Source organism: Rhipicephalus microplus, chromosome 5 (assembly GCF_043290135.1).
Source record: "Rhipicephalus microplus isolate Deutch F79 chromosome 5, USDA_Rmic, whole genome shotgun sequence".
In the NCBI taxonomy this organism is placed as follows: Eukaryota; Metazoa; Arthropoda; class Arachnida; order Ixodida; family Ixodidae; genus Rhipicephalus; species Rhipicephalus microplus.
This window is the reverse complement of record NC_134704.1, coordinates 145,959,160-146,031,248: the sequence shown is the minus strand read 5'-3', so window position 1 is coordinate 146,031,248 and position 72,089 is coordinate 145,959,160. Positions and strand designations below refer to the sequence as shown.

Sequence of the window (72,089 nt, the reverse complement as noted above, 5' to 3'; positions counted from 1 at the left end):
ATGATGTTAGCGGTCTTCCGAGACTCTGGGGCTCTCCTCGTCAGGAGACATCTCGTAAACAGGGTGGCTAGTTTTTCTAACACAATCTGTCCTCCATCTTTCAGCAGATCTGATGTCACCTGATCCTCACCAGCAGCTTTGCCTCTTTGCATGCTCTCGAAAGCTTTTCTGACTTCTTCTATCATTACTGGTGGGGGGTCATCTGGGTTACTGCTAGTTCTTATAGTATTAAGGTCGTGGTTGTCCCGGCTACTGTACAGATCTGTGTAAAACTCCTCCGCTATTTTAACTATCCTATCCATACTGGTAGTTATTTTGCCTTTTTTTGTCCCTTAGTGCATACATCTTCCTTTTGCCTATCCCAAGTTTCCTCTTCACTGCTTTGACACTTCCTCCGTTCTTTAGAGCATATTCAATTCTCTGCATGTTTTACCTTCTTACATCGCATGCCTTACGCTGATTAATAACCTTCGTAAGGACTGCCAGTTCTATTTTGTCTGTTGCACTTGAGACTGTCATGATTCGACACTTTAATGAGGTTCTTTGTCTCCTGGGATAGATTGCCAGTGTCCTGTCTAAGTACCGTACCTCCAACTTCCACTGCACACTCCCTAATGATACTCATCAGATTATCGTTCAATGTATCTACGCTAAGGTTTGTTTCCCCCCTAAGAGCCGAGTACCTGTTTTGAAGCGAGACTCTGAATTCCTGCACTTTCCCTCTCAGTGCTAGCTGATTGATTGGCTTCTTGCGTATCAGTTTCTGTCGTTCCTTTCTCAAGTCTAGGTGAATTCGAGACCGTACCATTTTATGGTCACTGCATCGTACCTTGCCAACCACTTCCACATCCTGCACGATTTCTGGGTGTGCACTCATTATAAAGTCTATTTCGTTCTTATTTTAGCCATTAGGGCTCCTTCATGTCCACTTGCGATTTTCTCGTTTTCGGTAGAAGGTATTCAAAATCCGTAAATTATTCCGTTCTGCGAATTATACTAGTAGCTCTCCTCTGGCGTAAGATAGACACACACAAAAAAGACTTTACGTTATTAAGCCACACCTTGGTAACTAGCCACCACTATCGAAATAACGTCGTACAGGGGTCACACTAACAAGGCTCAGGATAAGGCACACATACATTACACACTCAGCCTGATGTCTGGTAACAAAGCATCGCTATGTGACAGATGTGGTGAAGAACTAACAGTGCTTCTCATTTTAATCCAGTGTGAACAATTTGACACTCTAAGAAGACAACACTTCCTATTACCCTACTGACAACAGACACCACATCACCCTGGATGTTTTTCGGTAGAGAAACACTTTTCACACATAAATCTGCGTTGTCTTTTTTTAGAGATGTCGGCATTTTTCGTATAATATACCCAGGCATCGCGAAGCGCAGCCTCTCAAGAGAGGTTGCTGCTGCGGTGGCTGCCTTTAAAAGCACCAGTCTCGAGGTCTTTGGACATAATGGCTCTGACTAGGCACGCGTGCTAGTTCCAATCATCTCCATCACGCTTTTATTAACAGAATCTTTCACCATCTACTCTCACTACACATTTCACGTCACTGTCATGATTTTATCACTTCTATGTTCTACCCGTTTTAGCACGAGGAATAATAAGGCGCTTATACAGCCGCTTAACATAATCATTGTTCCCATCTTCTGCCCTATCACCTGGCGCTTTTTGGCCATCAAATGGCCCTTGCACCGTGAAACACCACAAATCCTCGTCAGCGGTTGTGGCGATGTGACGTCACGGCAAGCACCCGCCTTCTGTGCCACCGCTTATCTCCTGTTTTTTTTGCACCCGCCGCGTATCCGCGTTCTAGCGACACGTTGGAGATTACGCCTTAGTCCCGTGACGCCAATCTCTCAAGATACAAAGGGAAAAGTTTTATACCTAGTGAAAGTTATCGAGGCTGTAAAAATTTGCAAACGTTAGCCTAGAATAGCCACACTCCCAACCGAACGGCAGGTTTGCTGTGAACATTGTTGTTTTGGTCCCACACACCAAGAAATAGGTGCGATAGGCAAAGATGCTAAGTGATGCTAACGTGATTACAATAAAGCATAACCTCCAGGTTGTGGAGATATGTGTGCTGAAGTATCACAAATGAAATTAAAATCTTCCAATTCACTAAGTACGCTGCGCTTTACCGTGAAAGGTACGCCTACATTTGCGATTATGCTCGATGATCTGACAGAATTACACCTTCTTTAACAGGAGACTTTACATTTATCTGACTGGCACAAGCACAAAGTTCACATAGTCTGAAAATAAACTCAACTATACTTCCACACGCAACGATCTCAGAAATGTTGAGACATCTTCGATACTTAGATCATTGTATATGTTTCTTCTGAACAGTCGCCAGGAATTGCGTAGTTGTATACCCTGATTTGAGTGAAATGCTGGGGTGATCTATCGCCACGTCACTAACAGGAATATTCACTCCACTTCACGGTTGATAGCAACAATTTCAACACAAACGCTATGAAGTCGGAATGAACATTTCCGATGGCACAGTCAGCGACGTGTCTTAGTAATAATAAAACAACCTTCGCATTGATGAGGCGACGACTGGTCTCGTACGTCATGTCCATGTACAGGTAATCAGCAGTAAGAGATATTACTTTACGAGGTGGCTGTTTAAACTGGTACTTACGAGTGCGACAGCACCGGGGCTACGCTTCTGCACGAAGACTGAATCAGGCAGCGTTGAGATTTTCCGCACATAACCTCAACTGCACTTAATCAAAGTAATTTCGGTGAAATTAAGTTCCAAAATTATTACGAGAGAAACGTGAAACTGAACAACGTGTGTAGTTAGGAAATTACGAGAAAAGAAGATACAACAAACTCGATAATGCAAGCGAGCGTCGGTCTTGGCACACCAGCAATAGCAGTATCCGTATATACCTGGATTCTTCCAATACAAATAATCCGATAGAAGGGTAAGCCATCGGTTCTTCTATGGCAATCACCCAAAAACAGCTCAACCTAATAGTGTACATATTGTGTCTTGCATTTCAAAATCACAAGACTGCACCAATGAGTTCATTGTAAACAAGAAGTGTGTTCTTACTTTTCACACCCTTCGGAAAGTGGTTGTCGTGACCACGAATGTAATCCGTAATCGAAGTTAGCAGCGCGACACAGATCTTTTCGCCCCTTTCACCTTCTCTACGATTGAGCGCGCGATTGTGCAGAAGCAAAGGTAAACACTCTTTATTTTGCCATGAACTATATCGATTCTCTTTTTGTCATTCATGTGCAGCTTAAGACGAGCAAAAAGCGAAAGTAAACAGCGGAACAGCGCACGAAGCAAACGCATCATTATGTGGACGCGTGGCGGTGGGCATCGAAGAGCTCGTGCAGTGACGTCACCCAGGTCTCCCACCGTGAAGCACCACTCCAACTTCTCAGGGCTAATTCATTCCAAAATTCTTGAACAGACCATTGAATCTTCTAGTATCATACTTGCCCACATCTTCAATCAGTCATTATCTACGGGTGCGATACCACATTTCCGGATACCATGGTACCGCGGTACCGAAATTGCAATACCGAAATTTGGCAAAACCATATGTGTATTTAAATCAGGCCACAAATCCGATGTTAGTAACCATCACCCCATATATCTAACTGGTGTTCCATGTAAACTGCTTGAACATGTCATTGCATCCAACTTCGCTCAGCACCTTGAAGCTAACAATTATTGTATGGGAACCAACATGGGTTCAAAAAACGCCTTTCATGTGACACCGACCTAATAAAAATCACCATTGATTTATTCACGTTCATGAATAACTGCCTTGATATCAACTGCATATTCATGAATTCCTCTTAAGGTTTTGATCACGTTCCGCATTGCCAACTAAAAATTAAATATGTTCACTAAATCTAGACATTTTGACTTTATTCCGATTCAGAAAACTTCTCTCATTCCGTAAGCAGCATACCGTTACTAACTTCATCTCATCCGCTCTAACAGACGTAATCTCTGGTGACACCCAAGGATGTTTAGGGTCTATACGACCAGCAATCAAGTATCTCCTTTAACATACTACTCTTTTCAGACGATTTCATCTTCTATAACAAGATAACATCATCATCAGACCACCTCACTTTTCAGGAAGACCTATATCTCATAACCAATTGGTGCGCACACTGGCAAATGACACTGAATACTGATAAATGCAAACTAATTACCGCCACCTGCAAGAAATAATTTTCTCTCTTTGATTACACTCCTGATAGCGGTCATGTGAAGCACACATCATCCTACAAAAACCTTGGAATGCATCCCTCACTCTTACTGTCATGGGCCAAGCATATTGACGAAATTTCAGCGCAGACATTCCACACTTTTGGCTTCCTCAAACGTAACCTCCAAGAGGCTCCAATGCATATCTAACATTCGTTCTTCCTCAACTTGAACCGCCTCATCAGTTGGCTAACCTGAGCAGGCCTATCTAATCAACGTCCTTGAACGTGTGCAAAATCGTGCCTCGCATTTTGTATCTGAAGATTACAGCCGACATTACAGTATCACTCACAATAAATCATCACTATTGATGATTTTTTTATTCCCGCAGGAATATCGCCTTTATCTGCCTGTTTCACAAAGTTGGACCGGGCAAGCACTTTCCTTCTCACCCAGCAGACTTCTCGCCGTTTCCACAAAAGCTGTTCTTTCAAACGCAATTAGGACGCACTAATGCATTCAACTCAACGGCATTACCAGTAGCGCTCGAAGTATGCAATGGTCTTCCCGACACAAAATGGTCATCACAAAGTTACAACCATTTTTTATCACTAGTGTCTTCAATATTTAACTAAATCTTGTGTAATAGCCATCCCTAGTTCTTGTATAAAATATTACTGTAATTTGATGTACCCTTACAAATGATCATCTCTGCATTTTGTTTATTAGCTCTAAGTTTCGCTAACAATTATGTACGTTATTTTTTAGTTTTAAGTACTATAACACCTATTTTTGTGTTCTGATGCTTCATATAATATGACTATGCATTGTATAACACCCCCTCTTCTCACACAATACTTCAGTTGAAGCCTGTGGGGTTTGGGGAATAAATGAATTGACACATGATAGGGACGCCCATAGATGGCCGGAGAATCACCAGTGTTCATCGGATGAGTAACGATGCGGGTTCGACTTAGCAGGCGATTCTCGAAATCAAATATGTCATCGTAGGACATGAAACATGACGGATGGCGTCCACGTAAGAAAGTTGTAGGTCAGGAGCTATCATTTTGGTGAACTTCTCGTTACATGGCGCCGTGTTGAGCAAGCTCAGATGGCTGTTCTTAGCTTACTGCACATACTCCGGGGTCGTTCAAAGGGGACAAGACAGCAAGAGATACGCCGTCAGGAGGTGCTACTGGCGACGAGCCAAAGTTCATGAAAAGAAGCCACAGGCGGTTGTTCATGAGCGTAATGATGGAGCTAGGGAGAGGTATTTGATGCTCTAGGGTGACGTCGTAAAGTACAGACACGACGTTATTAACATCCTGAAGTGGTGCGCATGATGACACGGGGACCTAAGTCACAGTGCCAGGTTGTAGTCGAACAGTCGAACAAAGTCAGTGAAGCGAAGTCGGGGCTGGACATTTGCTCTAGCTTCGGCATACCTAAGGGGTAGCTCGAGCTTCAGAATATTGGTTGAGCGGTCGATAAGCACAGCATGAACAGCCAAAAAGTCTATTCCGAGAATCTCCTCGTGAAGGCACCCGGCAAGTACAGCCCCACCGCGGTGGTCTAATGGCTAAGATACTCGGCTGCTGACCCGCAGGTCGCGAGTTCGAATCCCGGCTGCGACGGCTCCATTTCCAATGGAGGTGGAAATGTTGTAGGCTCGTGTGCTCACATTTGGGTGCACTTTAAAGAACCCCAGGGGGTCGAAATTTCCGGAGCCCTCCACTACGCTGTCTCTCATAATCACATGGTCGTTTTGGGACGCTAAACCTCACATATCAATCAATCCTGGCAAGTACAGTCACAGAACCAACAATGATTGGTTGACGATGGTGATACGGGTGGTACACATTCCCATTAAGGCAGTTGGGCTGCCGTTGGCTACTCGTAGGGCAGGTGATTCGGCGGGCGTTAGCACTTTTAGGAGGCGGCTACGAAGGTCAGAGCATATGACTGACACCTGAGCTCGAGTGTCGATAAGGGCTTTAACAGACCCATGATGACCAAAACCTCCATTAGGTTTCCTTTACTGGCAATGGTCCACAGAGGTTCTGCACTCAGAGTCGTCAACACAGCCCAAAATCCAGGGGCTGCATTGGCTAGTTTTTTAGGGTAGGATAGGGAGGGGGGTCACCAAGATGTATGCGAACAAGACTGATGGCGCTGAGGAGAGGGCGATTGGCTAGTGATGAATCGAGGAGGAGCGACTGGGTCAGCACGAAACGAGAGAAAACAAGATGAACGTTCGTAGTGATGGTCAGTATATAGTCATGGCGATTAATTCTAGCACTTACGGCAGTGGCGGGAGATATGGCCGATTCGGGAGCACACGAAGCGAATTAGTCTGTCATCCGGCGGTGTTCGCCACTCAGATGGGTTTGGGTAGCGGTTCACGGAATACTGTCGAGGCGTAGCAGAGGCAATGATCGGGGTGGTAGAGGGGGGACGTGAGCTAGCGGCGGTATGTTTGTCCATATTCGCAATTTCTCGGCGAACAACAGCTTGAATGAGCAAGACTGTCAGGTCGTCATGCATATGGGGACCACAATATCTCGAAGCCATAGCTTCAAGTTTGGGACGTATGGCTTGCGTCAAACTTGGTGATGCTGATTGGTGCAGCAGCGCCACTTCATTACAGGTTGAGATCAGAGCCGTATTCGGAAGCCGGTCGAAGCGTTTCACAATATCCTTGCCTCTTGCTTACTCAAAGAGGCAGCGCTCTTTAATGAGGTCGTCTACTATTATACAGCTCTTACATAGCAAGAAGTTAAATGCATCGTCGGGGATGTCCTTCATAATGTGTCCTACCATATCTGCCTCTAGCATGCTATCAACTTTTTGGTAAAGTGCCAGAATGTGCTGATTGTACTTAATGTATGACTCGGTGAACGTCTGGGCACGAGACGCGATCTCCTTCAAAGCTTCTACTTGGAGTCCAATTGGTCACCGAAAAGATCACGTAGCTTCTTTTTGTACATATTCCAACTTGTAAATTTGGCTGAATAAAAGTGTATTACTACTACTACTACTACTTCCAACTTGTGAGTTTGGCTTTGTGCGCCTCAAACCATGCTTTTGTGGTGCCCCGCGGTAGAATATGACGTTCGCCAGCTTAAGTGTTAGATCCAACCTGTAGCTGTGACACGCTTGTATACCGACAGCCGCTTATCGACGCTTACATTGCCAGTATCGCTGAAGATTGCCGGGTGACGTAGCAGATTCATGACATATTACACTGGTGCCAGAGTGGCCGGGACACTTTTGGTAGTTTTATCAACGGAACCAATGTGATGCCCACTGTGGTAATCCATGTCCGAATATCGCAGACACTACTCAGCACCTCCACCAAAAAATTATACATAGAATTGCACTCGAAGTTGCAGTTGCAGGCACCTAAGGCAAGTACGACACAATCAGTTCTGGTCCTGCTACACTTCATTATCTTCTATGGCTAGCAGCGCCCTCTAGTCGACACTGGCACCAACAAGAACGTAACAATAATCTAGCAGCGAAGTTGTATAGAGAATCGTTTTTTTTTTCATTCCATTCCAATACACTAGCATCTTCAAAAACGAGTCTACACCACAAAAATTTTATAAGTCCCTCTATTCAACCACTGATGCGCAGAAAGTATAAGCAGCAGTGAGTGAAACAATTGACTGGGCGTAATAAAAACTCGTTCCGCTTTTCAGAAAACAATCATAATTATAAAATGCCATGGGCTGCATGCCACTTTACACCACTTCAGTTTATTATGTGGAAGGCAACAGTTGGCCCAAGAAATGAATGTGAAGTGACAGTGGCTAGCGAAACACCTCAAGTGCGCATAGCAAGAGAATACTGGGTAACGAGAAAGGCAACGGCGCGGCGAGAAGACCCCGAAGCAATGGAAGACCCGTGTCGTGTCTTGCCTGTCTGTGGTTAAACTCGGACCTGTGTGCGCTAATAATCAACGCACAAATATCCCAGAATCATGCAGGCAAAGATCGTTTCGACAAAGACTCAGCCTCCAAAGAAGCTAAGCCCCGTATTCTAACCCCCGTATTCACAATTGCTCCTTCACTCAAGGAGTCCCCTCGACTTGATGAAGTCAAGGCAGAGTGTGCTACTCCACTCAAGGAGCCGCTGCGTTTCATTAACGCTCCTCCACACTTCCTTCGCCAAGGGAGGCCTTGGAAATGCTCCCTTCACTTGAGTGAGCTGCATGAGCCTAAAAAAGCATTTGATAAAGAGCAATCGAATATGTGGCTAAGAAATGCCCAGTTCTGTAAATAAATGAACGCTTTTTCTAATGTATTCTTTTTTATGAATTATAGTTATAGCAAAATATAGGCATTTAGAGTGCTTGCATGGTTTCCGTAAGTTTTGAGCCGGTAGAGTTAGCGAAACGCCCGCTTCCAGTCTAGCAACATTCGCACACTGGCAGCTGAACGAACAGCTGGTGGCATTTTGTCTGCTCCTGGACGTTTCTACGTACTTAGTTAATTTAGTCTCGTATGCGTCTAATTATTATTTGCAGCTTATATTTACGGTAGTGTCTTCGTGTGTGTTGTTTTAGACCCTGATTTTGCCGGGGTGACTAACGAACTACGTGAGTGATGGCAGGAAGCCCAACAGACGTTGCTTTGTTTACTGTCGCTTTGCTGGAAGCCTTCTGACCACTAGTGTAGCCACGAAACGTATAACGCGTTGGAGTGAGTAGTTTTTACTATATATCACAATATATTGGCGTGCTTTTAGAGTTCACCAACGCATTGTGTACAAGGATTACTTGTACGTAAATTCGTTGTCGCTACTGGAGTACGTGCACAGTTCCTAATTTCAGGGGACTCTGCTATGATTATTTTTTCTCATTTACTGCAAATTTCAACGTGGAAATTTCGTAGTTGTTCCTCTGCATGTAAAAGGAAATTTGTAAGGCAATGCTCGTAACTTCTAATTAACGTTGATTGATATGGGGGGTTTAACGTCCCAAAACCACCATATGATTATGAGAGACGCCGTAGTGGAGGGCTCCGGAAATTTCGACCACCTGGGGTTCTTTAACGTGCACCCAAATCCGAGCACACGGGCCTACAACATTTCCGCTTTCATCGGAAATGCAACCGCCGCAGCCGGGATTTGAACCCGCGACCTGCGGGTCAGCAGCCGAGTACCTTAGCCACTAGACCACCGTGGCGGGGCTTCTATTCAACGTTATACCAGAGTAGCGTTTAAATGTGCCATGGTATACTCGTGGCTGAGCGTTCGAAATATACTTCTACGCAAGTAAAGAAAAGTGGTGTGTCCCTTTCTTCAACTAGTGGTGAAAATAGCATTATAATTGTGTTGTTACCTTCAATTAGCAGCATATATATTCGGTTAACATTGTGTATTTGTGTGGTTGTGTTTCAATTTCAAAATTTTATACTTTCAAGGATGCCTGAATAAGCAGTAATTTTTTCCTCTTTCGTCTATTCGCTCTGCATTTGTGAATGCGCTAATGTGACAGATTCAAATAGATGTAGCCTTTAACATTTTGTAGCTTCTGTCTCCAAGTTCACACAGCGACAATGTCTTAAAACTTTCGCCCGTCTCCTTTACCTGCAAGCTCAGAGGCACGTTCGTTAATGCATGAATGAGCTTTGCCTTTATGTTTTGGCTTTTATTTGTAAAATATTATTGCTTGGAATACCTTTTGAAAATTATCGCGGTGTCTGCGCTGAATCCAAAGCCTCGGCAATAAAAAATTTTTGGAAATGTTTTATTCTTTTGGAAATCATAAAATTGAAGCTGCTTCTGACTTTTGGCGCTGCTCTGTCTTAAAAACGACCGTGTGGGTTTTCTGAACCTTGGAGAAAGTGTCGTCAAGAAGCATAGTATCTTACTCTGCTGATTTACCGAAGACCAGAGCCACAAAGTGGTCAGAGATGCTCAAGAGTATTGCAGTCGTCACGGACATGTCTGGTCCGAACTCGGAAAGTAAATATCCGCTATTTTTTGCAACAATAGCATGTCTGCACATTGGAACAACGCCACCTGAGTTTTGTAGAACGGGAGTGGTGCTCCTGTATATAAAACTAGCTTGATCTTTGTAGACTGATTTCCGTTACAATAATTATGTATTAATAAATGAACAAAGCATAAGTTGCAAATGGCAAAGCGAACTTTTATTGCATGTGGGTGATGAAGAGCAATGTTGCAAACACAAATGTGAAACTGCAAAGTGTCCTTCAATCAAGCCTATGCAGCTGCCACACTGTCAAGAGAGGGTTCGAGCTCGTAGAACATCAAAAATAAGATTCAGGTAGTAAACAACATAGCATGTGTAATGCAGTGCGGTTGCACGCATTCACTGCACATTTTTTTTTTCCTTTTGTATACACTCATGCAAACTTTGGTATGCATGGCTAATACGACACGTTTTAGGAGACCTTTCCTCTGTGCTGATCTGTCGGCAGCCTGGCCCCTGCACAAAAGAGACAAGAAATAATATTAGAAAACGTAAGACCTAAAACACCAGAGCCGCATCTTTTTCTGACTTCACGTGGCGCACACATCAATTATAATTTTTTGCGTTAAAGAACAGAAATGGTTGAGTTATTGAGCTTTGACTATGTCGAAATATGTTTGGCTCAGGCACTTGGGCAGGCATATGGTTATATCATTCCATTATCTGATTAGAAGAATCTGTGGCACAGACAGGAACATCTATTTGGTAAGGGGGGGGGGGTTAACCATTAAAAAAACAACCTTATTATATATCTCGTGTATTTCTATTTTATGTGTTTGCGCATATTACACGGCATTAGGCCTAGATAAGGTCTAGATAGAACCTTCAATCTATCACATTAATCTAGAGAATTGTCTAGTTATGATGTTTCAGTGAAAGCGTGGCTCACTGCTAGCTTCGAAATTTTTCTTTCATGTTTCTTCTGCTTACAGAATTGCCATTTGCACATTTTTTGGTACTGTTATCGCGCATGCTTCCTTGCTTTTTAATCAATTTCTAGTTACAGCTTGTGCGCTGCAATCATTTGCTTGTTATATCATGCTGCCTTTCTTGAAGCAGATCCTAAATGAGTTGTTCGCTTCTCTGAGTTTTGTTACGTCAAGAACACAATTACAATAGATAGAGAGAGAGAGAGAGAGAGAGAGAGAGTGTGTGTGTGTGTGTGTGTGCGGGAGAGAGAGAGAGAGAGACATCTCATATAGTGCACTTTGGCACTGCGTGGGTGAGGCATTGATATTCCAGCCGTGTTGCCACATCACCTGTCCTGTCATATGTGATTAGAACAGGTGCGTCGTCCTACTACAGTGTAATTACATTGTTACGCAGCGACTTTTCCATCAAGTTAATGGGAAAACGTCCGCTCTTCTTCTGGCAACTCAGAACGGGCTTACGCTGGTACTTGCGTCTCATACGTCAATCCGCCTTTTGAATGTGAAGCATTTCGTAGCGAACTTTGTCGACTTTAAGAGTGTCTATCTATCTATCTATCTATCTATCTATCTATCTATCTATCTATCTATCTATCTATCTATCTATCTATTTAGCCACCTAAGACATTTAGATCTCCTGGCCGTTTTGAAAATGGTATCGATACAAAACTTCGTATGGCATAACATGACTGTATGAAGAACATATTCGACTAGTCATAACATGAAAATCACATGTCATAAATGTCATGATTTACAATTCATGGTCCTGCAGCTCTTTCAGTGGTTCATTCAGATGGCGTGTTGTGAAACTGGTATCGTATGACATGATGGCATGGTGAACACAAGTGACAGACCATAACATAAAGATCATGACATGCGTTTCATATAACAACATGGCTACATGCCACGCTCATGATGCGCTCGCGGCTCTTTCACTAGCATCGCATATACAAAATTAGGTATTCCGGTACATGAATAGAAGACGAAGGTACGTGGCTGGTGCAGACATAACAATCATAAGATGCGTGTCATGTAACAACATTACTACTTGTCATGCTAATGATGCGCTGGTGGCCGTTTTCTAAGCTTCTCTTTTACCAAATTTCGCATTACGAGATGTGAATCGATAACCAATGCATGATACTGGTGCAAATATGATAAATATAAGATGCGTGTCATGTAACTGCATGACTACATACTACACTCATGATGCGCTCGCGGCCGACTCGCTAGCTTCACATGCACCAAACTTGGTATTATGTGACGTGAACGAACGAGATAAGTAAGTGACACATCGAAACATGATAATCATGACATGCGTCTTATGTAATAACATGGCTATATCCAACACTTATGATGCACTTGCGGCCGTTTCAGTAGCTTCACATATGCCAAATTTGGTATTACGTGACGCTGACGGATGACGAAGGTATGTGACTGGTGCAAACACGATAATCATGAGATTCGTGTCATCTGAGAACATGACTACAAGCAACAATCAGTGCACCAATACATTTCGGCGTGACGCGGTGCGCGTGCTCGCCGGCGTTCATTTCGTCACGTCATGCCGGCGTTGCCACGCCAGGCGCTGGTCATGCCATATACTCGCAAGCGCACGCCATGCTGCATTGTTTAGACGCATGCGCGTTTCAGTGCCTCCGGCGTCCCGCCGTCCCGAAAAGAGTGAGACGCAGTGTTGTCTGTGCAACGTATCAGCGCGAAATGCAGCATGTCGCATTTCGCGCTGATTGCCTTCGGGCCACGCCGACGGACGCTGGTCGCGCCTCGCGTCAGACGATCTAGAGTGCTCGCATTTTGCTAATGTAGCGTCGCTGTGCCCAGCGTGTGTGTGCGTCAACCCTACATCGCTGTACATTGGGCCCTTCATGATGCGCTCGCAGCTGTTTTGTTAGCTTCACATTTACCGAAATTGGTGTTACGTCACGTCAATAGATGAAGAAATATATGACTCGTGCATACAAGATAGTCCTAGCACGCATGTTATCTAGGAACATGACGACATGCTACACTCATAGCATGCTCGTGGCCGTTTTGCTAGCTCCACATATATTAAATTTGGTATCACGTGACGTGACTAGATGTCGATGGTACACGACACATCCAAACGTGATAATCATGACACGGAAATCATGTACGGAATCATTCACCTCCACCTCGTAAAGTTCTGCTGATTTTAAATTGACATACCAACATCTCTCATTCGTGCTTCGCATGTCATCGATTCCCACTGTACGTGGAATCTGCCAATTTTCTTTCCTAAACTTGCGTAATCGCCTGTTGGTTGAGTGACGCACGTACATGTATAGAAAGGGTAATGACGCCCTCTCGGGCATTCCTGCGTATTTTTAAGCTTCTGAGACAGGACAAATGAATGTTTTGTTATTCGTCATTGTCTGTAGTAAAGAATATAAGATATGAAAATGACAGCTGCCACAGGAGATGTCAGACTTTACATCATAGTGGTTAGTGCGGTTCTTTTGTCTAGAAAAAAACGGTTGCTCTAGTGAATAAATTTTGGCTTGCCTACAGCAGTTATAAAGGCAGGAAAACTGATGAACCAGGCTGATTTCTTCTATTCTTTTTGGTTTGTGCTGACCATAACTTCCACACAATCATGGGAACGCCGTTTTTCACGGTGAAAACCGCTGTACTATGGTCATTACTTGTGATATTTGCCAGAGAAAATGAAGCATCCGAAATTCAGCGTCGTGAAGTATTGGACGCCTTCAAGGTATTTAACTTTCCCCTCTCTCAAAATAAACATAGGGTTTAACAAAGTGTCACTTTCTTGTAACTATATTTTCTTAAAGAATCTGAGGTGAGTGTGCTAGATTGTTTTCACGTATGGAACACATAGAAAATCGTTACTGTTCGTCGTGAAATCTAAAAGAAGTGTGTTACAATTTACGGCATTCACTGATAATTTGTTTTCTGTATGTTTCTGGCACAAAACAAAGCCCACACTAAATCTGTTTGCTGAGAAAAGGCTCCAAACTTCAGCGGGGAACTGATGATCCATCACGCCAATTTATCGGGCCTTGTCCAGGACCTATATAACTGCCAGCAGCGTGATCAGACAAACAGTAAATCAATAAATTAGCCAAATCAGACGGTAGCATGATCCCCAACTGATCATCCATCAAGCATCAGCGTGCATCAATAATCCAATAGATTCATTAGTCAATGCTTCAAACACCGCTGCTTAACCGTAAATGTATTTTCGCAGCCTTCAAAAATTCTCACTCACACACCTTTGTTTCACAATTATTGTGTTTTAGTTATTACAACTTTTTCACACATATTTTACTTTGTTGATGCATGTAAGCTTGTACACTTGAACATCGGTGTATATGAATATTTGTTGCAACGCGTGGCCAAGTGTCTCTATCCCCCGTTCTTTTACACTTGTTTACGTCATCTTTTTTGGTAATTGACACACTTACCTGTTTATCGAAACTGCACATCTGAAAAACTACAATATGTACACTCTCGAGGATGTCCGGGTCATCCGTGCTAAATTTTAAGACGCATCTTGTATTTTGCAGCTAGTGTTCTCGATATCTTATTGTGTAAAGTTACCTGACATGTGGGCAGAGAACAGAGATGAATACCTTGGCCCTGATTATGTCAGCTTTGTTGTTTTTCATATCAAAATATTTTATACTCGCGCCATACCAGCACATTGAACCAAACAAAAAAGTATCTACTCTCGCTGCTACTAAACGTACCCCGCCAATACTACTGATTTGGCCACCCGGCCAAACCGACTTCCCTCAACGTTGTCCGTTCGTTTAACGCGATGGCGTTAAATAGTCCGCCCCGCAGAAGTTGCGGCGAGAGCGTCGGTGTTGTTGGTTGTGTGCAAAAAAAATCGCCATTTTCCATGTGACTGAAAAAGTGAAAACGATGCACATGAAATAAGTAATAAAAATTTCAGTTTTCAGTGAGGATCAAGTCGGGGACGTCTGCGTGGCAAGCATGTGTTCGGCAGCAGAGCCACAATATTTTTTGAAATTGATAGTTTTTCCAAGCATCAGAAGGATTCGCCTTAATGCTTCATATATTTTGTGGCAGAAGCCTTCAGAATCTTGCCAGGTGTCAAAAAAAGGGAATTGAGCAACTAATGGCCGGGCTCAAGACCAACTCTTTACTAAGCGCGCCGACTTGTTTACTCGTCATTAGTAACAAAAAGACAGAAAAAGCTAACGGCTGTGTCTGTTAATTAGCGTGTTGCACAACGAACGCGTAGATAGCTTTTGACTGATTCACAACGGAAATATTAATGGCGCAGTGGGCACCTGTTCATTGAGCTTTCAATAGACATTCAGCGACACTTTAAAACGGCCTATGTTACGCGCACAGTCGTTCGTTTCTTCGCGGCATAATTGAGGCATGCCCCGAGAATTGAAGCAGGCTATCAGCTCAGCAGGCGATACGCTAACGCGCGATTATGCTATCGCGATCCACTCTTCAAGGCGAAGCTACAGTGTCTTCCAATTTGTTGATGTCCTATTTCTCATGTGTTCACAACGCCCCTTGCGTTTTCTATGCGTCTTATGCATGTTAAGCTTGGTTTAAAGACGTTTTGTAGGCTCGAATGCAACGTATCCTGCTGTGAGTTCATATCAATGGCCGATGGTCCACCACCGGTGCCGATTCCACCGTCATCAATCACACTGCAGTTCTCGCACACAATGAAAATATCAAGAAAACAGGGTTCGAAAAGAATTTGATGCTCGAATCTCTATGTTTTGTACAGATTTGTTTGCCAGGCTATATTCGTCCGACATGTTAGATCGGTCAAAGATGGTGAGCACACGTTATGAAATAAAAGTTCGGGAAGCAGTCCTTAAGAGTCGTGTGAGAGACGCCGGCTAAGGCGGCAAGGAAGCGGACGCAACTTGCACGGCAAAAAACACATATCCCAACAGAAAATAGCACACACGAGATATATACAAAAGCACAGCACTACAGTAAACACGAGAAGCGTCTTATAAAACTGTTCAAAGAAGCGCCGCGCTCACGCTATGGGCCTTGACTCGATGGTCGTGGCGGCGTCACGGATCGTGGACGCTGTCGGGCGAGAAGGGGCAGGCGGGATGTCACAGGTGCTGCGTCCGCTGGGCGCCGGAGCAGAAGACGTGCCGTGTATGGAGTTCTCGGGCGTTTACGTCCGACGAGGTACATCCGGCAGTGTTGCCCTGCTGAACGTTGACGTCCGGCCAGGCCAGCGCGTCTTTTTCTCTCAAGCTTCTGGCTCCGTCTGATAGACCGACGGGGCCAGTTCTTTACTTCTTTTGCGCCTGCCACCAGGGCACGTGCAGCTATAGACGACAGTGAAGATAAATGCACGTTCTCGTGCATGTTCACCACCACTTTGTTGTCTTCTTAGCAGCGTCAGGGGACCTCATCGAATAGGCTCATTTTTATAAATTAACTGATATTTGAGGTCAGCTGAAAGTTTCAAGAGCACATTAATTTCAACTCTTGTAATGCCCTTTCTTGCTGCATTCATGCTGAGAACGAGGTCTACCTTTTAGCAAGTAGCTGGAAGGCACAATTGTTCCACCGAATACTAAAATATAGCTTGCTTTACACAACAGAAAGTTGACACAAGCAGAAAATGGCTAACGACAATGCAGATTGGTGCAGAATGGTGATGCTAGGTGCAATTTTAAATCAAAATTGTGCATGTTTCCAAGAACACACGAAACTTCAAAGCACCAAATCATGCTTTGAACTGACGTATACAGACGGCTCTGTTTTCTTCCACTCGCCGGAATAAATCATCTGCTGTCTTGACCAAGATCCATCAATCTTGCAAACCTGTCCGCCTTTCTCAAATGATTACGCTGGCCAAACACTGCTACATTGCACGCAGCGTGTTGCATCTCTCTAAAAGGCAGTAGAATCACCATTGCGGTGATCCTTTTGACTGCTTGCCTGGATGTACCAGTTTAGACCTTGAAGGTGTTGTCCTGTGATACGTTATATGGGCTGCTATTTCAACAGAGCTTAACTGCTTAATTCGCCATCCATAGGGAAATAATTATCCTCGTATCTTTTGTGGGACTGAACATATTTTCACTGGACAACAAAACTAGTCACAGTAATTTACGACATCTTGGTCAGGGTTTCTGGTCATTATATAGCAGTCACTTCTACTGAGGTGGTTTGTTGTCAGGACCAGGATTTATAAGGCCCCTAAACGCCCCAAATAGGGACACTCATACTTCCACATTGTGTAAATAACAGCTGCGTGTTCAGATTTTTAAAAACGCTTCCTCGTAATTCATGCACTGCGAAGCCTGCATGGTCGATGCATTGTTGGTTTGTGTACTGAATGCTAAACGTTTTCTTATGAATGAGGAAAGGTCTGCATGGTAGCGCAGACCACAGTGAGTACGCGCCATGGGCGTATTGCCTGGTGGTCATCGTTTTGGTATGGGGTATTCTTACGGTCTTATAGACGAAGACTTATTGAAGCCTACATCTTACCCCTGCCGTACCCACTGCGCCTCTATGTGCGCAGAGCTCTCACACTGCCTTATCTACTGCCCAACTGCTCACAAATCCGGGTCTTATAAGCTTGTGCCTTCTCTGCCCATCATCATCTTGCTATACAAAGATCTGTGTCACAATGAATGGACAACAGCGTGGACTGGTCGCCCAGGAGGTCGGGAATTTGGGCCTCTAGACTTGGCTAATTGGAAGTTTACTTCCACTACTTGAAAGCGCGATAAGGAAAATTTCCCCGAAAAGAGGACCAGCGGTAACATTGCGTGCGAGTCTATTTGCGCATGCATTATTGATCGTACGCACATCTTAGATGAAATGATTCTTGTGGTGGCCGTAATGTACTATGATACGGGTCCACCCTCAGGGGGCGCGTTACACAGGATTGTTGGACCCTCATGAGAAAATCGCAGAGGCACTGCTGCTGCTATTGAACTGAGGAATCTCATGACAACGAAGGACGTACGAATAGACGAAGCTGAAGTGTACTCCTAGACAGTGCGTGGTGTCTTACAGTAGGATGTCTATGAACCAGGCAGCTAATGTATGGCAGGCTTCCATTTACTCCCCTTATAGCAAGAAGGTTGGTGCGAACTTTGGCACCGCAAGAATTGTGGCACCTATGAGCCATTGCGTAGTCGGTTGACCACGTGAAAACACATGTTGTATCGGCCTGATTATCAAAAAAGTACGGTTAATAAAGAAGTCAGTGGCATCTGAAGGCTAGAAAGATATTAGGCGTTATTCATAATGAGAAAAAGCAGACAGACATATCTGATTTACATTGTATCAGAATTATAAAATATCAAAATATTATTACGATCATTATTGTTGCCGCATATACCTTTACTTATCACATACAACATAATGATGGGGCGTACGAGGGGTGTTCATATTGGGCCATTTATCATTGTGGTAGATTCCTTAAAAGCGTGCACGATAGGCATTAAAATTATTGCGCATCTCTCTAGTTTTAGCGTAACATTACACTTCTCTTCTTTTTAATACTTCCTGCCACCGCTATAGCACTCAAAAAAATTAACACCATCTTCCCAAAGGAAACCCTGATGGATTGCGCAGCGGCAACATTGCGCACGTGCGGCCTCACGGAATTAACGGCTCTAACGTGGCTGCTGAAGTGAGCGCTGTAAGATTCACTTGAAGTGATTGCTGGTGCTGGTCTTGTAGATGACACATACAGACAAGTTTCAACGCGTACGTTAGGCGCACGTCGCGGTTATTGCACGTGAACCGACAAGTCGGCGGTGTAGCGAGTGGTGGTCACAGTAGTGGAGCGAGCGGCGGTAGCAGCAGGCATTGCAGGCGAACGGACGAAGCTGCAGCGGTGGTGCGGCAGCGAGCGTGAGGAGGGCGAAAGACAGCATGACGTCACCGCGCACTGCGAGGCGAGTGTGACGTCAACGCTGGCCTTATCGGCACCTACTTGGTTCCGCTCCAGCACCTGTGCTGAGAGGAGTGCCTTGCGGCGTGTCTGTAAAGATGCATGGAGGGACAGCCTTACACAGGCTAGTCAAAAAGCTCCTCCGTATCTAAAAGGTCAGGGCCCTTAGGGTAACTCCGGCTCACTAAAAAAATGTAGCGTTGTCGCACGAAGCCCCTTCAGACTACCACATTGTGGCTCACCATGTTCACGTTATCTCAGACTAAGTGGCTTCCTCTTTTTTTTTGCATGAAGATTACACTTCCTGGGAACGTTTTCAGGACGACGAAGAATTCGTTGCTTGTCAGCCTCATTTTCAAGTCTTAACGTTGAAAATGACGAGCCCATGCACGCTAGGCTGAAGCAGGTACCTGGAAAGAATAACCCCAAAAATGTCAAACTTTCTGTGTAATCTCGCTTACTTGTCTTTTGCTTCCTGCTATGATTAGCCCCGCCACGGTGTACAAGTGACTCAGGTACTTGGTTGCTCACCTGCAGGTCGCGGGATTGAACCCGGCTGCAGCGCCTGTATTTTTAACGGAGGCCAAAATGCTGTAGGTCCATGGGCTCGAATTCGGGTGCCCGTTAAAAAACCACAAGTGGCCAAATTTTCAGAGCCCTCCACTACGGCATCTCATAATGATACGGTGGTTTTCGAACGTTGAACCCCACATATTCTCACGATGAGTCACAAGTACTGGGGGGATTTATTAAACCACCAGGTAGCTAGCACTAGGACGATGCGTCAGTCGTGGCTGGCTCTCGAGCAAAGAAGCACGTGATTTTTTTCCTCCAGATTGAGAGCCGCTCTTGCTGTCAACCCACTACGTGCTGGTGGCATTATCCCCCCTTCCGAAAAGAAAAAGAACAAGTACGAAAAAGAGTAAAGGAAAGTACATAGCAGCACCGCGATGCTACTACATAGGCACGTGAAAAAAATTTGAAAATTTGGATGAAGCGAAAGTAAAAATTGAAGAGAGTGCCAATATAGGAAACGTCAATGAACGAGAAAGGAAGTTCACAAAATAAACAAAAAACACAAAGAACGCTGTACGGTAAAGGAAAAGTTACGAACAACGCGCAATAAATGGTTTCATGCGCAACACAAGAACGACGTCCGGCCTCAGCCGTGTCCTGCTCCGTGCATTGGGTGTTGAGTCCGGAACCACTTCGTAGTTCACGTCACTGACGCGGCGTAACACTTTATACGGGCCAAAGTACCGGCTCAACAACTTTTCACTAAGGCCACGGCGGCGGACGGGCGTCCACACCCAAACTTGATCTCCGGGGCTGTAAAACACTTCTCTGTGGCGGGTATTATAGCGTCGTGCGTCTGCCTGTTGTTGCTGACCGATGTGCAGTCGCGCGAGCTGCCGGGCTTCCTCAGCACGCTCTGCGAATTCTTCGGCGTCTGTTGCCAACTCGTCTTCGTCCTGACACGGTAGCATTAAGTCTAGCATGGTCTGCACTTCGCGGCCATAGAGAAGCCGAAATGGCGTGAATCGCGTGGTCTCTTGCACGGCGGTATTATACGCAAAGGTCACGTAAGGTAAGATCCGGTCCCATGTTTTGTGCTGTACGTCGATGTACATTGAGATCATGTCTGCGAGGGTCTTATTCAGTCGTTCGGTAAGTCCGTTGGTTTGCAGGTGGTACGCAGTTGTCCTTCAGTGTCTGTTGTTGCTCAGTTTGAAAACTTCGTCCGTAAGCTGCGCCGTGAATGCCGTCCCTCTGTCCGTTATTACACTGGAAGGAGCACCGTGTCGTAACACGATGTGGCGCATGAAAATTTGTGCTACCTCAGAAGCCGTGGCTCGTGGGATCGCCTGGGTTTCAGCGTAGCGTGTCAATAGTCGGTCGCGACGATCACCCATTTGTTGCTGTCCGCAGACATAGGAAATGGCCCGAGAATGTCCATGCCGACTTGGTCGAACGGCGTGCAGGGTGCTTCAATGAGCTTAAGCAAACCAGCTGGCTTAACAGATGGTTGCTTTCGGCGCTGACATTCCCAACAGCTCTTGCGTACTTCTTTACGCTTGCTGAAAGTCCTGGCCAATAGTACCCCTCGCTCACTCTGGCAAGTGTCCTTGAGTTGCCCAGATGACCGGATGTGGGTTCGTCATGGCAAGCGAAGAGGACGTCGTCTCGCATGTCTCGAGGAACCACCAGGAGGTAAGCACGATTGTTCGAACGAGCGTTCTTCTTGTACAGAACACCGTCTCGCAGGCAGAACGACGTCAACGAGCGGAATAAATGACGTGGTATGATTGCGCCCTGGCCCTCTAAATGATCAATGATTGAACGAATCTCTGCATCATCTCGCTGTCGTTTGCTCAAGTCTGATGCACTAACGGCACCCAGAAAGCCTTCGTTTTCCTCTGCTTCCTGACTGACGACATGAAGGGGTGCGCGTGACAGTGTGTCAGCGTCTTCATGCTTACGGCCGGACTTATGGACGATGGTGACATCAAATTCCTGCAGCCGCAAGCTCCACCATGCTAGCCGACCTGAAGGGTCGCGCAGGCTTGCCAACCAACAGAGCGCGTGATGGTCCGTCACTATCTTGAAGGGACAACCATAAAGGTACGGGCGGAACTTGGTGATTGCCCACATGACTGCGAGGCACTCTTTCTCGGTAGTGGAATAATTCGCCTCGGCACGGGATAGAGAGCGGCTGGCGTAGGCTATCACTCTTTCGATGTCCTCTTGACACTGAACGAGCACTGCACCGAGCCCAATGTTACTAGCATCGGTATGGACCTCCGTGTCAGCATCATCGTCGAAATGAGCGAGAACGGGTGCAGATTGCATGCGCTGTCGCAGCTCATCAAAAGCTGCTTGTTGCTCGTTTTCCCAGACAAACGGAGTGTCTTCCCTTGTGAGACGAGTCAGAGGTTCTGCTATCTGTGAAAAGCCATGAATGATTCGGCGATAGTAGGCGCACAAACCAAGGAAGCGCCGGACGGCTTTCTTATCGACAGGAGCTGGTAATTCGGCAACAGCGGCAAGCTTGTCCGGATCGGGACGGATTCCTTCGGCGCTAACTACATGTCCAAGAAATTTTAGTTCTTTATAGCCGAAGTGGCACTTCTGTGGCTTTAGTGTGAGGTCCGCCGTTGGGATAGCCTCCAGCACGCTGCGCAGGTGGTGAAGGTGCTGCTCGAACGTAGTAGAGAAGACCACCACATCATCAAGGTAGACAAGACAAGTCTACCACTTGAGCCCTGTGAGGACAGTGTCCATCATTCGCTGGAAAGTTGCCGGTGCTGAACACAAGCCAAAAAAATTCCGCCATATCCACGAAGTGAATGATGATGAGTGGGCGAAGCTCCGGAGGTAAACCTGGTAAACCATGAATCCTCTGTACATTTTGCCCACTCGATTTTATTACATCGCTCCCCCTAGCGTACGTCTCTGCACTAAATCGAACGATTGCCTTCAACCAATGACACGCGCCATATGTTACATCATTCCTATTTTATAAGATCTCGCGTCTTTCATCAACTACAAGTACCGCTTTCTAGTTTATAACATCTTGCATCTTTTCATCATCAGCTACAAGTACCACCATCTAGTAAACACTACAAGAACTAAACGAGAGGTGGCTACATACAGGAGACGGTACCGCCATATAGTGAACACTGCAAGAACTAAACTAGAGGTGGCTACATACAGGGGACGGTACCGCCATCTAGTGAACACTGCAAGAACTAAACTAGAGGTGGCTACATACAGGCTACAGGGGACGCACAGCCCACGCCCTAAGGAGCTTCGCCCCTAAAAGGAGCACTCGAAATTGGTATAGGCCGTCTGGAGTCACAAAGGCTGTTTTCTCACGGTCTCGCTGATCTACCTCGATTTGCCAATACCCGCTTTTGAGATCGAGAGAAGTGAAATAATGGGCATGACGAAGTCTATCCAGCGAATCGTCGATACGTGGCAGCGGATACACGTCCTTTTTCGTCAGGTTGTTAAGCTTTCGGCAGTCGACGCAGAAGCGTAGCGACCCATCCTTCTTTTTGACAAGTACGCCTGGAGATGACCACGGGCTGTTAGATGGTTCAATAACGCCATCGTCAAGCATCTCGGTGATTTGCGTACGTATCGCTTCACGTTCTTTGGCCGACACGCGGTAGGGGTTCTGGTGTATTGGACGTGCGTCCTCGTACGTGGTGATCCTGTGTTGAGTGATGGACGTCTGGCGGATCTTTGAGCAAGTTGCGAAGCAAGAGCTGAACTCAAAAAAGAGCGCTCGTAGCGCAGTCTGGTTAACGGTGGACAGATCAGGATTGATGTCATTATTACTCATTGACGTGTCGGCGGTACCCACTATTTCCGACGTGAGACAGTTGGTGACGGTTGCTACTTCGTGGGCAAGCGCTATCGAAGTGCCACGGAAAAGATGTCGATGCTCGTTGCTAAAGTTCGTTACGAGCAATTCAGATCGGCCGTCAAGAAGGTGTATTACACTTCTAGCTACACAAATGCCTTGCTGCAGGAGGTGTTCTAAATTTGTCTCAGCCACGACATCGCCATCGCCCAAACCACAGCATGTTACGTCGACTAGAACACTTGTTCGTGGAGGAAGCGTCACACTCTGTTCAGTAATACGGAGTACGTCGACACGCCTTCCACCATCCTGCACGTTGATTGCTCACTGGGCTGAGAACGTGACGTGGCGCTCTTGCAGATCAATGATAGCTCCATTTTCTTGTAGAAAGTCAACTCCCAGATTGACGTCACGGGAACATTCGCGTAGAACAAGGCAGCTTGCTACAAATAGGTACCCTTGAATCTGTACTCTAGTTGTGCAGGCACCCAGTGGAGTAACGACGTGGCCACCAGCTGTCCGAATCTGCGAGTTATGCCACGGCGTGATGACTTTCTTCAGCTGCGTTGTCAGTTTCCCGCTCAGTATGGAATAGTCTGCGCCGGTGTCCACTAACGCATTAACTGCACAACCATCAATTGTCACTGCTATGTCGAGTGAAAGTCGGCCATCCTTCGCAGCAGTATGTGATGTCGGACCGGTTTCTCTACAAATCTGCGTCAATAAGAGGTCTTCAGCGCTTCGACGTTAAGCGACCCCGCCCCCAGAGGTCGCTTGGGCTAGTTTTCTCGGCGGGGGCTGGGAGACCGTGTGGTAGAATACCGCTGGGGCGTTGATGAAACTCGCCTCGGTGATGGCGAGCGCGACTGGCGCCCGGCAGATGGTGGTGCATGCTGCTGGGAGAGGTAGTTTTCGATGTCGCGCGGTTTCTGGCCATAACGGGGTGGCGGTGAGTACGCAGAGAAGCCGCGAAGCTCAAGACGGCGATATGGGCACTGGCGGTACAAGTGATCAGCTTCTCCACAGTAAAAGCACAGAGGCCGGCGATCAGGTGTGCGCCAAACATCAGACTTTCGAGGAGACGTGCGCCGATCGTCGATGTACTGAACTGGTTGCACTGAACGATGGGCGACAGAAGCACCAGGGACAAAGGCCAACGGTGGTGGCGTGTACGTGCCTTCGTAGTACGGTATGTGCTGCGCTGACTGAAGTTAAACACCAGGAACAGGATGGACGAATAATGGCGGCGATGCACCAGGGCGTTTCAAGGCTTCCGCGTAGGTTGTCTCACGGCGGTATTCAGCAGGAGCTGGCACAGCTGTATCATGAGGCAAGGTGTCCCGGAGAGCCTGGTGCAGCTCATCCTTGGTCACAGTTGCAATAGAGTTAACTGTAGGATGAGGTGTTACACCAGCCTTTCGTAACTCTTCACGTACTATATCACAGATGAGTTCACGTAGACAGTCGTTGTTGGTTCTAGTGGCGGTGAAAATGTCGGCAGTAGACATGCCACTGACTTGCCTGTCGTATTGGTTGGATCGCTCCTGCAGCATTTTTTTTCATTGTCACAGCCTCGGACAAGAACTCCGCGACCATCTTCGGGGGACTTCGGACGAGGCCGGCAAAAAGCTGGTCCTTGACACCGCGCATCAAGTGACGCAACTTCTTGTCCTCCGTCATTCTTGAATCTGCCCGTCGGAAGAGGCGCGTCATGTCTTCGACGAACGTGGTCACAGTTTCGTTTGGCAGCTGGACGCGGGCCAAAATAGCTCGTTCAGCTCGTTCTTGGCGATCGGCACTGGCATAGGTCTGCAGAAGTCTACGAGAGAATTCGGGCCACGTCATCAGCTGTTCCTCTCCGTTTTAATACCAAGTACGTGCCCCGTCTTCGAGATAGAAGTAGAAACGACCCAGTTTTGCCGCGTCGTCCCACTAATTCAAGGTGGCTACGCGCTCGAAATCCGCCAACCAGTCCTCAACGTCCTCGTGCTCCGAGCCATGGAACGTCGCCGGTGCGCGTGGGCTTTCCAACGTGTAGCGGTTCGACGTCGTGCTTCCCGTGCTGGTTGCCGAGGTTTGCACCGAAGCGCTGGTCATGTTTGTCGACGTGATGTGAGCAGTATCGTCGGCTTCCGGAGGCAATCCCCTGATTCGGCGGCTGGTCAGATGCACGGGAGTATTGACTGGCACTGGGCTCGTATCGCGGTTTCTTGGGGGGGGGGGGGGGTCTGCAGCATCCGTGAGACTACCCAGCACCTCCACCAGTTTGTCACGATGAGTCACAAGTACTGGGGGGATTTATTAAACCTTCAGGTAGCTAGCACTAGTACGATGCGTCAGTCGTGGCTGGCTCTCGAGCAAAGAAGCACGCGATCTTCTTTTTTCCTCCAGATTGAGAGCCGCTCTTGCTGTCAACCCACTACGTGCTGGTGGCAATATAAATCAATCCTAATAGGAATACCAACCTACATACATACTTGCCAAGCGTGCATCGCTTCCACTTTCATGGAATCAATACTGGTTGGCCAACTGATGGCACGTGCGGTGTGAGGCATTACACCTGTGTGGTCACTAGAAAGCCTGCAATGAATAGGGTGACATGTATCTCGAGTGTGATATGCCATTTTGTCACATGTCTTTCTTCCGCATAACAACAAGCGCAGTTTAACGTCAAATAAGGAAGACTATGGCGTTGATGTTGACCTCAAATGCGACTGATCATTTAACATATCGTGGCATTCATTACGTTACGTGAAGTACTTCGAATGATCTATGTGGTATACACCTTATCAATGAAGTAAACCCTAAGTTTTCATTCGAATGAAGACACCACTAGGTAGCAACGGCAAGCAAGCGTTGCGTTATGGTTTGCTTTCTAATCAAATGAAACCAAGTCAAGTATTTATTTGTCGCAAAAAAGTATACACGCATTGGGGTTAGTATATACAGAAGGAAGTTCCGTAACACAAGGCTGCAAGGGGACCTCCTGTTAGAAAATGACATGTTGATAAGTGCAACAAAAAGGCAACAAAAAACGATTAAGTAATATTGATACTAATACAAAGCACAAACATGCAATAAAAATTGCCAGTAAAAATGGTAACAAAACAATCCCCGCAGGGGCGCCTGTGCAAGTGGGCGTTTGGTGTATAGCGACACCACAGACCCGAGCTAACGGGGGAGTTCCGACTCTCTCCCACGTCTAGCCGTGCGTGGCTTTGCCGTGTCTTTGGAAAAGGGGGTTTTGGGGGCTGAGCCAACGCCGGGTGATGGGACCTTTAAGGCCCCCCGGCCGAGGCAACACACCTCTTCGGCCCCGGCTTCACGTAGACGGCACCCCTGGGCCTACCCACCCGAGGGAAATCGGCAGTCGCCTTTTCCTATCTTTCTCTACCTACATCTTCGTCTTTATCTCTCACTTTTTATCTGTCCTGTCATCTCTTTTTTGTTTACTTCCAAATTTTCTGGCGGCGAGGGTTAACCCTGTGTAGTTACCAAATTTTGGGTAGTTATATTCGGTTATAGCGGCGATGCATGGCTGGCGTCCCCAAGTGTTCACTATTCAACATTGTAGCATCCCCTTGTTGGGCTCGGTGGTGGATGGCCACCATCGCCGCCTAACTTTATAGTATTTTTATGGCAAAAGCTTCCCCCCCCCCTTCCTGATCACTCCCTAAAAAGGTGATGCACCGAAGACACTTTCCTGCCTAACACACCAAAGCCGACACTCCCAAAGTACCATGTAATCCACAGTCACAACGAAAAGAATAGAGTGCGAGCTATTTCACCTTTCCTCGTTTCCAAAACTCTCACAGAAGCAATAGGCCCAGGTTATAAAGTGATAAAGATGGGAAGTGGTGATCTTCTTTTGGAGGTTCGTGACAAAGTTCAGTATGAAAAGCTGTCTAAGTTTATAGCCTTTGGGGAAACCCCTGTTTCGGTGGGCCCACACATGTCCATGAACACTGTCCGTGGCATAACTTTTGATGATGAACTTATTGAGCTTTCTGAAAGTGAACTGCTCGAAGGTTGGCAGGACCAGAACGTGGTCAAAGTCCAACGAATAACAAAAAGGCGCAACAAGAAACTGACCCCTACAAAAACACGTAATAATTACCTTCGGAACAAGTGACCTACCAGAATATATCAAAACCAGCTATTGTAAGCTGCAAGTCAGACCATACATTCCCAACCCTCGTCGATGTTTCAAGTGACAACGTTTTGGACATGGATCGCAGAGTTGCAGACGGCGTGCTACTTGCGCAAAGTGCGCATCTATTGAACACATATCGGACAACTGCACCTCAGAAAGAACTCATTCTTCGAACTGTGAAGGAGATCACGCTGCCTACTCATGACCACGCCCCGCATGGAAAATAGAAAAACAAATAGTAGAACTTAATGGTAAATTCAATCTCTCATTCCAAGAAGCGCGCCAACGTTTCGCAATACACAACCCATCTTATACCTCCTTCGCAGGTGTGACGCGCCGGGCGCCGCGCCACATGTCTCGGCACCTGCGAATGTCACACAGTGTGTGGCCGCGGTCGTGCCACCAGCACCCCCGGCTGGTGCAGCCTGTACTGCTCCGCCATCTGTCAAACAGAGCCCGCAGACCCCCGCGTCTGCTGCACCTCGGACCACTGCAAGTGCAGTTAGGTCTGAAAGTTCTGTGAACGCGCCTGCCGAGCTGGCATCATCCACCACCTCACAAGAGGTGATGTATACGTCTCACTCCTCCGGTGCCTCAGACGCTGAAGGATAGGCGCAACTCCTTGGCGCGCCAAAAAAGAAAAACCCCGAATAACAGGGCCCCCCAAAGGCCCTGTAACCTAACGCAACACCTTTGTACACACAGCACCACACAGCATTAAAATGACACCAATAATACAGTGGAACGTCAAAGGACCACTGAGAAAACTCGACGATATCTAGGAACTTTTACACAAACATACACGTAAGGTGCTGTTTGTACCAGAGACACACCTGAAATCTAAATACACCAACTTTTTACGTCACTACGTTATTTTTCGGAAGTACCAGAATGATGCTATTGTGCCATCCGGTGGTGTTGCCATAATAGTCAATCAAGGTAAGACGGAAGGAAGGAAGAAAGTTTAAGCAGAAAGACAGGGAGGTTAGCCAGTTCAATCAAGGGATTGCATGCACACACCTACCACTACAAACATCCCTTGAGGCGGTGGCTCTTCGAGCAGTTCTTTTGAGTAGGCTCGTCACCACCTGCTCTCTCTACATACCTCCACAACACGGTCTTGAAAAGCATGAATTCGAGTCCCTCATAGATGAACTTTCAGAACCTTATATTCTCCTTAGAGATTTCAATGCACATAGCAATCTACGGGGTGACTCTCACTGCGATGCTCGAGGTCGCCTGATTGAACAGCTTCTTTTTTTCTTCCGGTGCGTGCCTCCTGAATCGGAAAGAAGCAACATATTAAAACATTGCTAACAATACGTACTCAGCAATAGACCTCACCATAACATCCCCATCACTCCTGCCTGTACTTAAATGGGAAGTCATTATTGATCCATTTGGAAATGACCATTTTCCTATCATTATCAGCACATCAGTAACAAATACATTTCTTGCACGGGTTCTGAAATGGCTAACCAACAAAACCGATTGGGAAAAGTGTCAAAAAATGACTGTATTATCTTGGACTGACATGGCGGCGTTGAGCATGGAGGATGCTGTATGCTACTTTACAGCTTTCTTGGTTGATGCAGCAACAAAATGTGTTCCCCAAACATGTAGACCGTCAAGCAAACGACGATTCCCATGGTGTAATAATGAGTGCCGTAATGCTCGACAAAAACAAAAGGCATGGAAGTTGCTTAGAGACTCGCCCACAGCCGAGAATCTTGTAAACTTTGAGAACGTCAAGTCGCAAGCAAGGAGGACACACCGACAGGCGAGAAGAAAAAGTTGGCACAAATTTTTATTAGGCATTAACTCATACACAGATGAGTCACGAGTCTTGAACTTGGTTCGTAAGGTGGCAGGACGAAAAGCACATTCACTTCCTCTGGTGAACACACAAGGGGACAGTTTGGGAGACCGGGCAAATACTCTCGGAGCGCACTTGGAACAGGTCTCCAGCACATCACACTATAGTGAACGTTCCGACGATACAAAATCAAAACAGAAAAACAAAGATTAGAGCGCAAGCACACAACACATGAGACACACAATGAACCTTTTTGTTTGGCTGAACTACAATTGATTGATATGTGGGGTTTAACGTCCCAAAACCACTATATGATTATGAGAGACGCCGTAGTGGAGGGCTCCGGAAATTTAGACCACCTGGGGTTCTTTAACGTGCACCCAAATCTGAGCACACGGGCCTACAACATTTCCGCCTCCATCGGAAATGCAGCCGCCGCAGCCGGGATTCGAACCCGCGCCCTGCGAGTCAGCAGCCGAGTACCTTAGCCACTAGACCACCGCGGCGGGGCGGCTGAACTACAAGCCTCACTTACTTGCTGCAATAAATCTACCCAGGCCCGGACCGTGTGGCATATGAAATGATAAAACACCTGCCCGCTGAAACCAAGGAAGCTCTCCTCTCTCTGTATAATGCGATATGGTCTTCCGGCGAGCTACCCTCAGCCTGGAAAGAAGCTATCGTTATCCCAATTCTAAAACAAGGCAAGGACCTGGCCTCAGTTTCCAGCTACAGGCCAATAGCATTAACCAGCTCTTTTTGAAAGGTCTTTTAAAAACTGATTACCAGGCGCCTGATGCACTTCCTTGAAATTAATTGCCTACTTGACCCATACCAGTGTGGGTTTCGAGAGGCTCGGTCCACGACTGACCACCTTGTCCTTATCGAGGCATGAATTCGCGACGCTTCTGTTCATAAGCGATTCTTTCTTTCTGTGTTCCTCGGTATGAAAAAGGCATATGACACTACATGGCGCTTTGGTATCTTGCGAGACCTGTCACATTTAGGTGTGCGGGGTAGAATGCTGACAATTATCGAAAGCTGCCTGTCCAACCTTACATTCTGTGACCGAGTTGGGTCTGTCTTATCTCGAGTGTTTGTCCAAGAAACAGGAGTGCCACAAGGAGGTGTATTGAGCTGCACACTTTTCATAATTAAAATGAATGCCTTGCACCAATCTCTCCCAAGAAATATTTTTTACTGCACATATGTCAATGATGTACAGATTGGCTGCAAATCGTTCAACATTTCAATGTGCCAACGTCAAAATCAACTAGGGTTGAACAAGGTATCTCAATGGGCAAACGAGAATGGTTTTATACTCAACGCGCAAAAGAGCGCTTGTCTCTTGTTCAGCCGATAGAGGGGCCTCCATCCTGAGCCCGACATTGACCTGCACGGTCAACCTCTGGCAGTGAAGACCGAGCACAAATTTCTTGGTCTCATATTAGACACTAAACAAACCTTCGTCCCACAAATCAAGTATTTAGGGACAGGTGCTTAAAAACAATGAATATTTTGAAAGTGTTGTCACGCACTACATTCAGTAGTGACACGAAATGTCCAATGAATTTATATAAAAGCCTCGTACGCACACGCCTTGATTACGGTGCTATAATCTATCAGTCAGCAACACCGTCAGTCTTGAAGATTTTCGACCCTGTTCACCATCTAGACATTCACCATTCTACGGGTGCTTTCTGAACGAGCCCAGTGGAGAGCCTGTACGTGGGTTCGAATGAATGGTCGCTCCACCTACAAAGATGTTTCCTGTCCTTTTTGTACTTTTCGAAGGTGAAGGCAGACAAGAAGCACCCTTACCACTTCGAAATTAATGATTTGTCTTCTTCTAGCTTGTTTGAGAACCATCCTTCGTTTAGGCAGCCCTACGCACTCCGTGTAAGCAGCCTGGCCGAAGAAACAGGTGTGCCTCTTCTTGGACACAGTTTGATGGCTCCTGCAACATATCTGCCACCGTGGCAGTGGCAGCTTGTAGGCTGTGATGTCTCTTTTGTTCAAGTCACAAAGCACGCACCACTTGCACACATACATACATACTTCCTAGAACTACAACATTGCCCCGCCACGGTGGTCTAGTGGCTAAGGTACTCAGCTGCTGACCCGCAGGTCACGGGATCAAATCCCGGCGGTGGCGGCTGCATTTCCGATGGAGGCGGAAATGTTGTAGGCCCGTGTACTCAGATTTGGGCGCACGTTAAAAAACACCAGGTGGTCGACATTTTCGGAGCCTTTCACTACACCGTCTCTTATAATCGTATGGTGGTTTTGGGACGTTAAAATTCACAAATGAAATGATCCTAGAACTACAACATAAATACACATGCCCTAAGTTCGTTACCGATGCGTCAAAGTCAAACACTTCTGTGTCATATGCAGCGGTGTGCCAATCTTTTTCCGAGGTCGGCTTTCTTCATCTTGATGCAAGCATTTTCACAAGAGAAGCTTATGCAATACTGGCGGTCGTAAAACACATCAAACAGATATTATTACAAAAGGCGGTAATATACACAGATTTCCTAAGCGTAGTCAAAGCCCTGAAAACTCCTAAAAACGCAAGAACCCCGTGCTGGTGTCACTTTACTCACTTCTGTGCACACTGTACACATCAAAACAGCATGTCGTTGTCTGCTGGGCTCTAGGGCACGGTGAGATACGAGGGAACGTTTTGGCCGACAATCTGGCTGCTTCCGCCAACGACACTACTCCCAATGCATCAATACCGATCCCTGCACTTCACATGAAACATTTTCTGAAACAAAAGCTCAGGGGGTATTGGCAGAGCAGGTGGTGTAAACACACAGATAATAAACTCCATGCTATTAGGCCCTAACTAGGTTACTGGCCGCCACTATCCAAATCACGACAAACAGAAGTAACACTAACAAGGTTAGACCAGGACATACATACTCTACACATTCATTTCTTCTATCTACCGGCAATCTACCATATTGTGAGAGATGTGGAGAACCCCTTACGGTTCTCCACATTCTTGTCCAGTGCAATGAGCTAAATCCTTCAAGAAAAAAGCATTTTTCACTGCCCTACCGACAGCAGCTCCCACTACACCCTGGGATGCTCATCGGTAGCGATCCGCTTTTTAAACTGCAAACACTTTTTACGTTTTTAAAAGATGTGCATAGCTTTCACCCGATATTTCGAGGTCATGTGTAGCACGACCTCTGTGCCGTGGTCATGGCTGTGATGACTACATCTTCATCAAAGATTTAATATTATGACATTTTGCCATCCACTTTCACTACCCATATCTCATGCCACTGTCATGATTCTAATACTTCTATGTTTTAACCCCCGTCAGCGCGAGGAATTTCAAGGCCCCTTTACAGCCACGCATCATAACAATGTTCATATCTCTAGTCAATTGAAGTGGCGCTCATTGGCTCTAAATTGGCCCTTGTGCCATTAAAACTACTCATTATCATCATTAGTAACAAAACAATGTCTAGTATTTGCTTTCCCAGTCAACTCGTGGTGAGCATGGTCTAATGTTGGCGAAAGGGTAGCAAGGGCTAAGGCTTGAGAAAGTTGGTTGATTGGGCAAAAAACGGATAACTGCGCCGATTTGGAAACAAACAAAAAGACAGCCGAGTATAGGCGTTGTCGTCTTGGCTTTTTTGCGTTCATAAAAAATTGAGCACTTTTTTGCCTTCGTTGAATTCAAAGCTTGGCTAAAGCTTCCCAGTGATTCCTAAAGTTCGCTACATGTTGCAAAAAGTTTCAGTTGAAGCCTCCTGTGATTAACGTACTTCCCCAGTGATGTCTTCGATAAAGACTGTCGGTCCACAAGAGCGTGGAAAAACTCAACATTCTAAGATGCGTCGGTCACATACGTATCTTCATAAATCATTTTCCAGTAATTGATGCATCATCGATCTTTAGTTTGCTCACGAGAAGTCAATATGGTGGTGTGATCAACTGAGTTAAATGCTCATTTCACTTCGCGAAATTTCGTACTTGCACTGTACTTCTTGTACTTCTGCTACTGAATGCCGAGACTGGAAGGTTAGTCGTTTACTCTGTCATTTACTAGTCGCTCGACTAGTCAGAACCCAGTAACTTCGCTGAGGCAAGAAGGAAAGAAAAACAGATTAAAAAAATATTTGTGCTCGGTCTGGCACGTGCACAATCAGAAAAGGGGTCCAGAATTTTCGAAGTGAGGTCCAACTGGTTTTTAAAATTGAAACATACCGCTTTTGGTATGTTGTGAGCTATACGCGGATAGGACTTGCTTAAATGAGTGCGTTCTTGGATAGAAGCATATTTTATTACTTACGCAATAAGCGCTAATTATTGTGGCCTAATACCGGAGGGCCTTCAGGCCCCTTGAAGCTGCTTACAACAGATTTTTTCTTGAAGGACCCCGAAGAATGTGTAACTAAATGTTGGAAATAAGAAGTTTGATTGATTCATTCATCCATCCATTTATTTATTCACTCGTTCATTGAATTCAGCTTTGTAGTGTTTATGTAGGTTGTAGGTAGAGGCGAACGTTGGCCGATTCCGGATTATGTGCTGACTATAACAAAGTGTTATTGCGGGCTTACTCTACGCTAGTATCGACAAGTCTACGCTATTGTTTACTACATGAGGGATAGACTGACTGAATTTCGGCTAGGTTTAGCAGCGGGAAATGATGTCAGAGTGCGTGACCTATCATGAAACTATTAAGCCAAAGAGAGGTCAAATGACCCACCTCGCCGTCTTCGCAACAGCAACACTATGTTCACCTGTTTTTCAATGCCTCGAACGTTATTGAACTATAACGTGGCAATAATTTATCGGAACTCCGGCCCGAGGGCAAGAAGAGTGTATCCTCTGTCTCCCTTAGCCTTCTAGATACCATACTTCTATAAAAGACAACATACAGCGCAAGCAGGTACACCTGGTTTAGTTAACTCTACCTCTCAGTCAATGATTTTCACGTCCAAATGTACTCCACGATTTGTACACAACCTAGAGTACCGCGCGCGATGTAGGAAGTTGTGACAAAGCAGAGCCTAACTAGCGGCATTGTGAGACCAAGTAGAACATGGGTATCACTCGACTATCATGCTGTCGATCAGCATAATCTTCTATACTTTCAAGCTAACACTTAGGTGTCTAATATGATGGTGTTCTTTTCTTTTAGATATATGCTCACCTTGATGATGTCCTAGCTGTCTCCGATATTAACGCTGATGGCGTGCTCGAGTGTGTGGAAGCTGTGCGCACAGAGTACCAAACGCAACCAAAAGTGGCGACATACCTGTTCTTATTGAAAGGCCACCACGGTACAGAAAAGTAAGGAAATTCACTTTCACATTACGAGCGTATTATTGATTTGGCTTCATCATACTCTGTCAATACAGTCGTATATGTATGATCTCAGCACAATATTGCGAGCATATTTTAGCCAAACTGATCATGGTTAAAATTTCTGTTACCGAAGGCTTTCCCAGAGAGAACCTAGAAGCAAACAACCTTTTTCTATCTACATAAATTAGTTTGACAGTGAGTGATCTTTACGACATTTCATTCCATTTCAGAAAGAATGTCTCTGTCCATATCATCCCCGGCACCACACCTGACAAAATCACCATTTATTTTGACAACAGTGAGTAAAATTTTAAAGCACCGAGGTACTTGCTATGCTTGTAGTTATTTTCTCTAGAACGTACAGATATTATGCTCATACTGAAAAGTATCGATAGCATAGAAATCACTTGTTTTTTGGTACTCGGAAAAACTTTCACTGTCAACAAATTTTTAAACGCTAATTTTAGGTGAACTGAGTGCCTCGGATTGGCGCACACACACTTGAATTATGTCCTCCTAATGGATGACCATACTTTTTATGTGCATGTTTAGATTTGCGCTAGAACCATTTTAACAGGTAGCAGTTAAGACTATTACTTTCTTGATTGATACCAATGCTGATAGTTGGTTGGGTTAAGGGTGTGCGCTTGAATGTGCACACCAGAATTGCGGCAAATGCTAAAAAAAACACACAAATCTAGTTCGCTACCCTACAATGAGGAGCAGAGGCAATGACTATCGGCAAAGCGGATGGGTTCCAGACGACGCTAGCGACGGTCTTACTACGAATATAGTGCATGTTCGTATTGCCACAGCCCATTCCACCACAGTACAAAATGCCACATTTCTATGCGCTATATGTGCATGACGGAATCGTAGCGATGGACGTCACTGCCGATACAATTGCGACGCTAGTATGTACGCATTCACACACTTGAAATTCTTGTAGAGTACTGGTGTCACATCAGAACAGTTATCCAGTGCAATCTGATATTCGTGAAAACCCTAATACACAATTGTACAAAGCTGCAGATTTTTTTCAGGAAAAGCTGTACGCATCATGTCCGCAGAAGAAAGAGTTGCTGCAAGTTTTTTTTTTTTTATCAAGCCGTGTTGCGCAAAGACAAACAAAAAGTAGAGCTTGGTTGTCCTGACCATTTTCAGTCCATTGCAGCCGAGATGGTAGTTTGTTTTAATCACAGCCCGAGTACACATTTTCTCTAAAAACATGAACGAAGGTAATGCAAAAAAATGCTAAAGTACCTAAAGCTCAGTAGATAGTTTTCAGATGTCCATCCAACGAGAATTATCCGTTGCGAAGCGTCGTAATAGTTTTGATCAAGTGTTGAATTAGTGATATCGATTTCCTTCTTGCGTATTCGTTTCTGTAATCATTCAGCTATCAGAATGAGAAAAACAGCTGTGCCTCGTTTTATTTTCAGTCTTGTGTCGTACGTGGCCACCTATGCAGTGGGCTTGCAGCACAACGATTGTACAAATGCACCATAAGTGTCTGCGTTACCACGACATAGTACAAGCAGGCTGACAGAGGAATCTTTGACAGCTCCTACGAGATCACTGCTTATCCCACACTTACCAGCATGAGGCAGCAAGTGTCGTTAACCACAGACGGTTTCCACAGATCATCCCTTCACGTCGCAGTGTGGTGTGGGCCGACAACCACGATGCAGCCAACCCCGCCAACCAGAAACATTGCCGTCAACTGTGCGCGCTCGCAGCATGGCCGAGTGTCTGGATCGAGAAAAAGGCTCAAGCTCGGGCGCTGGAAGCTAAGTGAGGGCGAGCAATGCGAAGCACAGAATTCAACAGCTGCGCTGGGATCTGATGCAGTCTCTGTTGTTTATTCCTAATCCTATTATTATTATTATATAAGTATATACATACTGTGTTTAGCATTTACAAGCCTCTGAGCCAGAAAAGAATCGAGCTGGTAATTTTTTGTTTGTGTGAATCATGAGGCAAACATGCACGTTACAAGTAACTTCAGTGTCAGCTCTGCACGAGTCCGCGACCGCCTATCAACGCAGCTAAAGCGCCAGAGCTCCTGTGGAAAGCAGCAGCGGCCCCATCTCGTGGCCTCTGTGTGAAAGGCTCGTGCTGGACTCCAGCCCGGCCGGTCGAGCCACTAGAGCACTTCCAGCTCACTGTGGGTCTGTCACTCCAAGGTAGCAAAAACGGGAACTAATACCACGTTATGCTTTAAAGTACAAAATGCCTCTGAACAAGAAGGAAAAGTGTCATGCGCTATGCTTTGTTATTACTATGGCATTCAATGCTGTATTAGAGAAGCTTGCGATTGAGGGTGTTACGAGGCAATCATTAATAAAGGTGCAGTGTGTTTATGTAGTAACGGTCAGGGTCACGGTGATGAACGCTTGCCTGTTGGTTCAAAGTACGCACACATACACTAAACGACGCGACAAGCAATGAAAATGTTTTACATGATGTATCCTGGGCTAGCTAACCTTACAACATAGTACTACATAGTAATCACTCCTCAAAAATTAGTTTTTTTTAGGCTTCACCTAGTACATTTAATTATTTATTTTCTAGCTCTTTTACACAGCTTTTCATCCATTGATGGACATTGCGACGGTATTTGATTGCGTCACGTAGTATTTGTCTGGTAGAGAGTCGTTTTTAAATTGCGTAGCTTTCCCATGTTATCTGCAATTTGTTCGGAAATTTATATTAGGCCCAAAGATTGTATAATTTACACGGTTATGTATAATTGTAACAGTATTAGGAAGCATGAATATTCACAAATTGACTCTAAACGCTCATTGTAAAGACATCTTTTTGGGATTCTTTAAAGCAGAAATAGTGGTCTGTCTGTCTGTCTGTCTGTCTGTCTGTCTGTCTGTCTGTCTGTCTGTCTGTTGAAACAATACAGGCATCTGTTCAAAGTTTAGGCACTTCCTCAATACCAAGCTATTTTTATCTGGTGGCTGCGTTCATACTTCCAAAGTTATCAACCGAAAAGCAAACGTTACGAATACCTGGGCGCACCATCATTACGTAAGTATGAGGCTCTGTGTTCTTTTATACATCCCTGATTCTATAGACGCTATGACGTTTCTTCTGCACTAAGATTTGCATCGTCAATTCTGCTCAAGTTTCTGTTTCCTGACATCACCAGATGGCGTCCACATCTCACACAGCACCTCCTCTATTTTATCAATGCCAACCACATGCAGTCATTTCAACAAAGAAAAGGCACTTTCTGAAGCAAGGCAAAACATATATTGCCGCTTGATGAAATAGAACCCGCTCTACAAGACGTGCCACAGGCTTATGTAGTACAGTTGGCAGAAGACTATTGTCTTTTGAATACTTTTGCATCGCAGCACACCGATAAGCATTCAATTTTAATTTCTCGCGTTACAATGATGGCAGTAACTGTGGTCGCCAATGAGAGCAGACGCATCTTACATTGGCTCAGTATTTTTTTTGTTGTTCCACTGGCCTATTTCTCATGGTGCGACCATTTCCAGCACATAATTCGGATCGCGAAGTTGCCGATTATCGACCGATAACGAGTGTCAAGATGGGCAAAGGCTTTCGACAATATTACCGAACCTTTCCTCTTGACCCTACTACGTGCGAAGCAACCCATATCGAGGAGTAGGGCCCACTAGGCCACGGCGGTCTACGCGCCCCTCGGACATGACGGACTCCCGTATGGACGATGAGGCTTCCGACGTATCCGAGAACGATGAGGAGGACTTCTCGGCTGGCAAGTTGCTGCCGGCCGATGATCCCGTGCTGAAAAATAGAGCAGCGCAGTGGTCAACGCGGTGCCATGCAACTCGCAAGCGTCCAGTGGAGACGACACCACCGGCGGTGGCAGAAGAGCTACAAACGCCACCGGCGCGTTCAAAAATTCTATTGTCAAAGCCTCGAGGATGCCCTAGCTGCCAGAGGAGCATCACAACATTATATTTCCGACCACGAAATATAATAAATTTGACCAAAGTAAGCACCACGGCTATTAGAACTGCAGTGATCAAGGCTTCTGGCCTGACGGCAGAGCAAGAAAATGAAGGCAGGTTGTGCCCTAGCTTCACGCAAAATATCGTCGTGGTTAGCACGCCTGAACCAGATCATGTGACAAGGTACGTGAGAATCAAGTCCTTCAAGTTTGTGGAACTGGAACACGAAGTCAATGCGTACGAAACGGCCCCACACGCCACTTGCAAAGGTGTGATTGGACGAGACGACATAAGCGGCTCCCAGTTCGCTATAAGCAACCAAGAGTGGACCAGAGGGTGCCACGAAGCTTTTTGGGCCGCGTCAGCATTGTTAGTACCCACCACCAGGGATAAAAAAAAATGAAACGCTCGCTGTACGCAGTAACACGCTGATTGGTCAGTGCCCTTTTTGGAACGTTCTCAAAGAGCGATTCCTGGGCGCCTACTTATTCAGACGCAATCCCCCTGCTCACAACTAAAAAACGAAATGATATGCACGTGCAAGGCCGGTTTTGCTGCGTGTGCTCGCTAGGCTGTGGGTTCTGGCGCTACCATCAGATTTCGTGAACTGCATTGCCGGGTGCCTCTAACAACAAATATCGTGCATGAGTGCAATCCGCTCGCTTAGCTGCCAAGCGCATCAAGACGTCGGGCTCAGTCATCGTCCTCTTCGATGAACTGCGCGTGCCAAAGTTTGGGTGCTACGGACCGACGTTGGTGAGATGCTACCTCTACAGGAAACAATTTTATGTGTGCTTCGCTTATGGTAGGATTGAACACCGCTCGGACGTGTGCCCAAAGCCAGACTCTGTTCAGTGTTGAAAGTATGGAGCCCTCATCCCACCAGAGAACCACATCTGCACATCCACGTGCAAGCTCTGAGGAGGAAGACACCCCACCGGCGACAAAGCGTGCATGAATCGGTTTCAAGTACCCTATGTGGTACGGGCCCACCGAAGGAAACGCGACAGGTCACGATCGTCCACGAAGACGCCCATGGAGACGCCAAGCCTACAGAAGAGCTTCAGAAACCACTCACGCTCTCAGAGCTGCTCGACATCCTGACGCCGCTCACTACTCCACAAGAAGCGCCACTCCAAGTCGAGAGGAGTGCCGGAGAGCTGAGAAGTCGGAACGTCTGGTGCCACGTCGCCCACTGGGACTACCTAAGCTGTTAAAGTAAAAGGTACCATGAGAATTGCTGGTAGCACTGCCACGCCAGCAGTGACTTACAGTAATGATGCCAGAATCGATCAATTCATTAGGGAGGAGAACTCTTTGCGGAAGGCTAATGAATAACTGACTGAACAGGCAATCGAACTCAAAAAGAAGGCGCAGCCATGCCCGGCAAGCGTAGTAACAGTCAGGCCAGGAAGTCAAAATAATGAATCAAGCGAGGGGTGCTGCTTCCCCGCTCCTAAGAAGAGAACAGTTATCCCCGAATGTCATTCGGTTTTTTCCGCCCTTACTGAATTGAAAGTGTTATTTAAACAAATCAAAGAGACGCCGAAAAGGACTAACCTTAAAGTGGACAAACTATGGAAATGAAAGTTGACAGCAGAAAAGAGATTTAAAAAACTCGAAACGAGAAATGACGAGGACGACGAATTGTTGCCGTCAGACTCGGAAAGTCTAAATTCACTCTCTGGACCATCAGGGAGTACTCCAAAAAGAATGACAGCGATTAACAGCAAAGTAAGCTCATCCAATAATCATGGCTAGCACCTACAGTTTTCGTGTGTGGCAGTGGAATTGTCGCGGATTCCTCAACAAAAAAGCATCGCTGCGCCAATTAATTAGGGCAATGTGGGAAAAACCAAAAGTAATTAGGCTGCAAGAAACTTTATCGGGAAAGGTCAACCTAACAGGCTAGAAATTGATATGTAGACGAAAACATTGCGCAAGATGATTGGCAACCTTCGATGACAGAAAGCTACTTTTTGTCGAACATGATATCCCCCTCGGATTGACTAAGAACGAGTATACCCTAGTAAAAGTCCTGCTTGAAAGGTATGGCGGCAAGGGGGGCAACATCTCCTCCTTAAACGTTAGAAGCAGTCCCATCACCAAGAAACAGAGCTTCAGGACACTTTTTAAAGGCACTCAACGTCGCCAAGAGCTCCCCGCTTATATTAGGAGGAGACTTTAATGCCCCCTACCAGGCGTGGAGATACACTTGCAATACAAGGAAAGTAGATTGGCTATAGGACCTCGCCACAAATCTCGGACTGAACTTGATCACCGATCCGGCTTTTCCTACCCACTGTGGTACTTCCACGTGCAGAGACTCGTTACCTGACCTTTCTTTTGTGAAGAACTCGAACGAAGCTAGCAGGGAACACTCGGCCACAAATATAGGTAGTGACCACTATGTCCTACACAGTGGCATAGGAATGCCGAAACAACAGACTAGAACCTTTCGAGAGCAAAATGACTAGATTCTGAAACCATGGAAATGGGCAGACAATCCTTCCAGACATGGATCAACCAGCTCGGGGAGGACCTGAAGGAGGCCACTAGAAATATTACGACTGGAGACAGCATAGAAAGCATAGATAGTAGGCTTGCACATCTGATGGAGGCCAAGCAATTTATCCTGCAAAGATGGAAAACACAAAGACTGAACCGAAGGCTGGGGAAAAAGATAGCGTTGCTGAGTAGAGAGATCGAGGAGCACTCGCAAATCCTCGCGAAACAACTATGGGACGAAACTTGCAACCAAGCAGACAGTAGAATGAAACGCAGGAGCAGTTAGAACCTCCTCAAACACCTATTGAACGAGAACAAAACTACTTCTAACAAGCGAACGGCCATTGCAAAACTAGTACATCAAGCGAGTCAGTCCAGGTCTCAAGAGGTAATTATGCAGCAACTCGCGGAAAAAAATGGCCCCGTGTCTGCATGTAATCTGCAAATGTCGTCAAAAGACGGTAGTCTTGCGTGTGGAGAGAGTGAACAATTTGATGTTCTGCGCAAGAAAATCGGTGAATGGTATTCCGGAGGCGCTGCGTTAAAGTGCCTCAAGCATGTAGCGGAGGACAACGAGCGCATCAAGTCACGTCACACGTGAGACATAAGCGCCATCTGGCAGTTTCATTTGGAAAACAAAGCGCGTGGCCCTGAGATGAACGTGCGCGCCCGTCTCAGTGGGGATGAGGGGTAGTACACAAGGCGACGGGTAGGTTTCCCCATCATGTCATCTTAGCAAAGCGTAAAAATGCTCGCTTCTTCCTGTAAGCGTTGCATGGTCAGCGCATTGTGATAAGCGCTACGCTCCTTAGAAATACTTATGTATGTCTTTTCTAGTAAAAGATGAACATGCAGAATATATACGTGTTGTTATGGTGCCTCAGATACGTGCAATAATCGCTTTTAGATGCGGAGCATCTAATACTCGAGGCTTGTAGTGCGGCGCCATCCGCAAGCTTCCTCCTCCTCCTTCCACCATCTGTGCATCCCTTCCTCCTCTACACACCACGCGCGCTTCACTCCTCCACCATCTGTGCACCCTTCCTCCTCTACACACCGCGTGCGCTTCTCCTCTTCATTAACATTCGCTAGGTGTATAATGTAGCGCGCATGCGCCGTCACGCTTCGAGAACATCGGCAGCTGACGCGCGCGCATGCGCCGTCGCGCTTCGAGAACATCGGCAGCTGACGCGCGCGCATGCGCCGTTGCGGTTCTCCCCCTTCTCGAACATTCGACAGCTGACGCGCGCATGCACCGTCACCCACCATCTGTGCCGCGCGCGCTTCTCCCCTTCGAGAACATTCTACAATTCTCCTGAATCTCCAGTGGACGCGCATGCGCCGTCGCGCTTCGAGAACATTCAACAGCTGACAGTGCATGCGCCGTCGCGCTGTATATATACTCAAGGTCGGCGCTCGCTCGCTCAGTTGCCGCTCGTCGGTTGGTTTGTACGGCGCGTCGACGTCCAAGGTCGCGGTGAAATGAATGCCAACGAATCCACAAACACAATGATCGACGTCCCTTCGACCAGCGCCGCCCTTTCGCATACGTGTGTACGTGTTCACTCATTTAACACCCCCTCCTACAACCACGTTAACCAATTTAGCCATCGACCCAAGTAAGTCGCAATTTAACACCCCATTTCACAACCACGTTAACCAATTTAGCCATCGACCCAAGTAAGTCGCACTTTAACACCCCGTTAACCAATTATATGCTCCGCATCCTCCTCAGTGTTCCCCCGAGGGAAGCTGCGGGCAATCTTTTTAATTGATAATCGTAAACGTATGAACGCTGATCTTTGAGCAACATTGGTGGGTGCTGCGGAAGGGGTCGGCCGTTCGGGGTATCGGCTGGTACTGTTTAGAGTGCCCGGTTCACGGTAACACTGGACAAACGGACAAATGTACAAACAGACAGACCAAAGTTTTTGCGTCGAAGGTCCCCAAGAAAGAACATCGTATTTAAAATATGTCCCCCTGAAATAACTGTGGGATAGCGATAAACACATAAAAAACTGTGGGCCACCATGCGAGGTAATGGACCGGGATTGGACTGAGGGTGAGGAACGAGCTGCCCCCCATGGTCTTTCGAGCAGATCAGCAGCCAGACCCGATGGCATTACTAACGAACTGTTAATGAATCTATATGATGACCCTATCACTTTCTTGATGGACCACTTCACAGCCCTATGAAAAATATGGAGAGCATCCGGTGGAATAGAAGCGATCTAATACTATTCTCATACCCCAACCAGGTAAACTACTCAGCCTAGATAAGCTCCATCCAATCTCACTTACGGCCTGCCTAGATAAGCTATAGAACACGCCATTTTCAACAGACTCACGCGCTACGTCGAGCAACATGACATACTCCCATATAACATGATCGGTTTCCGTCCCGGACTGTTGACTCAGGACGCCAAGCTCCTGATCAAGCACCAGCTCATACAGGCTAGCCCAATAAAAACTTTTTGATCGCATAGAGCACAAGACAATCCTCGATGTCCTGTGTGCGTTGGGCCTGGGCGAGAGCCTTTCCGTATAGCCAAGTCGTTTCTTGGCGATAGAGAAGCGAACCTCACAAAAGGTAAACTGAAATATAAGGTGAGATTACTGGGAAACGGAAGCACCCCACAAGAAGCTCTGCTCCCACTCGTGTTAGTAATTTAGCAATAACCAGAGTTGCGAGAGAATTAAAGCAGATAGAAGGTTTAGGCTTTGCAATATATGCCGACAATATAACCATATGCAGTGCCAACAGCACCATGGGCCAAACGGAGACTAGACTTCAGGAGAAAGTAGCCATCGTGAAAAGCACTCTCGGCAAAATGGGGCTAAATTGTCCGGAGGTGAAGTCGGATCTTTTGGTTATAAAAATCGAGGTAGGGGTCGAAGACCCAAGGGTGAGGAACCCAAGTGAGGAACCCAAGATCTTGCTTTGTCACGAGGGATCTACATTCAAGCAGGTCAAAAAAATTAAAGATCTGGGCTTCTACATAGAATCTGGAGGTAGCAAATTCTCTGCCATTTGGGATATTTCCAAAGAAGCTAACTAAGTCCTCACGCTACTAAAGAGAATCACCAACCGACATAGGGGCCTTGTTGAGGACAGCGCTCTAAAGCTACAAAACGCCTTCGCTCTCGGTCACTTCACCTACGAGGCCGGTCTCCTTCAATGGTCGCAGGCAAAGCTGAAAAAGCTCAACACTATTATGAGAAAATTAGTCAAGGCTGCACTATGTATCCCCAACAGTGCGTCAAACAAGAAACTCGTATAAGCTTAGGCGCGCACATTACTATGAAAGAGATGGCTGAAACGCTATAGATGGCGCAGCAGGAAAGACTAGCGAGGACACATGCGGGTAGGCTGATGCCTAAAGCGACCGGGTAAGTCCCCAATCAATCGAAGAGCCCGAAGGAGGTCGAGGTCGAACTGAACGCGGAGCTTCGAGACGTGATCAGAACCCTGCCGAGAAACATGCATCCTGAACACAATGTCAGCAGGCAAAAAGCATGACCGAAAGCTTTATTGAAAAAAAAACGAACAGGTAGGACAACAGGCGGCCATCGTGGACGAAGCCTGGGGGAAGGGCGAAGAGACCTACCTACATGGCTGTGGTGGTTGACAGCCCAGGATGCTTTGACTATACTTACTAAGCACTCTACGGTGGCGAAGCATGCCCCGATTGTTTTAGCCATCAGGAACAGACAATGGCCATACATCTATAGGTATTCCAAAGCAGCAATTACGAGCTTCGACGAAGGTTATGTCGCTGGTTCTGTGGTTTAACTTATGAACAAAGTCAATGCTATCGATACTGAAATCCAATGGTTCCCTGTGCATATGAGACAAGTGGACGAAATCAGTTCAACCTCCACGAGGACTCGCTGGCCATGCTGGTCAGACCTTACCCGACGACGACTACCATTCCGGGGATTAAAAAGATCAATTATCCAAAAAACAATGACATCACAAAATATTATTACTTGGGACGAAGGCAATTCCCACTGCCACACGCAAAATTAAACAGGGTTCAGGCAGTCATGCTACGTTTACTGCAAACCGAAACGTACCTTACACCGTAATTTCTAAATAAAACTCACTCCTACACTGAAATTCAAGACAAGTGTGACGCGTGCGATCGCATCATTAGGATCAGACACGTGCTGGTGGGCTGTCCCACGACTATCTCCGACCATGAAGAACAATGGCTTTACTGGCAGAAGATGGTTCAAAGCGCGTCTTATCAAGATCAACTGTGGTTAGTCCAGAAGGTCCACAATGACGCCACAAGGCTCGGCCCAATGGTACCGACGTCTGAAAAGACCGGGCTTCAGGACGCTATAAAGTTTTGTGAATGAATTAATTGAGGATGGCGGATAAATTCAAACGTCATTTTCACCCTCATTAGCTATTTCCAGGGGTAACATAGTCAAATAAAAACGTCTACATTGTGAAAGGCTTGAAACCAGCCAGTCCGGGGAAGGTCGTTGGCACTAGCGTGCCCACCACGACTCCTCAGGCAAACAGAAAAAAAAACACGGTGGTTATTGACAATGGCCACTGGGAAAACCGACAACGCCAGCACCAGCACCCGAAAACGAGTTGACGCTGCGAAAACAAAGGTGATGGTGGAGTACAGTGGTCCTTAGCCAGAAACTCTCCTGGGCGTACGCTACCGTTGCAGAACACGGAGTGTCACCCCCCCCCTCATTTTTTTTTCTTGCTAGTGACTGTGCTATGCTAGCGACTGCGCTGGCGAAACTCTCTTTTTCCTTGTTTTTCACTCTTTTTTCTTCTCTTCTCTCTAGCATCCTTACGTCCCCTCCCCCATTCTTGAAGGTGCTGAGTCGTGTTCCCGCTGAGAAAAGCATCCTTCAAAGGAGGCTGAGAAAAGCATCCTTTTCGTTCCTTCCTCTTTCGTTAACATATCTGTCGTTTTGGGGAAAGTGCAAAAGAACAGTGTTTCTAACGTTCCTCCGCGTCATATTTAATGTTACCCGAGACGCTGCTTTTGCGATTAACGCTTCCTGTGGATGCCTTTTGATTACACGTTTTCTCAGTAGCTAGAGAGTGAAATGTCCTTATACGGTAGGAATACCATGGCGCAATACGCGCTCAAGCGGGGCAACACAGGCATCCGCCACGAACGTTTGCGAAGTGATTTATAATAAAGCCAGGTATGCAGTCTTTCTTTAACCAATTTCACAGTTCTCTAACAGTATTATCATTTTTTGCAGACAATGAACAAAAGTTTGAAGCGCAGTATTTATACACGGATTATGAGACATGTGCCATCGTGAAGGGCCCCTACGGAGTCGAGAGTAAGAACAAAATTCCAAATTGCAGTTTCTATTTACGAACTGACACTGTGGCAGGTTACATTGTGAAAGAATATATTACGAGTTTCTAGGGGTCGTACAAGAGAAAAAGAACCCAAATAATTTCGCAATGTTGAACCACTAATATCAAGGAATAGTGATATCTAACAGACAATCTTGCTGAGAAAAGTATAGTGGTTTCTATATGAAGTAGTTATATGTGAAAAAAAAGCGGGTGAAAAGATAACTTGGCCTGGGCCGGGACGTAGCCTGCGACCTTCAAATGGCGCCTCCGTCTCTCTACCAACTGAGCTGCTGTGGTGGCTATACCGCTGATGATGATGATATATGGTGTTTTTTGGCGCAAGGGCCATTTGATGGCCAAAGAGCGCCAAAGTGGCTATACCGCTATTCACTTTATTGTATATATATGCATGGGAATTAAGCGTGGGAGTGTCAGGCAGCCCCGCCTGTAGCCATAATGGCGAATGTGGAAAACTCTTTTTCTGCCTGCTTGGCGTCACCCAGAGCGTAATCTTAGTGACCTTATTGCGAGCTGCCAGTTGACCAATAATCCCTCGTATACTAACTGAAGACTGAAATTCTGCTAGAACGAGACCCTCGCTATGAGTGAAGAAAATAAGTGAATACCCAAGGGATCGTTATCTTTATTACACAATAATAATGAGATCTAATAGACAGTCATGCCAAGGAAAGTATAGAGGTTGTTACATGAAGCAATTTTAATGTATCTCTTAAGAGAGAAAATTGAATGAACCCATAACACGGCGGCTTTCTCCCCATCCACCACAGGTTCGGTAGTATACGAAGGCTTATTGTTCATCTGCCACAACTTAATGAGATCACGTGATACGTGGCGCCAGAGAGGAAAATCAAATCACGGTCTATCCATGGAGTGAATGATGATAAGTGGGGCGAAGTGGTCGTTGTTTTATCTGTGTGTTCAACCATTAGTGCGTCCGTCCGTTTGCCCGTCCGTCTATCCATTCATGCGTCGTATGCTTCTGTCCGTCCACGAGTCGATCTGTGCATGTTTCCGTCCATCTGTCTGTCCGACACTCCGTTCCTGCTTCCGTATGTTCGTCCGTGAGTACGTTCTCCGTCTTTCCTTCTTTCCGTCCACCCGTCTATCCGTCTGTCGTTCCGTCCATGCTTCCATCCGTCCCTCCGTCTGTCTGTCCATCCATGTCTCCATCTATCCGTCTGTGCTTCTATACGGTGATCCGTCTGTCTTTCCGTCTTCCTTCCGTCCAGGGGTCCGTTCATGCATCCGTCAGTCCATCCATGCCTCTGACCGTCTGTCTGTCTATCATATTAGTGCCACCTGCTGAGTGGTTATGAACCGGTCACAAAGAGCCTGCATGGCCAGAACCACGGCTTTAGGAGCTCCCCCCCCCCCCTGAAGGATGAAGTAACAAAAGAGAGAAAGGCAGAGAAGTTAACAAGAAAAACATCCGGTTATACCCTAAATTGCCTAATAAATCACTATAATATTTATTAGGTACACTATAACAATGGATCAACACTGTATATATTATATACAGCCCAGAAGTGGAGGCTGACTGGGAAATCCTTGTAGAGCGATTTTTGTGCGTCATCCTCCAATTGCGCGCTGCCCCCAAAGCCAGGTTCTTAACTCTCACTACCGTGGTTTCACAACCTCGCCGTCATGGCTACATGCTGCGCTGACTGAAGCTTCTGCGTTTAATCCACTTCTACTCAATAAAGTAGAGGGGGGACAGCCCCCTCAGTAGCTCAGTTGGTAGAGCATTGGAGTCGTTATTCGAAGGTCGCAGGTTCAGTCTCTGCCCACGGCAAGTTGTCTTTTCATCCAATTTTTCCTTCATATTTACATTACAATTACCTCATATAGCATCCCCTATACGTTCCCAGGCATGATTGTCTGTTTAATTTCTTTATTATTGTGTCTAACAAAAAATACAGTCCCAAATATACATTTGCGTAATACCAGGAAACTTGGAGAAAATACGCATGTTTATAAAACACGTGAAGAGTGCAGTTAAGTATATATAAAATTGTGCCTGATCATATCTATTGTTCTCATCATCAGCCTATCACTTATTTTCATTTTAGGACCAAGCTCTGTCCCAACGCACCCTACCCAGCAAGAAGTGCTTCGATTTTATACTCGCTCATTCCCCCATTTTGTCGTTCCACTTAACCTTTCGTCGTCCTCGCCAGTGCTACCCATCCTGTTGTATACAGTACACTTCGTCATTTCAAATTATACACACTTTTCCACAGCTAGTTTTTCTTCAGACAAAGCTAGATGGTGGCCCCACGCCAAAGCACGATGGCCTGCTCCTCGGCAGCGCGGCCGCGGTGTGGCGTATGGCAGACGTTGCTCTGCAGCCAACGGCGAGAAACGGGTGGTGAGGACTATGCAGGCGCGGCGAGCGCAGCAAAAAGGTTCGTCTGGTTAGCAGTTTATCGAGCTCAGTGCGCTGCGGGGCGACGATGTGAGAGTGTGAAACACCGGTGCTCATGGCACTGTCTGCATTGTAAATACCTAACCACTGCACCCAGTTTGCTTGCCTTCAAACCGGGAGTGGCCGCGCAGAATCATCCCGCCATTGGCGACGAAGGGGAAGTGAAAAAAGAGAAGGCCAGTAGATCATGTGTTCAAACGTGGCAGCGCCCGTTTGCCGCTGCGGAAGATGGTTTTTGGTCCTAATAACGTGACCTGCGGAGCTCCATACGTTTTATGTTAACATCTTCGGTAGGTGACATGTGCATGGTCTATAATAAATGCTTTATTCTATCGAACGCTTTACGGTCTTCACTTCATGTATAATCATGTGTTTGTGAGCATGGGGCCAGCGAGCTATATCGTGTGGTTAAAAATATGCCGGCGCACACATTCACAACGCGAGCGAGTGCGTTGTCAATATTCGTAAATGACAACGCAGGAGATCGTGCGGTTCAGCGAGAGATTTGTTATCACTAATAGCATATGACTAATGGCATATTATTGCTAGGCTTCCAGCAGCATAATAAACAGAAACCTACCCCAGCAAAAGCCACACCACGCACCATCTCATTCAGTGGAAAACCACCTGCACAAATATTATGGTCGTTTCCATGCAGAACGTTAGGGAGCATATTTCACAGCACGCATGGGCGCGCAAGCGGGCATATCACGTGTTTTATCGTGTTCTATTTAGTGGGCACCAGAGCAAACAGACAAACAATAACACTTTACAGATGAAGCTTTCCAAATTACGTTTTCTCCGCAGTGTGTCTTCAAAGCTGGTTTAGTATTCTTGCCTAACTATACAATTGATCAAGATAAAAAATATGATTCTCTTCCTGCAATATTCATCTATATATTTTGGAATTTTATTGGCATGTTTTGAAACTCTGGCTGCTGTTATCAGGGCACTCAGCGAATCAGAAAAAAATCTTGTTTACTACGTTTATTAAGCTATAAATAACCACGATTGAGTGTCAACGCAATTATTATAAAAATTTGTTATACATATATGTGATTTGAAAAGTACGCATAGTTTGTGATCTTACTTATTTCATCAAGTAACCTCCTTATGAAACTGCGTGCCACACTTTGCATGTCATAATAATATTTATGCACTTTGAACTCCTAATTTGAAGTTCTCACTAATATACGTTTAATAAATTTTTTTTCCTATCTTAGGGTGCCTGCTGTTGGTGTCCAAAGACAAGGCCGACAATGTACCAAAGTCCTGCATCACGAATTTCGCAGATCTATGCGGTGTCTCGGTGAACTTGTACAGTAAAGATCTGTGTCCTGAGTACGAGTAAAGCGTTTAAAGCCCCGTTGATATAGCTGCGCTTTCAACTGGCTTTCATGGTGACGAACTTGAAGCTTACTGCAACTGCTTCAACGCTATGAGTACTAGCTCTCACTTCATGTGAAGAGCACGGATCAAATATAGCAGTGAAAGTGACACGCCTTCTTGTTCTCACAGGCCAGCGAGATATAGTTACTGTGTAATTTTTTTCTAAATAAAAGATCGAATAAGTTAGTTGCGCGATATTCTCTACACGCACTCTTTTTATGAATAAAACTTTTTTTGTCTGCTACCAAGTCTACATTATACAACATTCGTGCAAGCTAACTTGTCCATCCTCCATTTTTATACCTTCGTAATAGCACAAATGTATGCTATTTGTGTTACAATCATGTACAGTCGGACGCACGTTATGAAGACAAGGGACGCCCGCCCAGAAGACTGAAGCGCTGCAGGCGATCCCCTCAGCAACTAAAGAAATAGTCTTTTTTGCTGTCGACAACGTTCTCTGCAGGCGGGGTCCACGGCCGTCCGGCTCCTCACGTCAGTCTACAGTACACGCCCATTGGTGCTGGCTTGCATGCATACGCTTTTATGGAGGGAAGGCCGCTGTTTTCTAAAGTTGTTATCGACTATAGCCCCATCGCTATTCACATGTTTTGACGCCCGGCATGACACTACACTTTTGCCACACAACAATACGTACGCTAAGGAGACTCCTTCTACTACACAGTAAAGATAAAGGGTTTTCTGTTTTCTTCGAAGAGGTTTCAAGAAATTTCGTGGCTTTATGCTAGAACGCCTGGCAGCCACGCTGGAGGCCTGGGTTTGATTCCCGCGAGAACCGATCATTTAAAATAGTAATTTTAGTAGCATATTTCACAATTTTTCGCTCGCGGAAAACACTAAATTTTTTTTACAACCAACGACGCCGACGCCAGAATTTCTCAGAAACGAGTTCTTGTAAAACTCAAGAAATGTTCGTGAACATGTGACTGGTACTCAAATCAGGCGCGCCATGCCCTATGTAGGGTTGGAATCACTAGATTATTGGTGCTATGCACTTTCTCCGGTTTCACGTCATCGGAGCTGCATTAAGCGTGTGAGAAAAGTATAAGGACCTACAATATAACGACTTTGGCGTGAGATTTATCGAAAAATTAAAAACAACACTACGGCCTGCACTTGAATGACAATACTGCCAAATATTTATTGGTATGTAGCTTTTTTATGGCATATTTGATTAGGGTGTTTTTATCATAGGATTTTTTTCTTTGTCATGTTACAACCTTGTTTGAAGTAACCTGCCGTCAGGGCATATGTGCTCACATGGTATCGCCTTGCTGCCGTGAATGACCGAGTAACAATGCTTGACAGTGAAACTATTCAAAAAATATGTTGGTTCCCGTTTAGCCTATGAAAACTGAGGTATCTACGGTTGTCTCTTGTATGGTATTAAAAGGAATGCTCTATATACAAAAAAAGCGTTATGCACTCGACTGTTGTTTTCCAAGTAACAATTTTTTTCAATGCACACTGCACTTCCCTAACTACATAATTCGGAACATTTTGTTATCCAATTGTGAGTGTGATAGGGCAGATGATGGTGCATTACGATATTTTAAGAATTACCCGGACACCGGAGAAGTATGGCGTACTTCATCGGCAGCCTTGCAGTGATGCACAAACAAAATCATGGGTTTTGCGTTTCGGAACCTATTGCAGCCAAGCCCTTCAAGAATAGCAAGTACATAAATTGTAACAAGCATGTCACATTTGGCGGAGCGCTCCTGCATCGTTCCCCTTTTCGTCCTGGAGCTCCGCAACCTCACTTTACCATCTGCCCCGGGAATGGCTGAGGACGCCGCTCCTTCCCAAGCACCACCTACAGTCATGTGTGCTGGGACACTTCGTCAACGTGACCCTCCGATATTCAGTGGCACCGACGAACTTGACGTCGAAGACTGGCTGGTAGAGTTTGAGCGTGTTAGCGGTCCCAACAAATGGGATGATCCTGCTAAGTTGACGCGCGTCAGCTTCTATCTGACCAATATGGCGAAGCTGTGGTACTACAACCATGAAGCCGAGTTCACCACCTGGTCGGCGTTCAAGCAAATCATCGCTTCGTTCTTCGGTCGGTCTGTATTGCGCAAGCTCCGCGCCGAACATCGCCTCCGTGCCAGAGCCGAAACGGACGGTGAGACATTTACGAGTTATATTGAGGACGTCATCGATCTGTGTAAGCGCGTGAATGCATCTATGGGAGAGTCTGACAAAATAAGGCACATACCTAAATGCATAGATGACGATGCATAACATATTCTGGTAGCCAAGTGCCCTCAGACAGTAGCGCAAGTCATTGAACTGTGCCAAATCTTTGACGAGCTACGCAAAGAGCGCTTTTCTACCCGTCGCGCTGGAATTCCCGAAGTGGAACTCTCTTCTTTGGAAGCTAAGAGCACTGGTCCTGAATATTCCACCTTACTGCCGCAAACTAAGCAATACATCCGTGAGGAAGTGGCTCGTCAGCTCTCTTTTGTCACGTCTGTCACCGGGAGTCCCACGGCACTGGATCACTTGGATCACTCGCTCCATCGTGTTATTCAAGCTCAAGTTGCTGAGGCGGCTCCACCTCCTGTACCACCAACGCAGCCTGCACCGCCTCTTACCTAGGCTGAGGCCGTTACCCGTTCCTATGCTCGACCGTCGCCAACACCATCCGCCCCAGTCACCAACCTCTACTCGCCACCACGCCCTGTTCACCCAATACGCCCGGTATTCGCGCAACCTCTCTCACCTCCTGGACCCCCTCACAACTCTTGGCGCACACCAGACAACAGGCCCATCTGCTACGCCTGCGGCATTCCTGGCCATGTTTCGCGTCACTGTCGCGGTCAGCGCAGTGTTGATGCCAATGATTATACCCCCAACCTCTACTACATGCCACAGCAGCCAGCATACCCTGCTTCCGCCGACTAATCGGACGCTTATTCGCGCCGTGCCAGCTCCCCCTCACGTCGATCTCCTCCTCCACGGCGCCGCTCCGTTTCTCCTATGCTCCGCCGTACTAACCCCACGCAAGAGGAAAACTAAGAGCCGGAGTTCCTGAGGCACGAACTGCGCCGTCGTCGAAAATTTCAAGGCCTCGATTTTCGCCTCCGAATGAGATCGCGGTTATAATTGATGGTGAAGCGATGAACACTCATGTCGACACAGGAGCTGCCGTTTCTGTTTTAAGTGAACTTTTGTGCCGCAAACTACAGAAAGTGGCGACATCCGTTTCTGATCTTTTATTGCGGACTGCGAGCTCGCAGCACGTTAAGCCTGTGGCGGCGTGCATGGTACGTCTTTTTATAAACGACGGTTTCTACATTGCGGAATTCGTTGTCCTACCAGATGCGTCGCATGACGTGATCCTCGGTTGGGACTTCCTTCCTGCACATGATTCGCCCATTGACTGTGCTGGAGCTCGAATCCTTTTGTGCACTTTCAGTACAACAGTCGTCGACATCCCGAGCGCGGTGCCTAAATTGGTTGTCGCTGCTGACGCTGTCATTTCTCCGTTCTCTGCCACCCTGGTGTCTGTTTCCTCTAACTCAGTTTGTGATTTAACCGCCCTGTTTACACCGTCTGAAGACTGTGCACGCTGACGGTACGTCGTACTCCCATTTGCCACCGTTACTTTTGTGCATGGTGCCGGTGTGGTCTATGCGTGCAATTCCTTTCCTTGCTTGGCAACTCTGTTACGCGGCGAATGTGTTGAACATTTAGACAGTTTTGAGACCATCTTCCTTTTGGATGCAACGTGCGAAAAGACACCGTTGACGATAAATGCTGTCACCTCCGCCGCGGCTACAACCTCCCCTGTCCAAGACATCCTCCTGCGTAGCATCGATAACGCGCTTATGCCAGTCCAGCGCACAAAGATTGTTCAACTGCTTGAACGCTTTTGTGCCTCTTTCGACGTTGGCCAGCCATTATTGGGGCGCACATCTGCAGTGGCTTATCGTATGGACACCGGTCATCATGCTCCCCTGCGACAGCGTCCCTTACGGGTATCGCAGGCCTAACGCCGCATTATTAGCGACAACGTCGACGACATGCTAAAATGTGGCGTGATTCAGGAATCGAACAGTCTCTGGGCCTCTCCTGTCGTGCTGGTGCAGAAAAAAGACGGTTAAATAAGATTTGGCGTTGACTACCGCCGCCTAAACAAAATTACACAAAAGGATGTTTATCCCCCACCCCGCACCTCCACCAAATGTAGCAAGCGTGTTGTTCGGAGGAGTTCCAGCAAGAAACTCGCCAGGGCAAGCAAGACAGCTGCAGCACAGAAAACAGGAGGCCGAGAGCGCGACACACGAACTTCATCGTCTTTTCCGTCCCTGGCACAGTGCTAGCGCCGATGTGCACCGGTACAAAATATTTAACTAGTGGACAGTGTGCTATAAAATAATTAAAATAGCTGCTTAAGCGCTTAACTTCTGTATCATAGGCTACCACATCGTTTAATGATGTATATAATGATTTAACATACACGCAAGTATGTTAATTGTGGCATTCTAGACTACCATCATAATCAGCAGCAAGAAGCGCGGCTCGCCCATCTCAGGACGGTCATGCTGTAAGGGAGCTCGGGTTCACCGAAGCTCTGGCATACCTGGAATAAACGACGTGCCACCTATGTTCTGTTGAGTGAGTGCCGTGCTTTGGAACAGTGGCGACGAGGACAGCGAGGACCTCAACCCGTCCTGGACCCACAGGGCCATAAGCAGGAGGCGGCCACCAGTGTTTAAAAGAACGTGGTCACCGTTCAGAGTTCGCCTCGAAGCCTACGTTGAAGCGGAAGACATCACGAATGCGACACTGAGAAGCGCAATGACACTCCATTGATAAAGCAAGTCTTGATGCGTTTACAAGACTATGGTCTCAAACTAAACCTCAAGCAATGCAAATTCAGAGAAGAAGAAGTCACCTTCCTTGGATTTTGAGCTGATTCTAACGGCTCAAACCGAAGGACGACCGCATTGAAGCAGTTCTTCAAGCACCGGTTTCAAAATCAGTGAGCGACTGAAATCCTTCTTGGCCTAATCAAGTATGAGGCCAAATTAATTTTTATCGAACCTTTCCACAGAACTAGCGCCATTATGCAATCTGCTAACAAAAGGAGCTAAGTGTAAATGACAGAAGGTACACGAGCAAACAGCTTGAAAGGTTAAGCAGGCTATACAAAGAAGAAAGTTTTCGACACACTTTGACCCTAACAAACCTTTGAAGTTAGAATGTGACACTTTATCTGCAGGAGTGGAGGCAGTACTTTCCCATCGCATCAATCGCACTGACTATTCGATTGGATTTCACTACAGAACTTTGTCCAAAGCGGAACTAAACTACTCACAGCTAGAAAAAGAAGCATTGCCCCTTGTATTCGGCGTGACGGTAATTAAGGAATACTTATACAGCAATCATTTTGTTTTGGTGACCGACCATAAGCCACTGACGGGTTTGCTTAAACCAGCAAAAAGCCATTCCTCCCAAAGCTACTGCAAGGATTCCTAGATGGGATCTTCTCTTGGACAATTCTAATTACACATTGCGAAATCGCAGGGAAACCGAAAACTCAAATGCTTATGCCTTAAGTCGCCAGTCATAACCGAACACACTACACGATACCAGCACAAAAACCTGCCAACGTATTTCTTGTACTCAGAATGCTTAGAAAAAGAAGCGATTAGTGCCAGAAATGTGGTACATCTTACAGAAACGAATCCTCTGCTCAAGAAAGTTCAATTCAGGATTGAGAAAGGCTGGCCAAAATTTTTGTCTTTTGCTCAGCAAAAAAAAAGCTGGCCAAAATCTCGCTTTTGCTTAGCTTTTTTTCAGGTACGTTTAGGTTCAAAGTGTCGCCTGGCCACGGTGGTCTAGTGGCTCAAGTACTTGGCTGCTGACCCGCAGGTCGCGGAATCGAATCCCGTCTGCGGCGGCTGCATTTCCGATGGAGGTGGAAATGTTGTAGGCCCGTGTGCTCAGATTTGGGTGCACGTTAAAGAACCTCAGGTGGTCGAAATTTCCGGAGCCTTCCACTACGGCGTCTCTCATAATCATACCGTGTTTTTGGGACGTTAAAACCCCACATATCAATCAACCAAGGTTCAAGGTGTCTGATTTTAGGTAATGCTGAGCACAGGTACACTGTTAGATCTTTCAGGAAAATAGTTTGGAAGTTCTGATGATGTGTAAATTTTGTCGTTTAGAGCTTAGTGGCCATTCTTTAAGGGGAGTTCCACAACTTCAGTTAAACTTTTTGGCCATTCTGAAGGTTTTTGTTCCAACTGGCGAGATCTGCAGCATGATGTTTTTCGCTCTATGTATAACTGGGTTTCAAACCTAGCTCTTTTAAGGTACGTAGGGAAAAAATGACCTGATGCCAAACGTTTCTCTCCTAAAGCACATGTACTGCTTCAAGTTTATCACCGAATCTTCCTCACCTCAGGCATATGTCCTGCTTGCAATTCAACGCTGTTTTGAATAATAACAACCTCGTGCCTACTTTTGCCTCACAATCAGACAAAACCATCAATGTTTCTTCAGAAAGTCCCAATAGCCCAGCCAAAGTTGTAAACGAGTTTGGTGGCCTGAATTTAGGTTGCCTGATTTTAAAGAAACGCGCAACATATTCACGGTTAGTGCAAATGTGCTTCTGTCCTTTACATTGTGGTCATTCAATCAATCAATCAGTCAATCTTTATTTTTGCATAGTATGGTTACATCGTTAAGGATATGCAGAAGAGGGTCCCAAGGTCAGAAAAACCGTACCGGGACCCTCTGTACAAGATCATTAGGTAAGGATTACGAAATATGCACGAAAATGGAAAAAATAAAAGAAATATCAAGTCAACCTAAAAACAAGTGTACAATAGTTATACAGAAAGAATACTACGATAACGATAATCGGAGACATCGACATTTTTACGCGTACAGAGCTGTTTTCTAATTGTATAAATACTGATATTAAATATTCATACACATACATATAAGTATATATACACATCTATATACACATATATATTCATACCAAAAGTGAAAGCATGTAAAGAGATACACCATGAACAATAACAATATATTTCACGTAATGTTCGTATGTAAGTATAGAGGAAAGAAAAAAAGCACTAAAAACAGTACATGCTATGAATAAGTTATAATTATTGGTTCAAGAAATGAGCTTTGAGTGTTCTTTTTAAAAGAGGAAGAGATGACGATGTTTTGATGGGGTGAGGAAGAGAATTCCATATTTTGATAGCACAGAATGATGCTGTTATTTTACCATAATTAGTACAAGCTTTAGGCTGCAAGAAGTTATTTTTTTGAGCAAAGCGAGTAGGGTTATTATTCTTCAAGGAATCCAAGGAAATGAACTCGTGGGTGAGATCTTTATTAATTAACCTGAAAAGCAAGGTAATTAAGTTAAATGCAAATAAATCATTAGTGGTGAGCACGTTATTCTCCATGCGTACGATAATAATATTATCGCGACTAAAGTTAGAAATAATGCGCAGAGCTTGATTTTGTATATGTTGAATAAAAGAGAAATGACACTGATATGTGTTGCCATAGGCAGCAATACCGTAATTTATATGACTATGAATGAATGCGTGATAAAGTGAAAGGAGAGCAGAAGTAGACAGACAATGTCTAGCTTTTATTAGTGCTGTTATGCCGAAAGAATTTCTTTTCCTAACTTGTGATATATGATTGTGAAATTTTAGTTGTTCATCGAGATAGACACCGAGAAACGAAACGCAGTCGCTAGTCGAAATGAAGTGGGAGTCGAGGGGGACCTGAGGTGAAAATTGAAGTCGTCTTTGAGGAGAACGGAAAACCATGAATTTAGTTTTGTTTGGATTTAAAATCAAGTGATTATTCTGACACCAAGTGACATTATTAGCTAAGGCAGTGTTTAATTTATTAGTTAACGTTGTTATAGATACATCCGAGTCTGAGATAGTAGTGTCATCAGCGTATAACATGCATTGTGAGGGTGAAGCGTGTAGAAGAAGATCAATAATATATAGGATGAATAATAATGGTCCCAAGATTGAACCCTGTGGCACCCCCTGATTAATTGTTTTAGTGTCTGAAAGTTAGCCAGATAAATAATACCTTAATATACAGAAATACTTATTGTACCACTTGTACAGTGCACTAGTTCATAATTTCGCACTAGAACACTCTTTCATATCATTTATGTAAAGGCACTGCAGCAACAAACTATTGTAAAAACAAAGTTCTTTCTCGTGTTTACACATTCATTGGAAAGAAGAATGACGGTCCAGCTTACTTGAATGCCAAAGCAGAAGTGTTTGCTGGTTCCTCTTCATTATAATAAAGTCAAGCAGTTACTGGTGATTGTATTGTGAATATAGAGTACCGCACCAGATCTTACAAGTAGGCAAATTCACAGTTTGTGCATTTTATTAGTGGGGGAATTGCTTATCATATCAGAAACTGTGGCGGAACTTCTAAGGTCTCTCTTTTTTTCAAAAGTGGCTCAAACATTAGTGCGGAAAGGAATAGACAAATTTCCTCCCTGCCCTTTACGTCTATCCTCCCTCCTTTGACATTTTATGCTGTCCTACTAGAACAGGCCCTACGCGTGACCAGTTATTGTGGATGACTACTTCACTGCCCTTCACCACTCGTGATCTCGCCCGAAAACGACGCCATTATTGGGCGTAGAAGCATCGACACACGTGGACGCTTTACTTGAGCGCAGAAGTACGTTTTTACAGAATTTAAAAGTTTCCAAGACGCAATCGACTGCAAAAAGATGTTGCGCTGTTGTCTGCTCAAACAGAGTTGCCAAGGGTGGCAATGTCTGTTTTCTGTTTTTCGTGAGAAGAAATACCTCAAACAGTTAACAATATATATCGCTCAATGGCTTCGGAAGAAAGAACTTTGGCTGCCACGACGGGAAGCTTTGTGAAGAAAGCCAATCAATACTAAATCTTTCACGTATATTTGTTCAATCCAAGTTATTTAGATGACACTGTGACTCAGAACTGATGCCATAAAGTTACAAAAAGAAAGCGGCACGACATTATCAGCCGTGTTTTCTCTCAAACAGTAACTACATCGAAATCCTTAGAGTAGTCAATTAAGCGATCGTTTTGCGAAAACTTGCGAAAGTGCCAGCAGTATTGAGAAAGCATCAGTGCATCAAAAAGTGATTCTAGCTCTTTTAAGAAATTATGATGGAACGTGCTATGATTCATTTTTCGCTTTAGATCTTTCTCTTACGAGTGTAGTTGTGATTAGGAAGACGTGCGTTTAATAATACATAACAAATGCAAATGTGTGATGCCATATTGTGCAATGATTCCTTTGTTTCCATGTTTTATTTTCTATGGAAATTTTGCAACAATAAATATTGCTTTCGCTTCGCAACAATAATTTGTCTGCTGTTTTTCAAGTAGTTTTAAAGCTGTGACCAATGGAAATTAAAGAGTTCTTTGCACTTGTAGGCTTCATTCCTGAAGGAGGGACTTGTCAGCTGTTCCTACCCAGTTAGTTACGAACGCGGAAAGGTGCATTCGTGAGCTCAACATGAGCCAAATAACGAAGAGGAAGTTCTCTCTTGTGAAGGAAACAGCGTCTTTTAGCAATAGGAATACCAAAATAAAATCTCATAAACTCACTACGCTGAGTCTCCAATAAAGAGCTAGGTACAAGAGGCGTGTGCGATGGAACAAAAAAGATATTTATTTGAGGGGAAGCAGCAGCGTGCGAGGAATAATTGATGCGAAAGGTTTTTAGCAAGTAAGTGCCTCCTCCTTGTTTTATATACGGTATTTTATGCAGCATTCGCCTTTCTGAGACGCGTCTTGCTAACAAACAACCCGCAAACTCCCCGGCATCCGAAAAAAAAACGGCACCTGAGAATACATCGTACAATGTTGTTAAACGTATTGTCCTTCTTGTTTTCCAGGTGCAAGTATTGTATCCCCCACTTACGAACTTAAGTACAATGCCCGAGTACTAGAATTTTCACGTTACCCAAAGAGGTCCCAGGTCTAGAAATCTGTTCGCATGTAAGTTGCCGCAATAAGATCTTTCTACAAACCTTGGCATGCTAGTGACAGGATATATCACGCAAGCCTAGCCCTGGCATACCGCCCAGCCACAAACTATGTCTATTACATAGCTCACGTATGAACAGCACCGTGAATTTGCGCCCACAAATGCCGTGTTCCCAAGCAAGTACAGCAAACGCTTCTACGAGCCGCAAGCAGGCTGGGCAGAGAGATAGGTTGGTGGGAGGAGGCCGGTGCGAACCACCCCTCACAAACATTAGCTGGGCTCCTGATTGCAGAAGCCCACTGGCGTCTAACACGACTCGTGCTCGATTAACCATGGCCTTCTGGCTCACCAGGTCGGAGCATCCGAGCAGCCCTGTCTCCCAGTTCTCGCGGCTGGGGTTTCGTTTTGGGGTGAGGTGAGAGGTTGATTGACATGCCCACACTATGTGTGAAGATGCTCGAATATTTATCCGCATAGTGCGGACATTTTCCTGTACAGGCAGCATCGATGTATTCGGAAACTGCCGGGCACAGGAGTGTTTTGGCGTGAAAGCGGTGAAGTAAACACTCCAGTGCCTCCCTCACAGGGTTTCTCATAAATTGAGTGGCCGAATCAGTAGAATTCAGAAATATCTTGAATTTTTAAGGACAGATTAGCTTCGACATCTATTTCAGGAGGGTCTGAAGGCGTTACCCGGAGGTGAGCACGCGGGCGGTGACAACAGCCGTTTCATTGCTTTCGAGGCCTTTGTGAGCTGAAGCCCATATGATCCTACCGGACGCGTGGGCCCAGACATATTTGCTGTTTCAGAGTCGAAGCTCCTAAAGCCGTGGGTCATTCCATGGGTGTCTTTTGTGACCAGTTTTAACCACCTAGTTGTATGACTCACTCAGCAGGTTGCGCTAGCGTGAGTCAGACAGACAGACAGACAGACAGACAGACAGACGGACGGACGGACGGACGGACGGGCAAACAGACAGACAGGCCGCCAGGCAGACGGAAGCATGGACGGATAGACGCGCGGATGGACGGAAGCACGGACGGACAGACACACGGGCGGACGCACGGACAGAAGAGTGGACGGACGCACGTATGGATGTATGGAAGCATGAACAGATGAAAGCATGGACGGACAGACAGACGGACGCAAGGATGAACACATGGACGGAGGCACGGACAGACTGACTGACGCGTGGATGCATGGGCGGACGGATGAACAGACGGAAGGAAGAACGAATGGACGGACAGGCGGACGGACAGACAGCAGCATGGACGCACGGACAGATGGACGAACGCTTCGCCTCACTCATCAATTCACTTGTGGATGTGCTGTAATTTATTTGCAAGATGTGGTACGCCAGATGTGGGACATTCCCGCGTTGAATATTTCTGATTGATTGATTTGTGGGGTTTAACGTCCCAAAACCACTGTATGATTATGAGAGACGCCGTAGTGGAGGGCTCCGAAAATTTTGACCAACTGGGGTTTTTTGACGTGCACCCAAATCGCGTTGAATATTTCTACAAGCCACTCTCGAGTCTGTAATCATGACGTGCGAGTCCAGGTCTGCGACAGCTAGCGTGATAGCGTCTTCTTCCGAATGTCTAACATCCCGTGCTCGGAATGTCAGGTCGTTGACCGCGACGTCTTGGTGAACAACGGCAGCCGTATACAATCGCCCATGGTGAGGTCCGGAGGCGTCCACGTAAAAGACCACTGTGTTTATTCCCGTAGTGGCGGCGAGTCTCGCCCGATGATGGCGGCCGACAGTGACATGCGAGGAGGCAATGACCATGAAAGGAGAAGTTCGCGCTACATTTGAAAAATATAGAGACCTTGGTAACTTTTTTCTGCATTTAGTCTATACGTGGTAATCATTGTTCAAAGATAAAAAATAGCGAACAAACTATCTCAATGCAGCGTTACATAGGCTCTCGGAAGGAATGAGTGCCTTTCCTAGACAGTACTTGTGGTGTTTGGCCAACCATGATTCTTTGGTTGTGTATTGTGATCCGGTCCAAAAACTTGTGAATTTCACAGCTATTACTGTTATGACTATAAAATGCAGGGAACTGTGGTATTTTTGTAATTACTAGTAGCATAAGTAGTCGTGGTTTAGGTTGTTCTACCACAGGCACTTAAAATAATTGGTGTCATATTTTGAGGACATGAAAAATGGACGAAGAATAACCTCACTCGGCAGAATTTCTTTTGAGGACTCCGGGGCCTGAAAAACGAAATTCCGTTAATTAGAACTCTGGTACAAAGAAAACTTGATCGGATGTTGTTGAATTGGGTGTTGCCGTTCACTAATTAAGACTGATGTCACGTGGCACAAGGTAACTAGATGCAAGTGACTTGTCGGAAAGATCTGCAGTACCAGCTTTATTGCTCAGAATTGATCTATCCTCTTGGCGCAATATCAGCATTAGCGCTCGTAGCAATGATTTATTCTCGGCAAGAAGGTGAAGGGTTCCTACAGGTAATACCCCTTGCACATGAATAAGAAGCGGTGCACACGACAACGCTGAAAACATATATAAACTGCATTAAAAGGCGATAATCCTTTGAACACCACCCCGCATTTGTAAATAGCAATCAGCATAATTATGCTATAACACAAAAACGCGCTTCTCTTTTGTGATTTTATATAATTTTGAATGGGCCTTAACACGTGCATTGCATAGGTAAGTTATCGAGCTTGTATATTATGATGATTTTTCCACTTACACGCAAGTGTTCTCACAAGCGTTCGTCTTTCTTAGCGCAGGAGCCACCATGTGATGTTAAAGTTTTGCCAGATATTTAAATCCGTGGTCAGCGTATCTACCAAAGGCACAAAATTCAATGCCCAGCTTCCTGGTGTGAAAAGCTTCTCCAATTTTCTTTCTAGTCTACTAGGTTAAAAATAGTTTGAATTTTGTGGTTACGACCTACAATCCTTCACATTGTCATCATGCACCAACTAGCTTAGAGAACGACACTCTCGAAATCATATTGGAACAGTGCAAAAAACCGATCACAAAAAACGACTCGACAACACCAGTGCTCACTGACAAATGGTTGATTATTCAAGCGCATCATACAAAGAAAAGGAAAGAAAGAGAACAAAATATGCACCCAAGTCATTCACATGACGAAAGACTACACTTATAACAAGAGTTATTTCATTATACAAGTTGTGAAATGGTGTTCTAAATTGCGGATACGCAGTTGGCCAAACTTTCTGGGAGCAACAATACAAACCAGTAGTAATTAGTTTAATAGTAGGCATGCAGACCAACAGGTGGAACGACAATCTGCTCGCTCCCAAAAGGGGGGCCAATAACGTGCCCGCATTTTGATACACGGAGCCCATTCGGAGTTTTGCAACTAATGTGATTGAATAACTCTGCTTATGAGACTATTACGTCTTGTCCCCGTAGGCCAACTCGCAATAAGGCAGCGCAATACACGGGGCGCTAACACACGTGTCAGCACTTTAGTACTGAGCGAATGCTTTGTCTATTTATTATGCGAGACTGTGCGTGTCTTCATACTGTGACCACGCGCCTTTGTGCTTAGTATTTTGCGCTGTTACAATAAGAACGCGAATCAACTAGCCTTAACCTTATTTTTGCAACTGGGAAACATTACCAGTAAGGCTTCATGTTGGTTGCAGCAAAAAGTAACTTTTCAACTGAGGCATATGGTAAATATGGTAACTTAGCTGTAGCACTCTAAATGCTTTTAGTCGTCTTCTGGACACAGCTATTTACTGTAAAGGCTCACCGAGACGCCACATTGATCCACAATATATGTCGGGCACTGCTGTGGAACGTTGTCGGCAATGTTCTTGGACATCAACAGCGGACATCCTAAAAAGAAGGAAATAATGCATTTAACGCATACAAATGAGAGCCTCCAATGTAGGTTGTCTTAAAGGGAGAATAAATTGTAAAAGTTTTTCTTTTTGTATGTATGTGCAAAACGACACTCCAGAAAACGCAACTCTTGCCACGACACAAGTTGAACAGATTATTTACACTAATATAGATGAACAGATGATTTAGTTGAACAGATGACTCACACTAATATAGAAGAGCTAGAAGCTCATAGATCCCATGGTTTTTCTGAAACTATTTATGAGTATTACGTGGACCACCTAGTACATGGGATGACGTGGAATAATCCATAGGTTAGTTGACGCTGTTTTCCGTCTTGCGTTCACCATCATTGTGCTACTGCCTAAATCATAGTAAACTAAGCTCCAACGAACTGCTAGCATTAGGAAATTCTTGATTTCCAATTGCGACAAAGATTTTTAATTGTGACGTAATCGCACGAACACACAGATTATCGGGTAGCAGCACAATCGAGCTCAACGTCACACTTAGTGGGAGGCCGGGAGGAAGAGGGGTTGATGATGTGTGATGTTTTATGGCACAAGGGACATTTGACGGCCGAAGAGCGCCAGGTCAGTCGACAAGCGAACAATGAACACGATAGGTGGCTGTAAAAGCGCCTTAAAGTTCCTCGCGCCAACGCGGGTAAAAACATACAAGCATTAAAACTATGACATTGATGTGAAATATGTGCCATAATACTAAATGGCGAAACGCCGTGATAGTGGGACAGTGACGGAGTTGCAGCCACCGCGGCAGCGACCTCTCTTCAGAGATCGTGCTACGGAGATCATGGGTATATGACATTAAAAGTACGTACATCTTTTAAAAACGCCAGCAATGATTTATGAGGAAAAATGGGTTCTCTACCATTGAACATTGATGAATGCTTGGGTATCTGTTGTCAGTATGGATATAAAAAGTGTTTTTTTCTGAGAAAATCTAAATCACTGCACTGGACGAGGATGTGGGGAAGAAGGGGGCTTATGCATATTCGAAAATCATAAGGTCTTATGACGGCGCCTACATAAGAGCGACACCTCTGAGCCAATGCCTTTTCCTATGTCAAGTGCAACGCTGCGAAGGCTAGCGAGAATTCTTGCAATAAATGCGTTCGCACTAAGAAATTGTAGAATTATTTTTGCATCACAGACATGATGATGATTTATTTTCTTCTTTCTGCCTTGTACGTCGGAGATAAAAACACCCCGTTATACGACTTGTCTTGGTTCTTATTTCTTGATGTTTTACTTGTAGGCTTTCGCGACGCTCTGCAGGCGCGTTCGGGCTCGTCTCGCACGAGCGTTTACAAACGATGAAAGCAAAGCGCAAGACGCGCGAAGTCACACATGTTTCTGACCGAACTTCTTGCATAGCTTTCACAGCGCTGCACCTGATGTAAGAAACGGAGTGTAGCTACATCTGTAAGCATAGGCGTGCACACGAGGGGTTCACGACGGGCGCTCGTTGCCATACTATGCGCCTAGTGCCAACCTCCGTGACCCAGTTGAAACCTTTTCTTGGCTTTATTACGCATCACTTCAAATTCTTGCCCAATCTCTCAACCATGCTAGAACCACTGTATGCATTGCTAACGAAGAACGTGGCCTGGAAATGGGGATAGGCGCAAGAAAGCGCATTTCAAGAAGCGAAGGAGGCTATGAAAAAGGCAAACTTTCTAATTTCTTATAATTCTTGCAAACCAATTGGGCTTGAATGTGACGCTTCCATGTATGGTTTAGGACCAGTGCTGTCTGATCACATCAACGGCAAAGATTACCAGATAGGTTTTTGATCGAGAACATTGGCAGCAGCAGAAAAAAAGTACTCGGATTTAGAGAAGGAAGGTCTTGTCTTAGTTTTTGGTGTGACCAAGTTTCGAGATTACCTTTTTGGCGACCGGTTCACGCTGGGCACTGATCAAAAGCCATTGACCGGGATTTTCATCACAACAATAACATTCCATAAATATCAGAGGCAAGGATTCAGCACTGGGCATTTACTCTTGTCAGCATATCAGTTTGAACTAGGATATCGGAAAGAACAGCTGAATTGTAACGCCGATGCTTTGAGCCTCTTACGACTCAAAGCATCGGTGTTCGTCCGTCCGTCCGTTCATTCGGACGGACAGACGGACGTACGCACGGACGGACAGACAGACAAACAGACAAACAGACAAACAGACAGACAGACAGACAGACAGACAGACAGACAGACAGACAGATAGACAGACAGACAGACAGACCAAAAGTTTTGCTTCGAAGGTCCCCAAGAAAGACTATCGTCTTTGAAAATTCCGCAGATGCCACGTACTAGGGAATCTAGGGTATGTGAAGCATGCGCAAAGGGAAGGTGACGATGTTGCATTTTTTATTGAGCGAAGCGTCATGAAATGACGCTAAATGTACGTACAAACGTACGCACAGACCTATGTTGAATATTTGCAGATTTTATATAACCACTAGTTTGTACTTGCGCAACAATGCCAACTGGAACATGCATATTAGCAACACCAAAAGTTGATATGAAGCGCTGATGCTCGCGAGAATGCTGACCTGGACAGTGCTACATAAATCAACTTTAACGCAAGGCAACTAACCACAATTGACGTTAACGCGACGTGACGGCCATATCCAAGGATTACATATGTATTGTTTATAAAATTGCGTAGGCAGTACTGCAACCACCATTCACGTTTCACGGAAAATAAGCGTCTCTTTTAAAAGTGGTTCCGAGACCTCGCGTAGCTCTGTGTTAAAATGTTTCATTGTCACGCGGAATGCTTGGGTTAGATTACAGCTGGAACACTTATATTTATTCTTTGCTCTCGTCGGGCGAACGCTACCGATGTCGGGTACTTCTTAACGCTCACACAGTGAAATTACCAATGTGTGTTCTCCCCATTCCTGGGTAGATACTGAGTATCAGTCACCTTTGGCACATACCCACATACCAGCGGCACATACTGGCCCGTGAGTATTATTCGATTTGTGGAGTTTAACATCCCAAAATCACCATATGATTACGAGAGACGCCGTAGTGGAGGGCTCCGGAAATTTCGACCACCTGGGGTTCTTAAACGAGCACCCAAATCTGAGCACGCGGGCCTACAACATTTTCGCCTCCATCGGAAATGCAGCCACCGCAGCCGGGATTCGATCCCGCGACCTGTGACTACGCAGCCGAGTACCTTAGCCACTAGACCACCGCGGCGGGCGGCCCGTGGGTATGTGCCACTGTCTGACGGGAAGTGTTTGACGATGTACGTGACGGGATTGTGCCATTATTCAGGGGACACGGTCTCTGGATTCCGTGCCGACCAGTTGTGCCCTCACGATCTCCGACGTCAGCATAGCTCTGGCCGACTGGGCTCGCCCTACGTCATCTCCTGACGCCGACCTCAGACGACAGCGTAGCTCTAACCGACTGGACTTACTCTACGCCATCTCTTGACGCCCACAAAAGCTCTGGCAAGTGGTGCCCCGTTTTCGGAATCCTGTGACCGTCTTTCCACCTTTCCTATCTCTTCTATCCCCTCGATATTTCCTCGCTCGCTGGCTTAGCGCATCTTTCTTTCTCCCTCTCTCTATACCTTTCTTCCTATCCTCTCAATCCCTCCTCACCCCCATCCCTTGTGAGCTACGGTTCAGGTGTCGCTCCCTGAAGCAGACAGTTACAGGACTCACTTCGCATTTTTTCTTATAACATAAACACTCCCCCCCCCCATTATTCATGTCTTGAGCAGCTCGTCATATTAGTCAAACCATTTTACCCTCCCATGCTAATTTCGGTTAACGCCAAGTAAAGGGGCTGACCACGAGAGCACCCAAACTTAAGCGGCAAGATAGATAGATAGATAGATAGATAGATAGATAGATAGATAGATAGATAGATAGATAGATAGATAGATAGATAGATAGATAGATAGATAGATAGATAGATAGATAGATAGATAGATAGATAGATAGATAGATAGATAGATAGATAGATGGATGGATGGATGGATGGATGGATGGATGGATGAATGGATGGATGGATGGATGGATGGATGGATGGATGGATGGATGGACGGACGGACGGACGGATGGACGGACTCAAAGTCGCCGAAGTTCGCTAAGAAAGGCTTCGTATTTAAAAGTTGTCCACACTGTCTGCAGTGTCTGCCACTACCTGCGGCTCAGGCTCCCTCAAGTCGGCCTGAAACTGACAAGCGCTGGTCTCGGCTACATGTCGACTTTTCTGGTCCGATGGAAGGTCACAAATCTTTTGTGCTGGTGTACACAAGTACGAAATGGTTAGAGACAGTCCCACTCAGAACAACGAAGGCTGATACCACAGTGGAAGTCCTTCGGACAGTTATCATTCATTTCGGTCTGCCTCACACTGTTCAGTCCTATAATCGCCCCCATTTCACTAGTACGATGACATAGACATTTTTTGGGGATAACCATATCTACCATGTGAAACTGCTCCTCATTTTCCGCAATCGAATGGCGTGCCAGAACTAGCAGTGCGCACTGTCAAGGATGCACTAAAGAAGAACAATGTGGGGTCACTGAAGTGTCGCTTGCTTAATTCTTGCGTCGCTACAGGGTAATGCCGATAAAGGACGGCACATCGCCCGCAGAGATGTTGCTAGGTGCCCAACTAAGAACCAGACTAAATGCTGATTTCCCAGAGCGAGAGGACACAAAAGAGACGGTCAAGGCCACGGCACCACCTTCGCGGTTCTTTATTCCCTGAAGACAAGTTTGGTCACGTCAGTATAACTGAAGTGGACAGAGATGGCTGCCTCGTACTGTGACGGCTGCCAGTGGGGGTCTGTTGCTGACCGTTGATGGGAAAGGAGGGGAACAGGGACGACATATTGACAAAGTCCGACTTTGAGAAGCGCAGCAAGAACCCTCCATCATTCATTCAATGAAGAGTGAAACAAACATCGGCGCTGAAAGTTCGCTGCCACATCAACTACCCATGGGGGAACTCTGCGAACAAACAAAGGGGTGGGTACAAACTAGCCTGCAAGCGCTGGGGAACACCCGTTCATACCCAGACATTCAAATTGCAAAAGAAGAGTTCCGGACAGGCTTTAGAAGGAAGTGCAGTATCTCACGAGACACTTCAGGGGAAGTAAGTGCTGTATCGCACTAATTGCGGAAGTGCGGCTGGGCGCGTCTGCACGGCGCGTGCTCTCAGCTTTTTGTGGACTGAGGAAGACGACGATCGTTTGTTTTTAAAATAAACTCCGTTTTTCTTGTGGTCCTGTCTTGTGTCCGCAACGTTACTTCAGTGGGTATTGTTATGCGCTATGCCCACGAACTACAAGGGGCGTGCTGTACAATTCGAGATGGCGCCCGCCGGAGGGTCAACCCCATGGTTAGCATAGGAACAGGTGAGTTATGTGGATGTACAGACTGTCACTCTATCTGAAGTGGACCGCTGTTACTTCAGAGTGCCAGTTGTACAACACTAAGAAAAGCTGGCGTGCGACTTCATCTAAAAGGTGCTGGATTGAATAAACTTTATTAATATCCTACAAGAAGTGCACGAGCCCTCTAAGGGCTTCCATGTTAAACATATCTCCTCCGATTAGCTCCCGTTCACGCAAAAGATCCCGCTCTCATCGATGTGCTTTTCGAATGCACCCACTTCCTGGGGACCAATTGTGAATACAACAGTTTGTTTTAACACTATTGTCTAGCCGTTCGCCATCTAGGTAGCCCGAACCACGGCCAGTCTAGACGCTCTCACTCGCTTTCTCTTATTACGATGTAAGCAGCCACCGCGAGTAGAATACAGCTGCTTCTACACGGGGACGACGGCGCACTCCGCTTGAGGATGTTGCGTGCTAAGTTTTCAACGTGCGTTTCGCCACTAACACAATGCATTGTAAAACAACTGTACCCGGCAACATTTTGATGGTAATAACTTTTTACACATTCAGGATACCGTGATAGTAGTGAAGGTACGCGCAAGGACAGTCTAACTTTTTCGGCACCAATGCATTAGGCACCGAATACGCCCTTGAAACGATACAAAAATATCAGTTTTTAAGACTCGAACACATTACATTTGCTGCAACCAAAAGCGCTTGTTGCTCGTGTGTGCAGATTCACCCCATACTTGCGAGTTAGAAAAACCAGATGACTCAAGTCCGAAGTTTGGTATTGGGATAATAATGATGTTTTAGGATGATACACCATTTAATCATGTGTTTCTCAAAGTTTTTCTTGGATTCATCATATTGTAACGCGGATTGGGTCACCATAATCACGCCAACGGCCAGCTGTAAGCGAAAAGAAGAGCACCTGCGTCTGAATATTACTCGATGAAGTCATCAGAAAACTAAGAATTTGTAACGTTTATGGTCTCATTTAATGCGCTCGAAACTAATATCGATACCCTGCCACAGTAATCAATGTGTCCATGAACAAAATCAGAACTTTTCGCATTAAGGGCTGGGGCCACTTTCGAGAACTAAGAAAAAAAGACGATACCTTTTATGACACACTAGAATAACTCCTCACTCCACTTAAAAAAGATGTTTCTAAGTCTACTGAGGACATTGCGACAGATAGAGAGTACGAGCGTATAAACAGCCCCCTCGCTCACATTCTCGAGGCTAAAAATGCACTTCACGTGAGATGGTGCACAAGAAAGCTCAACCGTAATATTCACAAAAAGTTAGCTGATCTCAACCGGAAAATCGAGGACCACTGCCGCACTCCTGAGCGTCAGCAGGGGGACGAAGTGTGCAACTCCGTGGAAGGTCAAATGAGAAACGGGGCCAAATGGAACTTGTTGAAACGCCTACTTGGTGACAAGCCATCCAATCCGTCTCAAGAACTCGCTATAGACAGACTGATAGAAAAACTCTAGTCCTCGGGTAGCACAGACACTCATATCGTTGAAGAGTTAGCAGCAAGTTACTTGGGCATCGACCCTAGCTCAGCCGTCGAATACCCGGCCGCCCCGGACGCGGTGAAGGAGGATCCTCTCGGGGGCCACTGCACGTGCTCTGAGATAACAGGCAGTTCTTACTTACCTATATTGCCGTTCGGCCCCGGGCCCCGACAGCATACAGAACAAACTTCTTAAACCTCCCCCCCCCCCCCCGAGTGGCGGGACGCGTCTGTCATACTAATCCCCAAGCCGGGCAAACCCTTAGCAATAAGCTCACTTTGCCTAACCACGCACACGTCCTTTGTGGGTAAAGTTGCTGAGCATGTCATCCTCAAACGAGTCACCAAATTTGTTGAGGAGCGACAAGTACTACTATTCAACCAAATCGGTTTCCCTCCATCTATGTCCACACAGGATGTCTTGGTAATGCTAAAATACGAGCTTTTGGACAAAGTCACCTGAGATACGAGAGCCATCTTAGCACTCGATCTTGAGAAAGCGTTCGACCGATTGATATGATTGATGTGTGTGGTTTAACTTCCCGAAACCACGATATGATTATTACAAACGCCGCAGTGGAGGGCTCCAGAAATTTTGACCACCTGGAGTTCCTTAACCCGCACTGAAATCTGAGCAAGATGCCCTACAGCATTTCCGCCTCCATTGGAAATGCAGCCGCCACAGCCCGGATTTGATCCCGTGACCTGCGGGTCCGCAGCCGAGTACCTTAGCCATTAGACCAACACGACGGAGCCAAAGCCTTCAACAGAGTAAAGTACTCACACATTGTTGCCTCTATTAAAGAGGCCGAATTAGGAACACGCTTTTATAACTATGTTAGCTCATTTATTCGCTAATAAAAATGT

General features: G+C 45.8%; 1 protein-coding gene across 2 annotated transcripts; it reads left to right on the top strand.

Annotated features, from left to right (window-relative positions):
• Positions 1-13,697: 13,697 nt before the first annotated feature.
• Positions 13,698-50,650, top strand: LOC119174196 (uncharacterized). Of its 2 annotated transcripts, XM_037425019.2 has the most exons (5): positions 13,701-13,901; positions 34,594-34,745; positions 34,991-35,058; positions 46,466-46,549; positions 50,241-50,650. In XM_037425019.2, exons 1-5 carry the CDS (start codon positions 13,785-13,787, stop codon positions 50,366-50,368), a joined length of 549 nt encoding a protein of 182 aa, XP_037280916.2. In that variant the 5' UTR covers positions 13,701-13,784; the 3' UTR covers positions 50,369-50,650. The 2 variants fall into 2 exon arrangements, with proteins under 2 accessions (XP_037280917.2, XP_037280916.2); XM_037425020.2 differs by lacking the exon at positions 46,466-46,549 and having other exon boundaries at positions 13,698-13,901; positions 50,241-50,610.
• The last annotated feature ends 21,439 nt before the right edge of the window (positions 50,651-72,089 follow it).

Bases quoted from the DNA above. Each gene is read 5' to 3' on its own strand.
- LOC119174196 (XM_037425019.2), top strand. From the start codon at position 13,785: ATGGGAACGCCGTTTTTCACGGTGAAAACCGCTGTACTATGGTCATTA. The intron at 35,059-46,465 runs GTGAGTAAAATT...CATTTTTTGCAG, and splicing joins CACCATTTATTTTGACAACA to ACAATGAACAAAAGTTTGAA. The intron at 46,550-50,240 runs GTAAGAACAAAA...TTCCTATCTTAG, and splicing joins GGGCCCCTACGGAGTCGAGA to GGTGCCTGCTGTTGGTGTCC.